The sequence below is a fragment of the Gallinula chloropus genome (assembly GCF_964237585.1).
Source record: "Gallinula chloropus genome assembly, contig: HAP1_SCAFFOLD_339, whole genome shotgun sequence".
In the NCBI taxonomy this organism is placed as follows: Eukaryota; Metazoa; Chordata; class Aves; order Gruiformes; family Rallidae; genus Gallinula; species Gallinula chloropus.
In genome coordinates this window covers 1-57,912 of record NW_028168796.1, presented here as the reverse complement: position 1 = coordinate 57,912, position 57,912 = coordinate 1, and the positions used below count along the sequence as shown (strand labels likewise).

General features: G+C 67.5%; 7 protein-coding genes across 9 annotated transcripts; 4 read left to right on the top strand and 3 right to left on the bottom strand.

Annotated features, from left to right (window-relative positions):
* Positions 1-2,777: 2,777 nt before the first annotated feature.
* FUS (FUS RNA binding protein) lies at positions 2,778-13,788 on the bottom strand. Its single transcript, XM_084280630.1, has 15 exons — positions 13,739-13,788; positions 11,772-11,796; positions 11,491-11,645; positions 11,261-11,402; positions 10,986-11,155; positions 10,723-10,903; positions 7,794-7,828; positions 5,958-5,990; positions 5,147-5,253; positions 4,623-4,752; positions 4,424-4,525; positions 4,182-4,299; positions 3,904-4,046; positions 3,655-3,817; positions 2,778-2,951 (listed from the first exon to the last, which is right to left on the bottom strand). Exons 1-15 carry the CDS (start codon positions 13,749-13,751, stop codon positions 2,912-2,914), a joined length of 1,557 nt encoding a protein of 518 aa, XP_084136756.1. The 5' UTR covers positions 13,752-13,788; the 3' UTR covers positions 2,778-2,911.
* A 710-nt stretch (positions 13,789-14,498) lies between these two features.
* On the top strand, positions 14,499-16,765 carry LOC311204166 (uncharacterized protein). The gene is made up of 3 exons (XM_084280628.1): positions 14,499-14,519; positions 14,655-16,067; positions 16,217-16,765. Exons 2-3 carry the CDS (start codon positions 15,815-15,817, stop codon positions 16,549-16,551), a joined length of 588 nt encoding a protein of 195 aa, XP_084136754.1. The 5' UTR covers positions 14,499-14,519; positions 14,655-15,814; the 3' UTR covers positions 16,552-16,765.
* A 9-nt stretch (positions 16,766-16,774) lies between these two features.
* BCKDK (branched chain keto acid dehydrogenase kinase) lies at positions 16,775-24,650 on the bottom strand. The gene is made up of 12 exons (XM_084280627.1): positions 24,545-24,650; positions 23,159-23,323; positions 22,957-23,025; positions 22,727-22,837; positions 21,799-21,846; positions 21,581-21,700; positions 21,402-21,500; positions 21,223-21,296; positions 20,479-20,607; positions 19,920-20,009; positions 19,178-19,339; positions 16,775-18,364 (listed from the first exon to the last, which is right to left on the bottom strand). The coding sequence occupies exons 2-12, from the start codon at positions 23,318-23,320 to the stop codon at positions 18,220-18,222; spliced, it is 1,209 nt and encodes a 402-aa protein (XP_084136753.1). The 5' UTR covers positions 23,321-23,323; positions 24,545-24,650; the 3' UTR covers positions 16,775-18,219.
* A 1,062-nt stretch (positions 24,651-25,712) lies between these two features.
* On the bottom strand, positions 25,713-28,171 carry VKORC1 (vitamin K epoxide reductase complex subunit 1). Its single transcript, XM_084280622.1, has 3 exons — positions 27,985-28,171; positions 27,063-27,172; positions 25,713-26,041 (listed from the first exon to the last, which is right to left on the bottom strand). Exons 1-3 carry the CDS (start codon positions 28,131-28,133, stop codon positions 25,836-25,838), a joined length of 465 nt encoding a protein of 154 aa, XP_084136748.1. The 5' UTR covers positions 28,134-28,171; the 3' UTR covers positions 25,713-25,835.
* A 246-nt stretch (positions 28,172-28,417) lies between these two features.
* LOC311204163 (serine protease 33-like) lies at positions 28,418-40,347 on the top strand. 3 transcript variants are annotated; one of them, XM_084280623.1, is made up of 12 exons: positions 28,418-28,446; positions 29,157-29,286; positions 29,674-29,706; positions 31,006-31,174; positions 32,194-32,471; positions 33,912-34,078; positions 34,938-35,157; positions 35,813-35,963; positions 37,234-37,471; positions 38,366-38,507; positions 39,309-39,327; positions 40,125-40,347. In XM_084280623.1, the coding sequence occupies exons 2-11, from the start codon at positions 29,199-29,201 to the stop codon at positions 39,311-39,313; spliced, it is 1,491 nt and encodes a 496-aa protein (XP_084136749.1). In that variant the 5' UTR covers positions 28,418-28,446; positions 29,157-29,198; the 3' UTR covers positions 39,314-39,327; positions 40,125-40,347. The 3 variants fall into 3 exon arrangements, with proteins under 3 accessions (XP_084136749.1, XP_084136750.1, XP_084136751.1); XM_084280624.1 differs by lacking the exon at positions 39,309-39,327 and adding an exon at positions 39,850-39,868 and having other exon boundaries at positions 40,125-40,147; XM_084280625.1 differs by lacking the exons at positions 39,309-39,327; positions 40,125-40,347 and adding an exon at positions 39,239-39,257.
* A 5,017-nt stretch (positions 40,348-45,364) lies between these two features.
* ZNF668 (zinc finger protein 668) lies at positions 45,365-48,303 on the top strand. Its single transcript, XM_084280629.1, has 2 exons — positions 45,365-45,435; positions 45,844-48,303. Exon 2 carries the CDS (start codon positions 45,849-45,851, stop codon positions 48,192-48,194), a length of 2,346 nt encoding a protein of 781 aa, XP_084136755.1. The 5' UTR covers positions 45,365-45,435; positions 45,844-45,848; the 3' UTR covers positions 48,195-48,303.
* Positions 48,304-51,255: 2,952 nt separating this feature from the next.
* Positions 51,256-57,906, top strand: MAPK7 (mitogen-activated protein kinase 7; the record flags this gene model as incomplete). The annotated part of the gene is made up of 5 exons (XM_084280631.1): positions 51,256-51,408; positions 52,425-52,590; positions 53,955-55,234; positions 56,245-56,693; positions 57,779-57,906. Coding segments are annotated over exons 3-5 (1,838 nt in total), but the record flags the coding sequence as incomplete, so codon positions are not given.
* Positions 57,907-57,912: the final 6 nt, after the last annotated feature.

Here is a 57,912-nt window from a genome sequence, read left to right as displayed (position 1 = left end):
AGACACCCCCAGACACCCCATACCCCCCAACAACCCCCCCAGACCCCCCCCAGACACCCCATAACCCCCCCTAGACTCCCCCCAAACACCCCCTAAACCCCCCTAGACCCCCCTCCAAAACCACAATAGACACCCCCCAACCCCATAACCCCCTCTAGACCCCCCCAGACCCCCCCTAAGCCCCCTCTAACCTCCCCACGGACACCCCCCTGCTCACCCCCAACCCCCCTCCAGACCCCCCCCCCCAAACTCCCCTTAAGCCCCCCTAAAGACCCCCCCAAACCCCCCTTAACACCTCATAGGACACCCCCCCCAAATCCCCCCCCTCCCCAAATCCCCCCCCCCCACCTGTCTCCTCCTCTGTCGCCGCCCAGAGACCTGCGGGGGGGGGGGTAAATAATTAGGGTGGGGGGTGCCGGGGGGGGATGGGGCACGGACACGGGTCTGGGGGGGGGCCCCTCGGGGCATCCGGGCCGGCCGCGGGTATCCGGAGCCGCCCCCCCCCCCGCCCCCCCCCGGGGCGCAGCCGGAGCCGGTCGGACCAGCCCCGAGGAATGTGGCCGGGGGGGGGGTGGGGGGAGGAAAGGGGGGGGTGTGACCCCCCCCCCGGGGTCCCAGCCGGGACAGGACCCCCCCCCAACCCCTCTGAACGCCCCCCCCCCCCCAGGAGCCCCCCAGATCCCACCATGCCCCCCCCCCCCGCCCCAGAGCCCCCCCCCCCCGCCCCAGAGCCCCCCCCCCAAACTCCCCCCAGACCCCCCCCTCAGCTCCCCCCCCAGACCCCCTCGGACTACACCGGCACCCCCGGATCCCCCCCCCCCCAAATCCATCACAACCCCCCCTCCCCGAGCCCCCCCATCACCCCCTTTCCTGAGCCCCCCCCCCAAATTCTCCCCCTGGGATCCAGCCTGTCCCCCCTCCCCATCGCCCCCCGGGACCCCCCATAACCCCCCCCCTTCCCACTCCATCCCCTCAGACACCCCTCCCCTGTCCCCCCACCCCCCCCCCCCCAATTCCCCCCCTCGGGACCCCCCTCCCACGCCCCCCCCCCCCCCCCCCGGACCCACCATCACAGGATCCCTGACCCCCCCCAACCCCCCATCCCGTCCCCCTCCGGCCCCCCCCCCTCCCCCTCAGAGCGACCCCCGGACCCCCCCCCAATTTCCCCCTCCTGTTACCAAGACCCCCCCCCAACCCTCACAGCCACCCCCCCACCGTCCCTCCAGACTCCCCCCCCCCAATTCCCTCCCCACATCCCCCTCAGAGCCACGACCCCCCCCCCAAATTCCTCCCCCTTCGGGACCCCCCCACCCCTCCCAGCCGCCCCCTCCCCATCCCCTCAGACCCCCCCCCAATTCCCCCCCCCACCCCTCCCAGCCACCCCCCCCCGTCCCTCCAGACCCCCCCCAATTCCCCCCTCATCCGTCCCAGCCACCCCCTCCCTGTTCCTCCAGACCCCCCCCAATTGCCCCCCCCAAACCCTCCCAGCCGCCCCCTCCCCATCCCCTCAGAGCCCCCAGCCCCAATTCCCCCCCTCAGGACCCCCCCACCCCTCCCAGCCGCCCCCTCCCCACCCCTCCAGACCCCCCCCCTACTCTCCCCCGGCGCTCACCGCGCGGCAGCAGCAGCAGCAGCAGCAGCAGCAGCAGCAGCCCCGGGCCCAGCCCCGGGCCGAGCCCCAGCCCCAGCCCCGGGCCCGGCCGCAGCCCCCGGCCCAGCCCCGGCCCCGTTCCCGCCGCCGCTGCCCCGCGGCCCATGGCGCTGCGGCCGCTCCCGCGCCGGCACCTGCCGCTCTCCGCGGCCCCGCCCCCTGCCCGCCGCGCCGCTGCCCATTGGCCGCGCCCCTGCCCGTCGGACACGCCCCCTGCCCGCCGCGCCGCTGCCCATTGGCCGCGCCCCTGCCCGCCGGACACGCCCCCTGCCCGCCGGACACGCCCCCTCCGCACACCTGGCGGCCCCGCCCCCGGGACGTGTCCCCCCCCCCAGCTCCATAGACACCCACACACCCCCCACCCCCGTAACCCCCTATAGCACCCATAACCCCCCACAGCACCCCCCCATAACCCCGTATAGCCCCCATAACGCCCCATAACCCCCTATAGCACCCGTAACACCCCATAACCACCTACAGCACCCCCCTATAACTCCCTATAGCCCCTGTAACAACCCCTAAACCCCCATCACCCCCTATAGCCCCCGTAACCCCCTATAGCACCCCCACATCACCCCCTAGCAACCCTATCACCCCTGTAACCCCCTATAGCACCCCCACATCACCCCCTACAGCTCCCATAACCCCCTGTAGACCCCCCATCACCCTCTATAACCCCCATAACACCCCCACATCAGCCCCTATAGCACCTCCATCACCCTTGTAACCCCCTATAGCACCCCCCATCACCCCCTATAGACCCCCATCACCTTCTATAACCCCCCTATAGACCCCCCATCACCCCCTATAGCCCCCATAACCCCCTGTAGACCCCCCATCACCCTCTATAACCCCCATAACACCCCATCACCCCCTACAGCCCCCATCACCCCCTATAGCACCCCCATCACCCCCTATAGCCCCCCCATCACCCCCTATAGCCCCGCCAGTGACTCAGAGGAAGGGCCGCGGCCCCTCCCCAGCTCATCACCCAGCTCATTAACGAGCCGCGCGGCCGGAAGCGCCTCATTAAGGGGCCGGTTCACTCTGGAGCCTAATGAGGGCACAGACAGACACACGGACAGGACACACCCCCCGTCCCCGCCCAGCCAATCAGGACGCAGCACCGTGTCACCCCGGCCTTTAATTGGGGGGGGGGGAGGGGGGTTAAAAGCGGGGACACCCCGCGGGGGGGGATGGGGGGGTGGGGAGGGGGCGGGGCCGGACGGGACCAATAAAAAACCGCGGGGGGGGGCGGGGTCAGTAGGGACGCTCGCGACGGTCCTGCCGGTGGTCGCCCCTGCGGAGAGAAGGAAGTGACGTCAGAGGGGGGGAGCACAGCCAATGGGGAGGGGGAATGGTGGTGGGAGGGGTCAGGGTTAATGAGGAGCCATCAGTAGGGCCCAGGGTTAACAGGGGCCATCAGTAGGGCCCAGGGTTAACAAGGGGTCATTAGTAGGGCCCAGGGTTAACAGGGGCCATCAGTAGGGCCCAGGGTTAACGAGGGACCCAGGGTTAACGAGGGCCATCAGTAGGGCCCAGGGTTAACACGGGGTCATTAGTAGGGTCCAGAGTTAACAGGGGCCATCAGTAGGGCCCAGAGTTAACAGGAGCCATCAGTAGGGCCCAGGGTTAACAGGGGCCATCAGTAGGGCCCAGGGTTAACAGGGGCCATCAGTAGGGCCCAGGGTTAACGAGGGCCATCAGTAGGGCCCAGGGTTAACGAGGGGCCATCAGTAGGGCCCAGGGTTAACAAGGGGTCATTAGTAGGGTCCAGAGTTAACAGGGGCCATCAGTAGGGCCCAGGGTTAACAGGGGCCATCAGTAGGGCCCAGAGTTAACAGGGGCCATCAGTAGGGCCCAGGGTTAACGAGGGCCATCAGTAGGGCCCAGGGTTAACGAGGGGCCATCAGTAGGGCCCAGGGTTAACGAGCACCATCAGTAGGGCCCAGGGTTAACGAGGGGTCATCAGTAGGGCCCAGGGTGAACACCCCAGCGCTCACCTGGAATCCATCTTGCCGGGGCCGAAGCCGCCGCGGTCGCCTCCTCTTCCCCCGCGGAAGCCGCCTCTGTCCCCTCCCCTCCCGCCCCGGTAGCCGCCGCGATCGAACCCTCCGCGGCCGCCGCGTCGTTCCTCGCCGAATCCTCCTCCTCCTCCTCCTCCGCCTGCGACGGACCAACACCATGACATCAGGCTGATGACATCACACTGGTGACGCCATCACCCCCCCACACACACACACCCCCCTTACCCATGTGGTTGCCGCCGCCGCCGCGGCCGCCGCCGCCTCCGCCGGGGTATTTGCTCATGTGGGGGGCGCCGGGCCCGTCGGGCTTGGGGGCTTTGCACTGGTTGCACTCGTTCCGCCAGGAGAAGTTCATGTTCTCGCAGGCGCTGCGCGGTGACGTCACCAACGGCGTCATGACGTCATCAAGACACACCCCCCCCCGCACCACCAAGGGGGGGGGTTCAACAAAAAGGGGGGGGGTGGAGGGGGGATTTGGGGTGGGGGGTGTGGGTTTAACTCACGGGTTGGGGCACTTCCAATCGCCGGCGCGCTGTTGGCCGCCGCCGCCGCTGGGGAACCCACCGCGGTTGCCGCCGCCGCCGCTGTTGCCGCCGCCGAAACCGCCGCGTCCCATCGGACCTGAGTAGGGAGGGGGGATTAGGAAAGCAGCACCTGGGGGGGTGATGTCATCACCCCCCAGGCAGTGACATCACCCCCCAGGCAGTGACGTCATCACCGGCGCCACCACGCCGGTTATCCATACCTCCCCGTCCGCGGCCGCCCCGGCCGCCGCCGCCGCCGCGGTTGAAGTCGGCACGGCGGGTGGCGAATGACACCTTGATGGGGTTGCCGGAGAATTCTTTGCCTGGAAACAGGGAGAAACCAGCCCAAAAATGAGGAGAGAGTGGAGAGTTGTTGGGGTGATGGGTGACGTCATGGGGGGGGAGGCGATGACGTCATACCGTCAAACCAATCGATGGCGGCTTTGGCCGAGGGGGGGTCGTCGAAGGAGACGGTGGCTTCGCCCTTCAGCTTCCCCGTCTCCCGGTCCGTGTAGAGGTTGATCATGGGCTGCCCCGTCTTCTTGTTGGTCTGGGGAGGGGATGGACACGCTAAGGACACGCTAAGAACACGCTAAGGACATGCTAATGGGTGTTGAGGGTGTGTTGGGTGAGAGCAAGGTGTGAAACGTTGGGTCAAAAGCAGAGCTGGCAATGCTACTGACAGACTAAGTGCATGCTAAAGACATGCACAAGGAAGAACATGCTACCAACATGCTAAGTACATGCTAAGGACATGCTAAGGACACGCTAAGAGGTGTCATGGGTGTGTTGGATGAGACCAAGGTGTGAAATGTGGGGTCCAAACCTGCCCACACGCGAAGCACACACTGGACACACAACCAAGGACACGCTAAGGACAAGCCAAGGACACGCTAAGGACACGCTAAGGACATGCTAAGGCCACGCCAAGGCCGTGGCTGCACCTTGATGATGCCGATCTGCTTGAAGTAGTCGGCCACCGACTCGATGGTGACGTTCTCGCCCAGCCCCTGCACGAAGATGGTGTTGTTGTCCGAGTTATCCTGCTCGCCTGCGGACACCGGCACCTCGTTAGCAGCCCCCTCGTTAGCCGGCCCTCATTAGCCACCCCCTCATTAGCCCCCTCCTCCCTCCTTAGCCCCCTCATTAGCCCAGCAACCTCATTAGGTCTGGCCAGCCCCCTCCTGTTCACTAACCTGCCCCCCGACCCAAACACCCCCATCCCCCCTCATTAGCCCCCTAATTATCACCCCCTATTAACCCACTAATTAAGCCCCCAGACCCCCCCTTCCTCATGGAAAACCCACATTGCCCCAGCCCCAAGTAATTAACCCCAATTAACCCCACCCCCTCCTTGTTACTCCCCAATTATCCCCCAATTAACCCCCAATCACCCTCAATATTCCCTAATTACCAATTATCACCCTTGTTACCCTCCGACTAATTACCCCAATCACCCCCAGACCCCCATTACCCCTCATCACTCCATTAATTACTGCAATTAACTTGGTACCTGTGACCCCTCATTGTTGCCCAATTAATTACCCCAATCACCCCCCACCCCCTCCTAATTACCCCAATTAACTCATTACCCCAACCCCCCATTGCCCCATTCATCACCCCCCCAGACACCCTCATTACCCCTCACTCCTCCCCATTAATTACTCATTAACCCATCACCCCAATCACCACACTCTCATTACCCTTTACACCCCCCCCACCCAATTAGCCCCCCTAATTAGCCCCCCTCATTACCAGGGTCGTGCCTGGGCCCTTGGTCCCGGGGTCCTTTCAGCGCCACATGCAAAAATTAAGAGAGCAGCTCGTTAATTAACGAGGTGGGGGCGGGGAGGGGGACATCACCCCCCCCAACCCCCCCATCTCCCCCCCCCTTTCCCCATTCCGGCCCCTGGTTTTGGGGTGAAACCCCCCTGATTTGGCTCTTTCCCCTCCCAAGGAGGGGGATATGTTGGATATGATGAGATAAATCACCAGTTCTGGGGGGTTTCACCCCAAAACTGCCCCAAACCCAAACCTGCCGCTCCCTCCCCCCCACCCCACCCCCCCCCCCCGAGAGACACTTTTTGGGTGAATTCCTCAGCATTCGCTCTTTTTCCTCTCTCCCAGTACCACCAGCAAGGCCCCAGCCCGAGCGCAAACCCCTGCAGAGCCCGGATTGGGGTAAAACCCGTCCATTTTGGTGGTTTTTGGCCCAGCGCAACCTCCGCAGCCCCTCGCCAGGCGCCTCTTTTTAGGGGTAAAAGCGGCGATTTCACCATTTGCCTCCGGTTTTTAGCACCTTGTGTGTTACATTCAGTTAAAACCTCAGGTCACCGGCACCACACCAGCCCCAAAATCCGCCTTTTTTGGGGTTTTTTTGATATCCAAAACCTCAAGTTTCAATTTTTGTTCTTTAAACCACATGCAACCGGGGTCCTTTTAACCAAAACCCGCCGTTTCCACCCCAAAAACCCTTTGGAAAAAGCCACCTCCAAGTAGAACGAGCAGAGAAACAACCAGTTTCATCCCTCAGAGTTGCCAGTTTCTGGTTATTTTTGCCTTTTTTTCCCTTATTTCGCCTTATTTTGTTGCCGGCTCCTCGTCGGTTCCGTCCGGTTTTGTCCTGGTTTGGGTTTTAAATTATCTTTTTCCTTTCAAGTTTGCCCCAAAAAATTAACCAACGCCTGTCAGCAGCCAGATCTCGGTCAGTTTTGGTGTCTTTTGGGTTTTTTCAGGGTGTTTTGCTGTATTTTCCTTGTTTTTTGGTGTATGTTCCTGGGTATTTGGTTTGGTTTTGGTGTATTTTTGTCTATTTTTGGTGTATTTTTGTCTATTTTTGGTGTTTTTTCATCTATTTCTGCTGTTTTTTCATCTATTTCTGGTGTATTTGGGTCTATTTCTGGTGTATTTTCATCTATTCTCATGGTTTTGAGTCTATTTTTGGTGTATTCTGGTGTTTTTTCACCTATTTTGGTGTATTTTTGTTCACTTTTCCTTCAACCAAGGCTTTTTTTGTGTATTTCCCCCTTACTTCGCCCCCAAAAAATAACCAACACCTGGAAAAAAGCCCCAATTCCCATGCTTTTTTGGTGTATTTTCACCTATTTCCAGAGCTTTTAGTTCCCTTTTCCTCTGCTGAGGGTTTTCACCTTCCAGTTTTGCCCCTCAAAAAATGAACCAGCACCTGGGAAACATCCCAATTGGGGGGTTTTTTTGGCTCAAGTTTCCCCTTCGCCGAGGGTTTGCGACGCGTCCCCAGCGCCCCCTCATCCCCCTCCTCCTCCTCCTCCTCCTTCCTCAGAGCCGTCGCAGTTTGAGGGGGGGGTGGGGGTGGGTGGCAGGGGGGGTGTTTCACCCCCTCCCCAAAAAACCCTTTAAATTCCCTGACCGAGCTGTTGTGGAGAAAAAAAAATCCTGAAATTAAAAAGGAAAAGAACAAAAAAAGGCACCTTCTGTTTTCTTTCCTTTTTCACCGTTTCCGTGTGGTTTGGGGATGGGTTCGTTTTGGTGGGGGGGGGGGGGAGAGGGGGGGTGTTTGTTGTGGTTTTTGGGTTTGTTTTTGGGTTCAAATGCCGAACTTTTGGGACTTACCACCGAATTTATTGAAGCCACCACGCTCACCACCGCTGAGGAGATAAATTAGAAGATAATGAGGTTTTTTTTTAGCCCCTGCCTAAGAACAATGAGGGGGGAAGGGGGGGGAAGGGGGGGGAGAAGGAAGGGGGAGGATGGGAGGAGTATGTGGATTTTGGGGCAAAACCCAGCGGTTTTTTGAGTAGTTTTTCCTCAAGCAGCTTGTCTCCCCCTCCCCTCATCATCATCCTCCTCCTCCCCATCCCTTCCCCGATCGGTGGGGGGGTGGGTGGGGGTGATTTTTGGGTGGGGGGGGTCTCAATCCGCTGGCGACGCTTCATCTTGGAGGCAGGAGGGGAGGAAAGGATTAAGGGGAGAGTGGGGAAGGGGGCACAAAAAATGGAGGAGGATTAAAAAATACCCCAAATTTGGGTGGTTTTTTGGATTAAAAAAGAAATAATGAAGGGGGGGAGTGTGGGGGGACACCCCACGCTGTGGGCTGAGCCCCCCTCCCTGTCTGGGGAGCACAGGACGGGGCAGGGGAAGCCCGGTGGGGTGGGGGGTTTCTACCCCAGTGTCTGAGTTTCTCCCTGTTCAGTATTTCCCTGGTCATTTTTCCTTGGTCTCTTTCATTTTTCCTGGGGTTTTTTTTGCCCCTCGGTCTCTTTAATTTCTCTCAGCCATTTATTTTTCCCTTGGGCTTTTAATTTTCCCTCTTCCTCCTGTTTTTTCCCCTCATTTCTCCTCGATTTCCCCCTATTTTTCTTCATTTTCCCCATTTCTCCTCACTTTCGCCTCAGTCCTCTTTAATTTCACCCTATTTTTCTTAATTTTCCCCTCATTTCCCCCATTTTCCCCTCATCTCCCCCATTTTGCCTCATCTCCCCCTCCATTTTGCCTCATCCACCCCATTTTGCCTCATTCCCCCCTCATTTTGCCTCATCCCCCCTCATTTTGCCTCATTCCCCCCTCACTTTGCCTCATTCCCCCCTCATTTTGCCTCATCCCCCTCATTTTGCCTCATTCCCCCCTCATTTTGCCTCATCCCCCCCATTTTGCCTCGTCCCCCCCATTTTGCCTCGTCCCCCCCTCATTTTGCCTCATCCCCCATTTCGCCTCATTCCCCCCACACTTTGCCTCATTCCCCCCTCATTTTGCCTCATCCCCCCTCATTTTGCCTCGTCCCCCCCTCGTTTTGCCTCATTCCCCCCTCATTTTGCCTCATTCCCCCCTCATTTTGCCTCATCTCCCCTCATTTTGCCTCATCCCCCCTCATTTTGCCTCATCCCCCCTCATTTCGCCTCATCCCCCCTCATTTTGCCTCATTCCCCCTCATTTTGCCTCATTCCCCCTCATTTTGCCTCATTCCCCCTCATTTTGCCTCACGTTCCCCCTTCCTCCTGTTTTCCCGCCTTTCTCATTTTCCCGCCTTTTTCTTCCTTCACCCCCTTTTCTCCTCATTTTTCCCCATTTCCCTCATTTTTCCCTTATTTCTTTTAACTTTCCCCCCTTTCCTCCTCAATTCCCCCCCCTTTTCTCCTCATTTCCCCTCATTTTCTCCCTATTTCTCTTTTAATTTCCCCCTTTTCTCTTCATCACCCCCTTTCTCCTCATTCCCCTCGGTTATTTTCCCCTCCCTGCCCCTGCTTTATCCCTTATTTTTGGGTGTTTGGGGGGATTTTGTTGCTTTTTTTTGGCGTGTGTGTTATTTCTGCCTTTTTTTTTTTAACCCAAAAAGCGGCGATTTGCGTAACTTTTCGCTGCCTTTCACACCTGCAGCACACAAAACGCAGAGTTCGTTAAAACAGGCACAACAGCAGCGGCAAAGACAAAAAAAAGACCAACCAACGACCCTCATTAAAAAAAATGGATAATTAAAAGAAATTAACTCAAAAAACCCCAAATGAAAACGCCCCACAAACCAATCTGTGCACCCCCCCTCCCCACACCCACCCCGCACCCCTCCTCTGTCCCACCCCCCCACCGCCCCCCAAAGCAAACACAACACCCCCAACACACATACTCACCTCTGCCCCCAAAAGCAGCTTTTTCAGCCCCAAAACCACACCGGAGGCGACGCGTCAACCCAAAACCTCCGTTATTTTAACACCAATCCATAAAATCTGATTTTTTTAAACACCAATCCACAAAATCTCTCTTTTTTTCGCTTTCAAACCACCTTTTTTTCCACTTTTCCCTCTTATTTTGGGGCTTTCGGTTGGTTTTTTTACCATTTTCGGTGTTTTTTGTGCTTATTCTCTGTACCACCTCCCTTCGTGCAACCGGGGCGCCGCAAAGACCCTCTCTCGTCACCGACGGACCCCAGCGGTCCCGTCACCTCCAACGTCCCCCAAACCACCAGCAGGGTTTTTTTTCCTGCAGCTTTTTCTTTTTTGAGGGGGTTTCCCAGGTTGTTTTTTTTTCTCCCCCACAAATAAAAACACCAACTTTTGTTGTTTTTTTTTTACCGCCGGGACCTTAAAACCGACCGTTTTTACCCAGGTTTTGCTGGTTTTTCAGCCTTTTAAACCCAAAGTGGGGAAAGGGGGGGTAGCACACACACACACACAACACCCCCTCGCCCCGTCACCGTGACCATTAGCCGGTACCGGAGGCTACGAGCAACCTTTGACAAAACCAGGTTGTACTTTGCCAAGTGGCTTTTTTCCCGGTTTTGGTTTGTTTTTTCCCAAAAATATGAATTATTAGAACCAAACCACCTTTCCTGTTTTCCCCACCCCTGTTTTGGGGGGGGAAGGGGGGGGTTCTTACCGCTTCAGGCACCTCCACACACCCCCGCCCGGCACCGCGGTGTTATTTTAAGGGCGTTTCGGTTAAAACCCCGCGCGGTGTCACCGTGTTGCCGCGTCTCCCTCTTTCTCCACCTTTGATAACGAATCCCGGGACGGGGGGTTGTGTTTTCCATCCCCCCCACGCAGACACCTACCCCATGTTGCCTCCGCGACCTCCTCGGCTTCCGCGACCCCCGCGGTCGTAACCGCCGCGGCCGTAACCGCCTCGCCCGCGGCTTCGCTCCTGTTGGCCGCCGCTGCCGTAACCGCTCTGATCCTGGTAACCGCCGCCGCCGCCACCGCTCATGGAGGATTGATCCTGCCCGTAGCTGTTGGCTACAGCCGCAGAAACAGCGACAGCGTTAGGGGAAACCCAGGGATTCGGGCGTCCGCGGCGCCGTTCCGGGTGGCAACTCACATCCGCCGCCGCCACCGCTGTTGTACTGGCTCTGCTGGCTGTAGCTCTGCGGGGGGTTGTAGGAGGATTGCTGGCTGTAGCTCTGCTGCTGCCCGCTGTAGCTCGACTGTTGGTTGTAACCGCCGCTGGGAGGTTGGCCGTAGCCGGAGCTTTGCGAGCTGCTGCCATAACTGGATGGAGAAGTGAGGATTTCGTTAATTCCACAAAGAACAACAACAAATTAACACCAAACCCCGGGGGTTTCACCCCAAAGTGGGGTGGGGGGAGGTGGTTACCTGCCGGTGGAGGAGCTAGCCGCCGGCGGCTGGGAGTAACTGGGGTAGGAGGAGGGTTGTCCGTAGGACGTCTGCGAGCTCTGCCCGCTGCCGTAACCACCGGTGCTGCCGTAAGCTTGGGGGGTCGACTGGGTGCTGTAGCCTGTGGGGTTCATCAAGTTAAAAAGGGGTTGGGGGGGGGGTCTGACCCCCAAATGGCGGCGGTTTGGGGCAGGGGAGCGCGGGCTCACTGCTCTGGGTCTGGCCGTAGCTGGAGCTGTAGCTGTTCTGGCCGTAGGCGGAGGTGTCGGTCGACTGGCTGTAGCCGCTGTAGCTCTGCTGGCCGTAGGGCTGGCTGCCCTGCTGCGAGTAGCCCTGCCCCGGCGGGGTGGGGTACGCCCCGTAACTGGGGGGGAATTAATCAACAGCCACACTAATTAGCGCCCGCGGGAGTAACACAGCAACACCCCTTTTCTTCCCTTCCCAGCCCAGGGGAAAGGGTGGGGGAACGGGGAGGAAGGGGCGTGCGTACCTCTGCGTCGCTGTCTGGCTGTAGTCTGCGGGATGAAAGGACCCCCCCAAAGATAAAACAGATCGTTAGTGGGGTTAATTAATCATAATCTTAATAATTATGAACTATTCATCTGGCCCAAGAGATGTCAGGGGTATGCACGACCCACAAAAGTCCCCAGCAAGGGGCCCTTCAACACCTCCCCAGCGCCCATGCAGCCCCGGGATGGGAAAGCCAAGGGGAAACACGCCACGTTTCCCTTGGAAAAGGGGAAAAACGAAGGGAAACGGTGAAAAACACAGCAGAAGCATCAAGTTCTCCTCAGGGAAGAGTAAAAACTCCTCAAGTTTTCCCCCGCAAAAGGGTAAAAACAAAGGGGAAACGTCACGTTTTGCTCAGATGGGTAAATATGAAGAGGAAACACCAAGGTTTTGCCCGAAAAGAGTTAAAACTGAAGGGAAAAACACGAGTTTTCCTGAGAAAAAGGTAGAAACGAAGGGGAAACGCCATGTTTTGCTTAGAGAAGAATGCAAACAAAGGGGAAACACCATTTTTCCCCTCAGGAAAGGGTAAAAATGAAGCGGAAACGCGGGGGGTTTGTCAGAAAAGGGTGAAAGCGAAGGGGAGACCTCAGGGTTTTCTCATGAGGAGGTAAAAACAGAAGCCAAACGCCAAACCTTCCTCAGGCTGGAGTGAAAACTCAAGGAAAACACCAGTTTTCCAAGAAAAGGGCAACAACGGGGAGGAAACCGCCAGGTTTTCCTCAGGGAAGGGTAAAAACCAAGGCGGAACAGCACGTTTTCCTCAGGAATAACGACAACAAAGGGGAAGGGGCCGGGTTTTCCTCAGGCGCCGCCGAACAAAAGCGTCCCCGCGCTCCCTGAGGAGTTTCCCGCCTCAAGATGGCGGCGCCTCCCCTTCTCTCGGGGGCTTTTCCCCCACAGCCCAGCTCTTTACACCCGAAGCGCTGGCGCAGGGGAGGGGCTTTTCCCACCCGTCTGCGAGGGGTTTTTATTCACCGCGGGGGAGGATTTGGGATGAGAGGGGCGGGGGGGGAGGGGGGATGTTGAAGCCCCGGATGGGCAGACTGCGGCACGGCCGCCGCGCATGCGCGGAGAAGCGGGAAGGGGCTTCCCGCCCTCCCCCTCAGCGGGGAAGCCGAGGCGCATGCGCGGCGCCCGCCCGCGCACACAAAATGGCGGCGGTGGCGCAGCTGGAAAAGCCGCGCCCCTCCCTCGGCGCGCACAAAATGGCGGCGGCGGGAAGGAAACCGGAGAAGGGGGTGGGGGGGATGGATAACGGAGCCCGTTACAGCGGTGAAGCGGCACCGGGAAGCCCCAAACCCACCTCCCGCGCTGCCAAACAGCTCGAATCGCCCCTCAATGAGCGATCTAACCCCGGGGCTTCATTCGGCAACGCGCGGTTTACGCCGCTCGCAGCATCCGGCCGAGGCGCTTTGTCTGCCCCCCCCACACTCCCACCCTCCATCCCACCGCAAAAGCAGCTGCATCGAGGGAATAAAAACCCCCTCAGTCCGGGGGAAAAGAGGCGGGATGGAGCTTAAGGGCGAGGAAGTGATGTAGGGGGGGGGGAAGGCGGAGGATGGCATGGGGGAGGGGGGCCGATTCATTCTAAGGGGACGCCGCGAGAGGCAATTAAACCCCAACGCTCCTTAATTAACCAGAGTTTGACATCCCGAACCCTTCGCTTCGCCGCATCCGTTGAGAAAACGAGACGGATTGGGGGGGGCTGGAAGGGGAAGGGGTGGGGGGGGGATCGAACGCGCAACCCACCGACCGACCTCCCCCTCCTCTCTGCCGCCGTCCGCGTCCCACACACCGCTCACGCCGCACCCCCCCTCCCCGGGTGATGCTGTGAGCGCGGCTCAATGAGCCTCCCCCGGCCGCCCCGAGGTCCTTTCCCCCCCCCCTTCCCTGCGTCTCCCCCTCTCCCTGGGTGAACAGGGGTGTGAAGAGCAGCCCCGGTACCGTTGGAGGCCATGGCGGCGCCGCCGAGCTCCGCCGCTTCCCCTCCACGTGGCGCCCGCACTGCGCCGCCGGCCGCCCCGCCCCGCCTTATATAGGCTCGGCCGGCGCGCGGGCCGGGGGTGGGCGGGGCCACGCTCCGCCTTTGCCCGCCCGCGTTCGCCTCGGGGATTGGGCGGGAGAGGCCAAGGGGCGGGGCTAAGAGGGGTGAGTGGCGGGTGGGTATGGGGGTGGAGCGAGGGGGCGTGGCTAAGGGAGGAGGGGGCGTGGCCAGAGGCGCGACCGGCGTTGCTATAGGCGCAGGGGGCGGGGCTATGGGGAGGGGGCGTGGCGAGGAGCAGAGGCGTGGCTGGGGATTGGCTGGCTCGGCTTGGGGGCGTGGCCACGCTGATGATTGGCAGGAGCAGGGTGGTTCAGGGAGAAGGGGCGTGGCTAAGGGAGCGGGGGGCGTGGCTACGCGGCACCTATAGGAACCCTATAGCATTCCAGCCGCTCCCCCCCCAAGATCCCCTATAGGTGCCCTATAGAAGCCCCACGTGGGCACCCAGCCCCGCCCCCCCATCCCCTATAGGCACCTATAGGGCACACACAGGGACACACCCCCCCCCATCCACACCCCTACAGCCTTTATATAGGGTCTATAGGGTCTATAGGGCCCCCCAGCCTGGTTTGGGAAGGGGGGGTGGCGCCTATGGAGCTCTGATGTCACGTGACCGCCCCAAAGGTCAGGGCTGAAAATAGCTGGGGGCCCCTATAAGGGCCGTATAGGAGCCGTGAGGAGCAGGTAAGGGGGCGGCAGGGGGAGCCTATGGGCTGGCCTAGTCACCTATAGGGTGTGGGGGGGCAGTCCAGGCACGAGGGGATCCTATAGGGCCAGGGATTCACCTATAGATCCAGGTTTCTCTGCTCTCTCCTCTAGGGCGGGCTCTCTGCTGCCTCCTATAGAGCTGGCCACGCTCCACGTTCACCTATAGGATCGGACACATACATCTGGGGACGCCCCTGCTGCCCCCTATAGAGCTGTCCCCTATAGATCCATGTGCCCCCCTCACCGCTACACCCTATAGATTCGTGTCCCCCGCTGTCCCCTTACAGCTCTGTGCCCCCTATAGATCTGTCCCCTATAGCCCTGCAGGACCTATAGCTCTGCCCCCACCTCATAGCTGTGTCCCCTATAGGTCCATCCCATCCCCTATAGCGCCACATCTCCTACGGACCCACCTCATCCCCTATAGATCCACCTCCCGTATAGCCCCACCCCTCCCCTATAGCCCCTCCCTGTCTCCTCTAGCCCCGCCCCATCCCCTATAGCCCCGCCCCTATAGCCTCACTCAATCCTATAGCTCCTCATCCCCTATAGCTCTGCCCCATCCCCTATAGCCCCGCCCCTAAAGCTCCTCATCCCCTATATCTCCGCCTACCCTATAGGCCCCCATCCCCTATAGCCCTGCCCATATAGCTCCTCCTCCCCTATAGCTCCACCTACCCTATAGCCCCCCATCCTCTATAGCCCCACCCTTATAGCCCCACTCAATCCCCTATAGCTCCTCATCCCCTATAGCCTCCCATCCCCTATAGCCCCGCCCATATAGCTCCTCATCCCCTATAGCTCCACCTACCCGATAGCCCCCCATCCCCTATAGCCCCACCCCTAAAGCTCCTCCTCCCCTATAGCCCCGCCCCATCCCCTATAACCCCCCCAAAGCTCCTCCTCCCCTATAGCCCCGCCCCATCCCCTATAACCCCCCAAAGCTCCTCCTCCCCTATAGCCCCACCCCATCCCCTATAGCCTTGCCCATATAGCTCCTCATCCCCTATAGCTCCACCCCATCCCCTATAGCCCCGCCCATATAGCTCATCCCCTATAGCCCCGCCCATATAGCTCATCCCCTATAGCCCCGCCCCATCCCCTATAGCCCCGCCCCATCCCCTATAGCCCCGCCCCTAAAGCTCCTCATCCCCTATAGCCCCGCCCCATCCCCTATAACCCCGCCCATATAGCTCATCCCCTATAGCCCCGCCCCATCCCCTATAGCCCCGCCCATATAGCTCCGCCTACCCTATAGCCCCGCCCCCGGCATGGCGTCGGCGCAGCTGCGCGCGCAGGGCCGTGCGCTGGAGCGGCGGCTGCGGCAGGCGGGGCGGGAGGCGGTGCTGGCGGCGCTGGGGGCGGAGCTGGGCGAGAGAGAGGCCGCGGCGCTGGGCGCGGCGCTGGGCGGGGCCGGGCGTGGCTGGGCGCGGCGGCTGCGGGCGCTGGCGCTGGAGCGCGGAGACTCCGCCTGCGCCGCGCTGCTGAGGGCGCTGGAGCGGCTGCGGGAGCCGGGGCCCTTCGGTGAGTCGGGGACACGCCCCCTCCCTCAGGCCACGCCCCCAAGGCCACACCCTATTGGTCACCGCCCACAACCCACACCCACCGGCCACACCCCATTGGCCACACCCTCTTTGGCCACGCCCCCATTGGCCACGCCCCCTCCCCCCCAGATTTCTACAACCCCGCGCGCGACGCTGAGCCCGCCCACCGCTCTGACTGCCCCTGCTGCCAGCCAATGGCGGGGCAGGACGGGGGAGACGCCCGCGAGGAGGAGGATGGAGACCCCGAGGAAGAGGATGGGGACCCTGAGGAAGAGGATGGGGACCCCCAAGAGGAGGAGGAGGAGGAGGAGGAAGAGGATGGAGACCCCGAGGAAGAGGAGGATGGGGACCCCCAAGAGGAGGAGGATGGTGAGGAGCCCGAAGAGGAGGAGGCTGATGAAGACGAAGGCCCTGAGGAGGAGGAGGGTGATGAAGGCCCCGAGGAGGAGGGTGACGTGGAGTAGGAAGGAGAGAAGATGGAGACCCCCAGAGAAGGAGGAAGAGGAGGAGGGGGATGAAGACAGGATGGAGACACCACAGACCCGGAGAGGGAAGATGAGGAGGATGATGATGATGATGATGATGGATTTGGGGCCACCACCCAGCCTTCCTCCCCCCCCACCCCATCCTCCTCCTCCTCCTGCCCCGTCCCCCCCATGCCGACCCCCAATAAACCCTCTCCCCGTGGCACCGGCTGCAGCTTTAATGAGGGCGGCGCCCGCTCCGCTAACGAGGACGGGGCCCTAACGAAGCCAAACGGGGGGTGTGGGGCAGGGGGGGGGATCAGGAACCCCAACGTCCCGGGTGGGCGGGGCAGCGGGGGGGCCCCAGTGTCCAATGGGGGACCCCAAGTGTCCGGGAGCACCCTGACCTCCATGGGCACGGACGTCCAACGCCGGGGGGGCTCCGGGGCCACCCGGACCCCCATGGTGACCAGGGTCCGGTGTGGGGGGGGTCTCCAAGTGCACCTTGACCTCCAGGATGGTCAATGTCCACTGTGGGGGGGGGTCTCCAGGTCCACCTTGACCTCCATGATGGCCAATGTCCAATGGGGAGGGGTCTCCAGGAGGACCCTGACCTCCATGACCGCCAACATCCAATGTGGGGGGGGGTCTCCAAGTGCACCTTGACCTCCATGATGGCCAATGTCCAATGGGGAGGGGTCTCCAGGAGGACCCTGACCTTCATGACCGCCAACATCCAATGTGGGGGGAGGGGTCTCCAGGTCCACCTTGACCCCCAGGATGGTCAATGTCCAATTGGGGGGGGTCTGCAGGTCCATCTTGACCCCCAGAATAGTCAATGTCCAATGGGGGGGGTCTCCAGGTCCATCTTGACCCCCATGATGATCAACGTCCAATTGGGGGGGGTCTCCAGGTTCACCCTGACCCCCATGATGCTAAACGTCCAATGGGGGGGGGTCTTCAGGAGGACCAAGACCCCCATGATGAACATCCAATGTGAGGAGGGGGCTCTCCAGAGGGTCTTGACCCCCATGATGATCAATGTCCAATTGGGGGGGGTCTCCAGGTTCACCCTGACCCCCACGATGCTCAATGTCCAATGGGGAGGGGTCTCCAGGAGGACCAAGACCCCTGTGATGCTCAACGTCCAATGTGGGGAGGGGTCTCCAGAGTGCCGTGACCCCCATGATAGTCAATGTCCAATGTGGGGAGGGGTCTCCAGGTCCACCTTGACCCCCATGATAGTCAATGTCCAATGGGGAGGGGTCTCCAGGTCCACCTTGACCCCCATGATGCTCAATGTCCAATGGTGGGGGGTCTCCAGAGGGTCTTGACCCCCATGATAGTCAATGTCCAATGGGGAGGGGTCTCCAGGAGGACCAAGACCCCCATGATGCTCAATGTCCAATGGTGGGGGGTCTCCAGAGGGTCTTGACCCCCACGATGCTCAATGTCCAATGTGGGGAGGGGTCTCCAGAGTGCCTTGACCCCCACGATGCTCAATGTCCAATGGTGGGGGGGGGTCTCCAGAGTGCCGTGACCCCCATGACGAAGCGCATCCCACGGCGGCGGGGGGTTGGAGGGTGGGGGTGGTCTCCAGGCACCCACGGCAGCACCAGAGGGGGGGTGACCCAGCGTGGGGCCCCCCGCCGTGTCCCCCTGGCCCCCTCAGATCCGGAAGCTCTCGCCCTTGCCGTCGATGTGGCGCAGGCGCAGGTAGACGTCGGTGCCCACGCCCTGCAGCGACTGCAGGCACAGCGACCCCCCCAGGTACTCGGCGTAGGCGCGGGAGGTGGGCAGGCCGAACCCGAACCTGGGGGGGAGAGCGCGGGGGTCAGCGGGGAGGGGGAGGTCTGGTGGTGGGGAAGCCCCCCCACCCCCTCACCGCGGTGGCGGTGACACACCCATGTGCCGTGTCCCCCCCCCACCCCCCACCCCCCTCGCCGTGGTGGCGGTGATGCACCCACGTGGCATGTCCCCCCACCACCACCCCCCCTCACCGCGGTGTTGGTGACGCACCCGTGTGCCGTGTCCCCCCACCACCACCCTCCAGCCGCGGTGTCGGTGACGCACCCGTGCGGCGTGTCCCCCCACCACCCCCCACCCCCCTTGCCACGGTGTCGGTGACGCACCCGTGTGTCGCGTCCCCCCACCACCCCCCACCCCCCCGCCACGGTGTCGGTGACGCACCCGTGTGTCGCGTCCCCCCACCACCCCCCACCCCCCCGCCGCGGTGTCGGTGACGCACCCGTGTGCCGTGTCCCCCCACCATCCCCACCCCCCAGCCGCGGTGTCAGTGACACACCCGTGTGGCGCGTCCCCCCCCCACCCCCCACCCCCCCACCACGGTGTTGGTGACGCACCCGCGTGGCACGTCCCCCCACCACCACCCCCTTGCCGTGGTGTCGGTGACGCACCCGTGCGGTGTGTGTCCCCCCACCCTGCCGCGGTGTCAGTGACGCACCCGTGTGGCGCATCCCCCCCCCACCCCCCACCCCCTCGCCGCGGTGTCGGTGACGCACCCGTGTGGTGTGTCCCCCCCCACCCTGCCGCGGTGTCAGTGACGCACCCGTGTGTCGCGTCCCCCCCCCACCACCACCCCCTCGCCGCGGTGTCGGTGACGCACCCGTGCATGGGGCAGGCCTGGCCGCTGTTGCTGAGGTCCAGGAGGTTCCGGAAGGGGCCCCCCAGGCGGGGGTCCTGGGCGCTGGCCTCGGCCGTGCTGAAGTGGTACTCGGTCACCTTGTCCAGGAGGTCGTGGGGGATGCCACCCCCCCGGTCCGAGATCCTGGGGGTGGTTGGGGGGGGGGGAAGGGGGCACTCAGCGGAGAGAAGACCCCCCCCCACCCAAAGATTGAGGAGGTGGAGGACCCCCCAGTAGAGAGAAACACCTTGGGGATAGAGAGGTGGGGGGAGAACCACCCATGGGGAGAGAGGGACACCCTGGGGAGGGGGCTTGGGGGGGAGTTGGGGGGGTGCACCCATCTGTGGGGCCACCATGAAGACCCCCAAGGGGACAGGGACACCCTGGAGAACCCCCTCGTGAGGACACAGGGCACGTCACCACCTCAGGGACACCCCCAAATAGGGACACCATGGAGAAGCACCCGTGGGGAACCCCCCCTTGGAGGGGTGGGGGGCACAGAGACCACCCTGGGGGGCTCTTGAGTAGCTGGGACCACCCTGGAGAGAACACCCCTGAAGGACATGGGGACACCCCAGGGAGGCTGAAGCCACCTTGGGGACACCCACGTGTTCCCCAGACCCCAGGGACCCCCCGCCAGACCCCAGGGACCCCCAGCCAGACCCCTGGGACCCCCAGCCAGACCCCTGGGACCCCCAGCCAGACCCCCCAGCCCCCCCCATACCGGATGACCAGGTCGATGTCGTTGTTGGCGATGGTCACCACGATGTCGGGGACGTTGTAGGGGGTGTCGAGGTGGGACTCCATCGTCGCCCTGCGCCGCCCCGACAGCCCCCGGTGACCCCCACGGCCCCCCCAGCCCCACGGATCCCCCCCCCAGCCCCACACATCCCCCCCCCAGCCCCACGCATCCCCCCCCGCCCAGCCCCACGCATCCCCCCCCCCAGCCCCACGCATCCTCCCCCCAAGTCTCTATAGGGCCCTGGAGACCCCTCTCCCCACAGACCCCCCCACCATGAGCTCCCTCCACACCCTCTACAGACCCCACATACCCCTTACAGACCCCATACCCCCCCCACAGGGTCCAGTGACCCCCCCTTAACCACCTCACAGACCCCTAAGACCCCCCCCATTGCCCCCTCAGAGCCCCACATCCTCCCCACAGCCCCTCACACCTCCCACAACCCCCCTCACGCCCCCCCCCATAAGACCCTACACGCACCAGGCCACCTATAGCCCCCCACCCACCCCCAGCCCCCCCCCGAAGCCCCCCAGCCCCCCACCTCATGGCGTTCTTGAGCAGCTCGGGCAGGACGTAGTCGAGGGGCAGGGGGATGAAGGGGAACCGCGCCGCCACGTGCCCGTTGATGCGCACCCGCGGCGCGTTCCCGTACTGGTGCTCGCACAGCCGCCTGCAGGCCCCGCCCCGTCACCCCCCGCCCCGCCCCCCACCACACCACGCCCCCCGGCCCCACCCCACCACCCCCCACCCCACCCCAACACCCCCCACCCCTCCACCCCGCGGGGACCCTCCGGGACCGACCCCCATAGTCACCCACAGACCCCACAGGGGCGTGTGCCGAGCCCCTCCAGCCCCCTATAACCCCAGGACCCCCCCACAACCCCCAGGAACCCCCCCAAGACACCCCCCTATAGATCCCCATAGCCCCCCAGGAACACTCCCCCCCAACCCCTATAACCCCAGGACCCCCCCCCCAACCCCCAGGAACCCCCCCAGACACCCCCCCTATAGATCCCCATAGCCCCCCAGGAACACCCCCCCCCAGCCCCCTATAACCCCAGGACCCCCCCCAGACACCCCCCTATAGATCCCCATAGTCCCCCAGGAACACTCCCCCCCAGCCCCCTGTAACCTCAGGAACCGCCCCCAATAGTCCCCTGGAACTCCCCTATGGAGCCCCCCTATAGCCCTTAGGACCCCCCCACGACCCTCAGGAACCTCCCCAGCCCCCTATACCCCCAGGGCCCCCCCCTTGTAGCCCCCTATAGCCCCATAGGCACCTCACCGGGCGAAGTCGACCCACTTCTCGATGAGCTTCTTTGGGGAGAGGCGGGTGCAGATGATGCCCACGAAATCAGGCTACAGAGATTTGGGGGGAGGGATAAGGGGCAGGGCAGGGGCACCCACGGGTGCTATAGGCACCTATAGGTACCCTGCTACCCCCTGTTACAGCCCCCTGCCCACCTTGTCCTCGTGCAGGGCCAAGTGATGAGCCGCCAGCATCCTCATCCCCAGGCGCGACGTCAGCGTCTTGTCCAGGAAGGGCCGGAGCAGCCGCTCGTCCTGGGGGGGGGCCGGGGTGTTGGGGAGGGGGTTCCCCGACACCCCCTGTGTATTTTGGGGGTGGGGGACACACACAAGACCTGGATGTGGCGGCGACACTCGCGCAGCCCCTCGGCCAGCAGCGTCACCACGTCCTTGTGGTCCTCCAGCAGCTGGCGCAGCAGGGAGCAGTACCGGGCCTCGTCCCCCCGCGCCTGGATCTGGGGGTGGGGGGGGGACACAGGGTGATGGGGGGGACATGGGGGGGACATGGGGGGGTGGCTGGAGGGCAGGGGGGCGTGGGGGGGGCGGCACTCACAGGGGGGAAGTCGCTGAGCTTCTGGAAGGCGCGGATGTACAGCTCGTGCTGGGGGGGGACACATGACACGGGGGGGGTCAACCACGGGTGTCCCCCGCCCCAAAGACATGCCCCAAGCACGTCAGGGTCCCCCCTCAAGGGTGGTGGGGTCTCCCCACAACAGGACATGGGGTATAAGAACATGGGGGTGTCCTCCAAGGATGTCAGGGTCCCCCCCCTCAAGGGCATCAGGGTCCCCCCTGAAGGACATCGGGGTCCATCCCCCCACCATGGATGTAGGGGATCCCCCCCCAAGGACATGGGGCTGTCCCCTAAGGGTTTCAGGGTCCCCCCCCAAGGACATGGAGTCCCCCCAAGACATTGGGGTCCCCCCAAGGATGTCGGGGTCTCCCCCCAAGGACATGGGGTCCCCCCACCCCCCAAGGATGCCAGGGGTCCCCCAAGCCTGTCAGGGTTCCCCTCCCAAAGATGTGGGGGTGTCCCTCAAGGGTTTCAGGGTCCCCCCCCAGGACACGGGGTCCCCCCAAGACATTGGGGTCCCCCCAAGGATGTCGGGGTCTCCCCCCAAGGACATGGGGTCCCCCAATCCCCCCAAGGATGCCAGGGGTCCCCCAAGCCTGTCAGGGTTCCCCTCCCAAAGACATGGGGGTGTCCCTCAAGGGTTTCAGGGTCCCCCCCAAGGACACGGGGTCCCCCCTAAGGACATGGGGTCCCCCAATGATGTCGGGGTCCCCCCCCAAGGACATGGGGTCCCCCCATCCCCCCAAGGATGCCAGGAGTCCCCCAAGCCTGTCAGGGTTCCCCTCCCAAAGACGTGAGGGTGTCCCTCAAGGGTTTCAGGGTCCCCCCCCAAGGACATGGGGTCCCCCCAAGACATTGGGGTCCCCCCAAGGATGTTGGGGTCCCCCCCCTGCCCCCCAGGACGCACCACGTGGAGGATGGTGGGGTTGCAGCCGATGATGAAGGGCAGGCTGCGGAAGCCCTTGATGCGGTGGGCGATGCGCACCGGCAGCTCTTGCTGGAGGTACCGGGCGCTCTTCTGCAGGGAGGGGGAGGGGGACAGATGGGGGGGTGACCCACCTGAATATCGGGGTCCCCCCCACCCCCCCAGCTCCTGGGGACACCCCCAAGCCCCCCTCACCCCACCCAGCATCTCACCAGGATGTGGCTGCCGTCCTGCGAGCGCCCCGAGTACAGCATGGTGGTGGGGGTCAGGCGCACCGAGGGCTGTGGGGAGGGGGACACGAGGGGTCACATCGCTTTGGGGGGTGGGGGGGGGCTCAAGCTGGGTGTTGACAACAGCGGGGACCCCCTCAACCCCCCCAAAAAGCACCCCCCACCCCCCCCGTGGGGTTCCCACCTTCTCGGCGGCGATGTCGATGGCGGGCTGGTGGTAGAAGGAGGTGACGGCCTTGGAACGCTCACGGGCCAGGTCAGGAGGGGTCTGGTCGGCGGCTGCTCGGGCGGGGGGACGGAGGGGCAGAGCCCCCCCTCTCCTGCCCCCCAAAACCCGATGCAGCATTTCCTGGGGGGGGGGGATGGGGAACACAAGGGGGTGACATGACCCGGGTGTGGGGGAGGTGGGGACGGGGACCCTCACACTCCCTCCCAAGGGACTCCCCCCTCCCTCAGGGACCCATTAGCACACAGGGACCCCCACCCAAAAAGGGACTCGGGATGTCAGGACCCCCCCCTCCCTTCCCCAAAAGGGACCCAAGTGTCAGGGACACACAGAGCCCCCACTGTTCACCCCCCCCCAAACCTCCCCCCAGAACTAACCTCTTGCCCACCCCCCAAACTAACTCTGAGCCCCCCTTTTCCCCCTCAGTGACCCCCCAAAACCAGAGCCCGGGACCCCTCAAACCCCTCAACCCCCCACAACCCCCTTTTCCCCTCAGTGTCCCCCCCAAAACCAGAGCCTGAAACCCTTGGCCACCCCTCAACCCCCCCCCAAATCCCACAACCCCCTTTTCCCCTCAGTGTCCCCCCCAAAACCAGAGCCTGAAACCCTTGGCCACCCCTCAACCCCCCCCCAAATCCCACAACCCCCTTTTCCCCTCAGTGTCCCCCCCAAAACCAGAACCTGGGACCCCTGCCCACCCCTCAAACCCACCCCAAACCCCACAACCCCCTTTTCCCCTCAGTGTCCCCCCCAAAACCAGAGCCTGGGACCCCTGCCCACCCCTCAAACCCACCCCAAACCCCACAACCCCCTTTTCCCCTCAGTGTCCCCCCCAAAACCAGAACCTGGGACCCCTGCCCACCCCTCAAACCCACCCCAAACCCCACAACCCCCTTTTCCCCTCAGTGTCCCCCCCAAAACCAGAGCCTGGGACCCCTGCCCACCCCTCAACCCCCCCCCAAATCCCACAACCCCCTTTTCCCCTCAGTGTCCCCCCCAAAACCAGAACCTGGGACCCCTGCCCACCCCTCAAACCCACCCCAAACCCCACAACCCCCTTTTCCCCTCAGTGTCCCCCCCAAAACCAGAGCCTGGGACCCCTGCCCACCCCTCAAACCCACCCCAAGCCCCACAACTCCCTTTTCCCCTGAGACTCCTGCCAAAACCAGAGCCAGGACCCTTCTGCCTCCCCCCAGACCGACCCCAAGCCCCGCAGACCCCCTTTTCCCCTCAGAACCCCCCCCTCAGCCGCTTCCCCCCTCACCCGCCGTCCAACAGCCGCCCGAACTCCGCTGCCTCCGCCCCCCCCCCCCTTCCCCGGCCAAAACAACACCCCAAACTCACCAACCCCGGTCCCCAGGCGCCCGAAACGCCGCCGCCGCCACCCCTACAGCCGGGTTCGGCTCAGCTCAGCCCCCCTCCCGCCCCCAGCCCCGGCGCTGGGGCCGCCCCTTCCCCTCACGGAGCCGCGACCCGCCCTGAGGCGAGCGGGGGGAGGGGACTGCGCATGCGCGGCGCGCAGGGCGGGAAACTCCCCCCCATTTGCCCGCCTGGCGCCCGCGCATGCGCAGAGCCCGGAGGCGACAACTGAGGCGGCGCCGGCGCCATTTTGAGAGGCGAGGTGAGGCGGGAAAGCGAGTCCCGGCCCTTGGGCTCTTGATCCGGAGGCACGGCCGAAGCGGGGGGGAAATAACCATCCCCAGATCGCTTTGTGAAGGGAAGGGAGGTGTTTCCAGGCGCCTGGGGCTCTTGGGGGGTTCTTTGGTGTCTCATGAAGGGGGGTCCCAGAGGGCTTAATGCCTCATGAGGGGGTCTCAGGGGACAAGGGGGGGTCTGAGCTCCCTGGGGCCTTTAGTTGAGGGTAACGGGGGGGGTCTGAACTCCCTGGGGCCTCTAGTTGGGGGTAACAGGGGGGTCTGAGCTCCCTGGAGCCTCTAGTTGGGGGTAACAGGGGGGTCTGAGCTCCCTGTGGCCTTTAGTTGGGGGTAACAGGGGGGGTCTGAGCTCCCTGGGGCCTTTAGTTGAGGGTAATGGAGGGGGGTCTGAGCTCCCTGGAGCCTCTAGTTGGGGGTAACAGGGGGGTTTGAGCTCTCTGGGGCCTTTAGTTGGGGGTTACAGGGGGGTCTGAGCTCCCTGGGGCCTTTGGTTGGGGGTCATGAGGGGGTCCCAAATCCCTGGGTCCCCTTGGGCTGGGTGCCAGGGTGGTCCCTAAAATCCTGGGGTCTTTAGGGGTGGGTCCCAGATCCCTGGGTCCCCTTGGGCTGGGTGCCAGGGTGGTCCCTAAAAGCCTGGGGTCTTTAGGGGTGGGTCCCAGATCCCTGGGTCCCCTTGGGTTTGGGTGCCAGGGTGGTCCCTAAAAGCCTGAGGTCTTTAGGGGTGGGTCCCAGATCCCTGGGTCCCCTTGGGGGGTGCATGACAGGCAGAGGGTCCCCCCCCCAAGAAACCCAGCTCCCTCCTGTGCACCCCCCCCCCAGATTTAGACACCCCCCCCACACACACACGATGCTGGGGGTCAAGGTAGGAGCAGCGCCGTGTTTTGGGTGGTACAGGGTGGGGGGACACCCGGCGCGGTGAGGAGCACCCCGATCCACGGTGGTGTCTCTGTGTCGTGTCCCCCCCCATTTTTGGGGGGGTTTCAGGCAGTTTTGGGGCGCCGGAGCCCCCGCCAGCGCCTCCAGTTGAGAAGGAGCAGCAGGGCGTTGAGGATGTAGGTGCTGATGCAGATGAGGCACAGGTCCTGGAGGCCGAAGGCCAGCACGGCCGCCAGCCACAGCGACGCCAGCGCCGACGCCACCGACGTCACCAGCAGCACCGCGGCGGCGCCACGGCCCGGTATGGCCCCTGGGGAGGGGAAAGGGGGGGGGGGGGGTGAGGCCTCGGGGTGGCACCGCCGGGGTCCCCAGTGTCCCCATCACACACACGCAGGGGGTCCCAGTGTCTCCACTGTGTCCCCAGTATACCCCCAGTGTCCCTGTCACACACCCAGGGTGTCCCAGTATCCCCCCAGCATGTTCCCTGTGTCCCCCCAGTACCCCCCCAGTGTCCCCACCATGCCCCAGTGTCCCCCCCACGCTACCCCAGCATGTTCCCAGTGTCCCCACCGTGTCCCCATGTGGCCCAAATGCATTCCCAGTGTCCCCAGCGTGTCCCCAGTGTGTCCCTCAGCATCCCCAGTGTCCCCAGTGCATTCCCAGTGTCCCCAGTGTGTCCCTCAGTGTCCCCAGTGTCCTCACAGTTCATTCCCAGCGTCCCCAGTGCATTCCCAGTGTCCCCAGTGTGTCCGTCAGCATCCCCAGTACATTCCCAGTGTGTTCCTCAGTGTCCCCAGTGTCCTCACAGTTCATCCCTGGTGTCCCCAGTGCATTCCCAGTGTCCCCAGCATGTCCCTCAGCATCCCCAGTGTGTCCCCAGTGTGCCCCCACCGTGCCCCAGTGTCCCCAGTGCCCCCTGCAGTGTCCCCACCGTGCCCCAGTGACCCCCCAGCGCCTCCCCAGTGCCCTCCCAGTGCCTCCCCAGTGTCCCCGCTGTGCCCCAGCGCCACCCCAGTGTCCCCAGTGCCCTCCCAGCGCCTCCCCAGCGCCTCCCCAGTGTCCCCCCCATACCCTGGTGCCCCCCCAGCGCCTCCCCAGTGTCCCCGCCGTGCCCCAGTGCCCCCCCAGCGCCTCCCCAGTGCCCCCAGTGCCCCCCCAGCGCCTCCCCAGTGCCCCCAGTGCCCCCCCCAGCGCCTCCCCAGTGCCCCCAGTGTCCCCCCAGCACCTCCCCAGTGTCCCCCCAGCGCCTCCCCAGTGTCCCCAGTGCCCTCCCAGCGCCTCCCCAGTGCCCCCAGTGCCCTCCCAGCGCCTCCCCCGTGCCCCGCCGTTACCCAGCAGCCCCTGCAGCAGGTAGAACGCCACCCCAATGGCTCCGTTGGGCACGTTGGCCGCGCTGTCCCGGCCCAGCGCCACCTCCACCAGCCCCAGCCCGCGGCCCCACCTGCCAGGGGCGGGGCACACGTTGGGACACGCCCACCACCGCCATATATGGCCAGAGGGGGCGCAGCCTCCACCAGGGACACGCCCCCTCCCTGCTTCCCCACTAGGCAGACATGCCCACCATGCCCATATATGGCCAAAGGGGGCGGGGACTCCACCAGGGACACGCCCCCTCCCTGCTTCCCACACAAGGCAGACACGCCCACCATGCCCATATATGGCGCTGCCGTGCGTGCCTAAGCCACGCCCCCTCCCCCGCGCTCAAGCCCCGCCCGGCGGCCCCGCCCCACACCATTGGCTGCCGCTGGCCCCGCCCCCGCCGCGTGGCCGTGTTTACCCGCCCCCGCTGCCCCGGCACCCTCCCGGGGCCCTGGGACCCCTCCCGGTGCCCTGGGACCTCCTCCCGGTGCCCTGGGACCCTCCCGGTGCTCTGGGAGCCCCCTCCGGTGCCCTGGGACCCCCCCCGGTGCCCTGGGACACTCCTCCCGATGCTCTAGGACCCCCCTCCGGTGCCCTAGTCCCCCCTCCAGTGCCCTGGTCCCCCCTCCGGTGCCCTGGGTCCCCCCTCCGTTGCCATGGGACCTCCTCCCGGTGCTCTGGGACCTCCTCCCGGTGCTCTGGGACCCTCCCGCTGCCCTGGGACACTCCCCCCCGATGCTCTAGGACCCCCCTCCTGTGCCCTGGGTCCCCCCCCCGGTGCCCTGGGTTCCCCCTCCGGTGCCAAGGGACCTCCTACTGGTGCCCTGGGTCCCCCCTCCGGTGCCCTGGGACCTCCTCCCGGTGCCATGCAAACCCCCCCCCCCCGCCGCTGACCGTGAGGCGAAGACCCGCGTGCAGGACACGGCGGGCCCCAGGTCACAGGCCGCCCGGTACGAGGGGTCGCGGGCCCGCGCCCGCTCCACGTGCAGCGCGTACAGCGACAGCGCCGCGCCCGCCACGCACAGCGCCGCGCGCGCCGCCATCGCGCCCCCGCCACGCCCCCCGCCGCCTCCCCCGCCTCCCATTGGCCGGCGGCGGGGGGGCAAAGTCCCGCCTCCCCTCCTGATTGGACCAGCCCCCCGCCGCGGGGGGTGCTGGGGGATGTAGTTCCTCCCCTTGCCGGGTGGTTGGGGGGGGGGCCGGTCCTCCCCATCCATCCCCCCCCCCCCGCCCCCCCAAAACAAGGGGGGTGCCCGGGCGGGGTTAAAGGCGGCAGCCCGGGCGGGGCGGGGCAGCGGCGGCGGCGGCGGCCACGGGAGGACACGCACCCCCCAACCTCCCCCCACGGGCACACAGGTACCCCGGGACCCCCCCCCAGCCCCGGCACCCACATGGGCACCCACTGATCCCCCCCCCCCAGACCCATAGGGACCCTCACGGAACCCCCAAGACCTATAGAGACTCCCCCAGAACCCCCCCCCCCAGACCCATAGGGACACCCCCAGACCCTCTCAGACCCACGGGACCCCCCCCCAAGGACCCACAGGGACTCCTCCGGGCCCCCCCCAGATCCAAAGGGGCCCCCCAGACCCATAGGGACCCCGGACAGACCCACAGGAACCCCCCCAAACACCCATAGGTACCCCCCAGACCCCTCCAGACCCACAGGCACCCATCCAAATCCCCCAGACCCACAGGGACCCCACCTCAAAGACTCACAGGTACCCCAGGAACCCCTCCCAGACCCATGGGGACCCCTCCAAGAACCAGCAGGGACCCCTCAGACCCACAGGGACCCCTCCGGGACCCCCTCAGACCCATAGGGACCCCTCCAAGAACCAGCAGGGACCCCTCAGACCCACAGGGACCCCCCCGGGACCCCCTCAGACCCATAGGGACCCCTCCAAGAACCAGCAGGGACCCCTCAGACCCACGGGGACCCCCCCGGGACCCCCTCAGACCCATAGGGACCCCTCCAAGAACCCACGGGGACTCTCCAGACCCACAGGGACCCCCCCCCCCAAACCTCACAGGGACCCAAACAACCCCCCTCCCCTCTTTTCCAGGGACACCCCCCACCCCCTCAGGGTGGTCCCCCGGCGTCCCCCATGCCGCGCCACGCCGCGCCACGCCTGGCCACGCCTCGCCACGCCATCGCCATCCTCCTCCTCCTCCTCCTCCTCCTCCTCCAGGCCTGTGAGTCCAGCGCAGGGGGGGTGGTGGGACACACACACACAGGGGAAACCCCCCCCTACACCCCAAAAACAACCCCCCACACACACACATCCGCCCCATTTCCCCCTGGGGGGAGGGAAGGGGAGGGGGACGGACGGACACACGGACACCCAGGCGTCGGGGCGCGGCCCCGCCCGACCGGTCCTACCGGAAAGGTCACAACCCCCAAAAATGAGGCTGGGCTCCCCCCCCCCCCCACCTTCCTTCCTTCCTTCCTTCCTCCCCCCACCCCCCCTTCCCTCAGGCAAAGGGTGGGGGCACCCCAAAACCCGGGTCCTTCATGTGGGGGGGGGTCCAACGCCCTGACACCCCCCTCTCCCCTATTTAACCCCCCCCCCCCCCCCAAAGATGCTGAAGCCTCAAGTGAGGAGACTCCTGAGGGTGAGTGTATGCAAATGAGGCGCTGAATATTCATGAGCAAGCCCTCCACACTGATTGGCTGCTCCCCTTTTCCTGCTGGGGGGGTGGGACACGACCCCCAGCCCCCCCAAAATCCCTGGGTTCCCCCCCACGCTCCATCCCCATCACCCAGGGGAAGAATTGGGGGGGGGGGATCTGGGTATTGGGGGGGGAATTGGGGTTAGGGGGGGTTTGGGGGGTTGGACATGGGGGGGGGGTCTCAGGTATTGGGGGGGAACACCTGGGTATGGGGAGGGGTCTGGGCTTGGGGGGGGTTGGGGGAGTTGGACATGGGGGGGGGTCTCAGGTATTGGGGGCGGAACTGGGTATGGGGAGGGGTCTGGGCTTGGGGGGGGGGTTGGGGGGGTTGGACATGGGGGGGGTCTCAGGTATTGGGGGGGGGATCTGGGTATTGGGGGGGGAATTGGGCTTGGGGTGGGTTGAACATGGGGGGGTCTCGGGGGGGGGGGGATCTGGGTTTGGGGGGGGGGTTCCAGGCTTTTTAGGGTGCCCCCACCCCATCAGCAGCACCTTGGGAGGGTGGGGGGGGTGGTACCCAAGGTTTGGGGGTGGGAGATGGGCTTTGGGGGGGGTACCCGGACGTTGGGGGGGGGAGGGCGGGTACCTGGGCATCCGGGGTGGGGCCACATCCGGCCCCCACTTCCCCCCCACCCCGGGGGCTGTCGCAACCCCCTCGCCACACGCTGTCACAACCCCCCGTGTCGCAACCCCCCAACCCCCACCCTGCTTCCCCTCCCCTTCCCCCCACCCCCACCCCCATTTCAGGGGGGCTGGTGCTGCGTTGGGGACCCCCCCCCCAGTTTCCCTCCAATTTCAGGGGGGCTGGTGCTGTTTTGGGGACCCCCCAACCCCCCCTTGGGGACCCCCCAACCCCCATCCTGCTCCCCCTCCCCTTCCTCCCACCCCCATTTCAGGGGGGCTGGTGCTGTTTTGGGGACCCCCCAGCCCCCTCTTGGGGACCCTCCAACCCCCATCCTGCTTCCCCTCCCCTTCCCCACACCCCCACCCCCATTTCAGGGGGGCTGGTGCTGTTTTGGGGACCCCCCAGCCCCCCCACACACCCCCACCCCAATTTCAGGGGGGCTGGTGCTGTTTTGGGGACCCCCCCCACCCCCCCCCACCCCCACCCCCATTTCGGGGGGCTGGTGCTGTGTTGGGGACCCCCCCCAGCTCCCCCCCAATTTCAGGGGGGCTGGTGCTGTGTTGGGGACCCCCCCCCCAGCTCCCCCTCCCCATCCCTGACTGGTGCCCCCCCGGCAGCCCCCGAGTGCGGGCGGCAGCGGGAGCTGGGCCGCGTGGTGGGGGGCGCGGCCGCGCGCCCCGGGGAGTGGCCCTGGCAGGTCAGCCTGCAGCTGCGGGGGGAGCACTTCTGCGGGGGCACCCTGGTCACCCCTCAGTGGGTCCTCTCGGCCGCCCACTGCTTCGTGGGGTGAGTCCTCGCGCCGGGGGGCACGGGGGGCACACCGGGCTCGTTTGGGTGGTCTGGAACCTCCTTGGGACACACAGATCCCCTTCAGGATCCCATTGGGCCACCTAGAACCCTGGTTGGGCCACCTAGAACCACGGTTGGGCCACCTAGAACTTTGTTGCCCCCCCTAGAACCCTGGTTGGCCCCCCTAGAACCCTGGTTGGGCCACCTAGATCTTTGTTGGGCTCCCTAGAACCCAGGTTGGCCCCCCTAGAACCCCTATTGGCCCCCCTAGAACCCCTATTGGGCCACCTAGAACCATGGTTGGGCCACCTAGAACTTTGTCGGGCCCCCTAGAACCCTGGTTGGACCACCTAGAACTTTGTTGGGCCACCTAGAACCACAGCTGGGCCTTCTAGAACCACAGTTGGGCCACCCAGAACCCGTGTTGGGCCACCTAGAATTCCAGTTGTGGCACCTAGAGCCTGGTTTGGGCCACCTAGATCTTTGTGGGGGCTTCTAAGACCACGGTTGGGCCCCCCTGGAACCCAGGTTGGGCCACCTAGAACCCCAGTTGGGCCACCTAGAACCCTAGTCTGGCCACCTAGAACTTTGTTGGGCTCCCTAGAACCCTGGTTGGGCCACCTAGAACCACAGTTGACCCCCCCTGGAACCCTGGTTGGGCCACCTAGAACCACAGTTGTGCCACCTAGAACCCAAGTTGGGCCACCTAGAACCCCAGTTGAACCCCCCTGGAACCCTGGTTGGGCCACCTAGAACCACAGTTGACCCCCCTGGAACCCCAGTTGGGCCACCTAGAACCACAGTTGTGCCACCTAGAACCCAAGTTGGGCCACCTAGAACCCCAGTTGAACCCCCTGGAACCCTGGTTGGGCCACCTAGAACCCAAGTTGGGCCCCCCTAGATCCCAGGTTGTGCCACCTCAGCCTGTCCGGGCGCGGGGCACCCCGGGGGGGGCGGGTGGTGGTCCGGGGTGACGATGGCCCCCTTCACCCACCCCCTCCTCCCCTCCCCCCCAGCCCCAACGGGAGCCGTGCGGAGCCGCGGGCCTGGCGGGCGGTGGTCGGGCGCCTGCGCCTGCAGGAGACGGGGGGCCAGGAGCGGCCCGTGGTGGAGGTGGTGGTCCACGAGCGCTACCGGCGGGTGGAGGGCGGCCACGACCTGGCGCTGGCGCGGCTGGAGACCCCCGTGGCGCTGGGCCCGCGGGTGGGCACCATCTGCCTGCCCAAGGCCCAGCACCCCTTCGCCTTCGGCACCCCGTGCTGGGTCACCGGCTGGGGGCACGTGGCTGAGAACGGTGAGGGGGGGGGACAGGGGGAGGGGGGACCCCCTGGGGGTGGGAAGGGGGTGGGGGGTATTGGTGGGAGGGGGGTCCTTGTGGTTGGTGGGTCTCCATGGGGAGGGGTCTCCATGGGGTGGGTCCTGTGGGCCCCCATGGGGAGGGGTCTCCATGGGGAGGGGTCTCCATGGGGATGGGGGGGGTCTTAATGGGGGTGGGGGGTCTCCATGGGGTGGGTCCCCATGGGGAGGGGTCTCCATGGGGAGGGGTCTCCATAGGGATGGGGGGTCTTCATAGGGGTGGGAGGTTTCCATGGGGAGGGGTCTCCATGGGGTGGGTCCTGTGGGCCCCCATGGGGAGGGGTCTCCATGGGGATGGGGGGTCTCCATGGGGAGGGGTCTTGATGGGGTGGGTCCTCTGGGCCTCCATGGGGAGGGGTCTCCATGGGGAGGGGTCTTCATGGGGGTGGGGGGTCTTCATGGGGGTGGGGGGTCTCCATGGGGTGGGGTCTCCATGGGGTGGGTCCTCTGGGTCCCCATTGAGGTGTTCTCCTCTCTTTTGGGGGGCTCAGTGTCCCCCCCTAACCCCCTCTCTCTGTTTTGGGGGTTCAGTGTCCCCCCCTAACCCCCCTCTCTCTGTTTTGGGGGCTCAGTGTCCCCCCCTAACCCCCCTCTCTCTGTTTTGGGGTTCAGTGTCCCCCCCTAACCCCCCTCTCTCTGTTTTGGGGGTTCAGTGTCCCCCCTAAACCCCCTCTCTCTGTTTTGGGGGTTCAGTGTCCCCCTAACCCCCCTCTCTCTGTTTTGGGGTTCAGTGTCCCCCCCTAACCCCCCTCTCTCTGTTTTGGGGTTCAGTGTCCCCCCCTAACCCCCCTCTCTCTGTTTTGGGGGTTCAGTGTCCCCCCTAAACCCCCTCTCTCTGTTTTGGGGTTCAGTGTCCCCCCCTAACCCCCCTCTCTCTGTTTTGGGGTTCAGTGTCCCCCCCTAACCCCCCTCTCTCTGTTTTGGGGGTTCAGTGTCCCCCCCCAACCCCCTCTCTCTGTTTTGGGGGTTCAGTGTCCCCCCCTAACCCCCCTCTCTCTGTTTTGGGGTTCAGTGTCCCCCCCTAACCCCCCTCTCTCTGTTTTGGGGGGCTCAGTGTCCCCCCCTAACCCCCCTCTCTCTGTTTTGGGGGTTCAGTGTCCCCCCCTAACCCCCCTCTCTCTGTTTTGGGGGCTCAGTGTCCCCCCCTAACCCCCCTCTCTCTGTTTTGGGGGCTCAGTGTCTCCCCCTAACCCCCCTCTCTCTGTTTTGGGGGCTCAGTGTCCCCCCCTAACCCCCCTCTCTCTGTTTTGGGGGTTCAGTGTCCCCCTAACCCCCTCTCTCTGTTTTGGGGGCTCAGTGTCCCCCCCTAACCCCCTCTCTCTGTTTTGGGGGCTCAGTGTCCCCCCCTAACCCCCCTCTCTCTGTTTTGGGGGTTCAGTGTCGCTGCCCGCGGGGTCCCCCCTGCAGAAGGTGCCCCTGGACCTGCTGAGCCCCGAGACCTGCAACTGCCTCTACTCCAACCTGCGGCGCCGCGACCTGGCGCGGCCGGCACGGCGCGGGATGGTGTGTGCGGGGGGCAGCCAGGGCGGCCGCGGCGCCTGCCAGGTAGGGGGGCTATAGGGGGGCTATAGGGGGGATATAGGGGGCTATAGGGGCTATAGGGGGCTATAGGGGGGCTATAGGGGCTATAGGGGCTATAGGGGGGCTATAGGGGGCTATAGGGGGCTATAGGGGCTATAGGGGGGCTATAGGGGCCGGCACAGCGCGGGATGGTGTGTGCGGGGGGCAGCCAGGGCGGCCGCGGCGCCTGCCAGGTAGGGGGGCTATAGGGGCTATATGGGGGGCTATAGGGGCTATAGGGGGGCTATAGGGGCTATAGGGGGCTATAGGGGCCAGGCACGGCGCGGGATTGTGTGTGCGGGGGGCAGCCAGGGCGGCCGCGGCGCCTGCCAGGTAGGGGGGCTATAGGGGGCTATAGGGGGGCTATAAGGGCTATAGGGGCCAGGCACAGCCCGGGATGGTGTGTCTATAACCCCCCCTCTCCCCCTCAGGCGGACTTGGTGGGCTGTGGGGGGGTCTATAGGGGTCTCTAGGGTCTCTATAGCCCCCCCTGTGCCCCCAGGCGGACTCGGGGGGCTGTGGGGGGGGTCTATAGGGGTCTGGGGGGGTCTATTGGGGCCTATAGGGGTCTATAGGGATCTCTAGGGTCTCCATAACCCCCCTGTGCCCCCAGGCGGACTCGGGGGGCTGTGGGGGGGTCTATAGGGGCCTATAGGGGTCTGGGGGGGTCTATAGGGGCCTATAGGGGTCTCTGGGGTCTCCATAACCCCCCTGTGCCCCCAGGCGGACTCGGGGGGCTGTGGGGGGCTCTATAGGGGTCTATAGGGGTCTATAGGGGTCTGGGGGGCTCTATAGGGGTCTCTAGGGGTCTCTGGGGTCTCCACAACCCCCCCTCTCCCCCCAGGCGGACTCGGGGGGCCCGGTGGCGTGCGGGGCGCCGGGGGGCCGCTGGGTGCAGGCCGGGGTGCTGAGCTTCGCCGTGGGCTGCGCGCGCCCCAACGGGCCGGCGGTGGCCACGGCGCTGGCGGCGCACGCGGGGTGGCTGCGCGCGCGGCTGCCCAACGCCGCCTTCGCCCCCCCGGGCAGCCCCCCGCCCCCCGGCCTGGAGGACGGCAAGTGCCAGGGTGAGCGGGGACGCCTGGGGTTGGGGGAGGACTGGGAGCCCACTGGGGGGGACTGGGAGCCCAATGGGGGGGACTGGGAGCCCAATGGGGGCACTGGGAGCCCAATGGGGGGGACTGGGAGCCCAATGGGGGCACTGGGAGCCCAATGGGGGGGACTGGGAGCCCAATGGGGGGACTGGGAGGGGGTACAGGGGGACTGGGAGCCAAATGGGGGGGACTGGGAGGGGGTACAGAGGGACTGGGGGCCCAGTGGGGGGGACTGGAAGCCCAAGGGGGGCACTGGGAGCCCAATGGGAGGGACTGGGAGGGGGTACAGGGGGACTGGGAGCCCAATGGGGGGGACTGGGAGCCCAATGGGGGGATTGGGAGGGGGTACAGGGGGACTGGGAGCGGGTACAGAGGGACTGGGAGCCCAATGGGGGGGACTGGGAGGGGGTACAGGGGGACTGGGAGGGGGTACAGGGGGACTGGAAGCCCAAGGGGGGGGACTGGGAGGGGATACAGGGGGACTGGGAGGGGGTACAGAGGGACTGGGAGCCAAATGGGGGGCACTGGGAGCCCAATGGGGGGACTGGGAGCCCAAAGGGGGGGGTGGGCACCCCACAGGGTCTGGGGGTCCCCGTCCCCCTGACCCCCTGACCCCCTCCCCCCCCAGGGTGCGGGATGCAGGGGGGGCCCGAGCTGGACCCCCCCCCCGGCCCCTCGTGGCCCTGGAGCGTCTCCCTGCGGCTGGGGGGGCGGCACCGCTGCGGGGGGGCGCTGGTGGCCGAGCTCTGGGTGCTGACGGCCGCCCACTGCTTCATCGGGTGAGTGGGGGGCTGCCCCCCAGACCCCCACCCCCTGGGAGCCCTGAGACGCCCCCTGCACCCCTGGGAACCCCAACATCCCCCCCCGGCATCCCTGGGAACCCTGAGACCCCCCCCCGGCACCCCTGGGAACCCCAACATCCCCCCCCGGCACCCCTGGGAACCCCGAGACCTCCCCCCTGCACCCCTGGGAACCCTGAGACACCCCCCTGCAGCCATGGGAACCCTGAGACCCCCCCCCTGCACCCATGGGAACCCTGAGACTCCCCCCTGCACCCCTGGGAACCCCGAGAACCCCCCCCTGCCACCCATGGGAGCCCTGAGACCCCCCCCCGGCACCCCTGGGAACCCTGAGACCCCCCCCGGCACCCCTGGGAACCCTGAGACACCCCCCGGCACCCATGGGAACCCTGAGACACGCCTCCCGCACCCCTGGGAACCCTGAGACCACCCCCCGGCACCCATGGGAGCCCTGAGACCCCCCCCCTGCACCCATGGGAACACCTACACACCCCCCCGGCACCCCTGGGACCCCAACATCCCCCCCCCCGCACCCCTGGGAACCCTGAGACCCCCCCCCGGCACCCCTGGGAACCCTGAGACCCCCCCCTGCACCCCTGGGAACCCTGAGACCCCCCCCCTGCACCCATGGGAACCCTGAGACCCCCCCCCAGCACCCCTGGGAACCCTGAGACACCACCCTTCAGCACCCATGGGAACCCCAACATCCCCCCCCCCCCGGCACCCCTGGGAACCCCGAGACCCCCCCCCGGCACCCCTGGGAACCCTGAGACCCCCCCTGCACCCATGGGAACACCTACATAACCCCCCTGCACCCCTGGGAACCCCGAGACCCCCCCCCAGCACCCATGGGAACCCCGAGACCCCCCCCGGCACCCATGGGAACCCTGAGACCCCCCCACCCCCTGCACCCCTGGGAACCCCGAGACCCCCCCCCTGCACCCCTGGGAACCCTGAGACACCCCCCCAGCACCCAGGGAGGGGGATCCCCATCCTTCCCGGGGGGGTGTGTGGGGGGGTCCCTCTCCCCGGGGGGGGTCCCCAAGGGATTGCACCCCGAAATTACCCCCCCCTGCCCCATAGCGACCCCCCCAGCACCCAATTACCCCCCCCCAGCACCCAGGGAGGGGGATCCCCATCCTTCCCAGGGGGGTGTGTGGGGGGGTCCCTCTCCCCGGGGGGTGGGGGGTTCCCCGGTGTGTTTGGGGGTCCCGCACCCCCCCGTGACCCCCCGTGCCCCCCCCCGCAGGCAGCAGGCCCCGGAGCAGTGGGAAGCCGTGTTGGCGGGGGGGGGGGGTCGCGCCGGGGGTCCCGTCTGCACCTTCACGGCGCCTTCGTGGAGCCGGGGGGGGGGCGGGACCTGGCGCTGCTGCGGCTCGAGCCCCCCCCGCTGCAGCCCGGCCCGGCCCTGCGGCCCCTCTGCCTCCCCTACGCCCCCCACCGCGCCCCCCCCGGCACGCGCTGCTGGGCCACCATGGCCCCCCCAGGTGAGGGACCCCCGACCCCCACCCCCTGTGTCCCCACCGCCCCCTGTGACCCCCCCATCGCCCCCTCTGTGACCCCCCCATCTCCCCCTGTGACCCCCCCCATCGCCCCCTGTGACCCCCCCATCGCCCCCTCTGTGACCCCCCCCATCACCCCCTGTGACCCCCCCATCGCCCCCCCTGTGACCCCCCCATCGCCCCCTGTGACCCCCCCCCCAGGTCCCCCCATCGCCCCCCGTGACCCCCAAATCGCCCCCCGTGTCCCCCCCCCCCAGCACGCGCTGCTGGGCCACCATGGCCCCCCCAGGTGAGGGACCCCCGACCCCCCGCCCCCTGGGTCCCCATCGCCCCCTGTGACCCCCCCATCGCCCCCCGTGACCCCCCCATCACCCCTTGTGACCCCCCCATCGCCCCCCATGTCCCCCCCCGGGGGTGTCACCCCCCCATGTCCCCCACCCCAATGCCCCCCCCCCCCAGTGCCACCCCCCTCCGAGCCGCCCCCCCATCCCCCTGTCCCCCCACAAAGTGTCCCCCCCCAAACCCCTCTGACCCCCCCCAACCCCTCTGACCCCCCCCCAAACCCCTGTGCTCCCCCCACCCCTCTGACCCCCCCAAACCCCTCTGACCCCACCCCACCCCTCTGACTCCCCCAAACCCCTGTGCCCCCCCAAACCCCTCTGCCCCCCCAAACCCCTCTGCCCCCAAAACCCCTGTGACCCCCCCACCCCTCTGACCCCCCCCAAACCCCTCTGCTCCCCCCCAAACCCCTCTGACCCCCCCAAACCCCTCTGACCCCCAAAACCCCTGTGACCCCCCCACCCCTGTGACCCCCCCCCCAAACCCCTCTGACCCCCCCAAACCCCTCTGACCCCCCCAAACCCCTGTGCCCCCCCCCAGGGTCGTCGCTGCCGGGGGGCTGCTCAGCGTGGAGGTGACGATCTCGGAGTCCTGCGGGACGGGGGGTCCCGGGGGGGGCGACTCGGGGACCCCCCCAGACACCTTCTGCGTCTCCGTCCCCCGCGGCGCCCCCGCCTGCCAGGTGAGGGGGGGGCCCTGGGTCCCCCCGGGCATCTCGGGGGGGGCTCTTGGGGTCCCCAGGTCCCTTTTGGGGTCCCTCGGGGGTCCCCATCTCCCCCCTGGGTGATTTTGGGGGGGTCCCTTTGGGGTGGGGGGTGCCCATCTCCCCCCCTGGGTGATTTTGGGGGTCCCTGGGGGGGTCCCTGGGTCCCTTTTGGGGTCCCCATCTCCCCCCGGGTGATTTTGGGGGGTCCCTTTGGGGTGGGGGGTCCCCATCTCCCTCCAGCTTCATTTTGGGTGGGGGAGGGTGGGGGGGTCCCTTTTTTGGGTGTCTCGCGGCCAGTTACTCCCCTCTGTCCCCCCCAATACCCCCCCAGTCTAACCAGTCCCTCCCAGTCCCCCCAGTCTAACCAGTACCCCCTAGTCCCTCCCAGTCCCCCCCAGTGCCCCCAGTCTAACCAGTACCCCCTAGTCCCTCCCAGTCCCTCCCAGTCCCCCCAGTCTAACCAGTACCCCCTAGTCCCTCCCAGTCCCTCCCAGTCCCCCCAGTCTAACCAGTGCTCCCATTCCTCTCCCAGTCCCCACAGTCCCTCCCAGTGCCCCCAGTCTAACCAGTGCCCCCGTTCCCCCCATTCCTCCCAGTCCCTCCCAGTCTAACCAGTGCCCCCGTTCCCCCCCCAGCCTGATGCGGGGTCCCCCCAGTCCTCCCCCCTAGTCCCTCCCAGTCTAACCAGTGCCCCCATTCCCCCCCAGCCTGACGCGGGGTCCCCCCCAGTCCCTCCCAGTCCCTCCCAGTCTAACCAGTGCCCCCATTCCCCCCCAGCCTGACGCGGGGTCCCCCCCAGTCCCTCCCAGTCCCTCCAGTCTAACCAGTGCCCCCATTCCCCCCCAACCTGACGCAGGGTCCCCCCCAGTCCCCCCAGTCCCTCCCAGTCTAACCAGTGCCCCCGTTCCCCCCCAGCCTGACGCGGGGTCCCCCCCAGTCCCTCCCAGTCCCTCCCAGTCTAACCAGTGCCCCCATTCCCCCCCAGCCTGATGCAGGGTCCCCCCCAGTCCCCCCAGTCCCTCCCAGTCTAACCAGTGCCCCCGTTTCCCCCCCAGCCTGACGCGGGGTCCCCCCCATTCCCTCCCCAGTCCCCCCAGTCCCTCCCAGTCCCTCCCAGTCTAACCAGTGCCCCCGTTCCCCCGCAGCCTGACGCGGGGTCCCCCCCATTCCCTCCCCAGTCCCTCCCATTCCCTCCCCATTCCCCCCCAGTCCCTCCCAGTCTAACCAGTGCCCCCGTTCCCCCGCAGCCTGACGCGGGGTCCCCCCCAGTCCCTCCCAGTCCCTCCCAGTCTAACCAGTGCCCCCGTTCCCCCCGCAGCCTGACGCGGGGTCCCCCCCAGTCCCTCCCAGTCCCTCCCAGTCTAACCAGTGCCCCCATTCCCCCCCAACCTGACGCAGGGTCCCCCCCAGTCCCCCCAGTCCCTCCCAGTCTAACCAGTGCCCCCATTCCCCCCCCAGCCTGACGCGGGGTCCCCCCCAGTCCCTCCCAGTCCCTCCCAGTCTAACCAGTGCCCCCGTTCCCCCCAGTCCCTCCCAGTCCCTCCCAGTCTAACCAGTGCCCCCGTTCCCCCGCAGCCTGACGCGGGTCCCCCCTGGCGTGCCGGGAGCGGGGGGTCTGGTTCCTGCTGGGCACGGCCAGCCTGGGGGGCTGCGCCGGGGGGACCCCCCCCTTTTCACCGCCGCCCCCCACTACGAGCGCTGGATCGCCGGCGTCACCCGCGAGGCCTATTTCGCAGACCCCCCCCCGGACCCCCGCCACGAGGAGGAGGAGGAGGAGGAGGAGACCCCCCCCAACCCTGAGAACCCCCCCAAACCCCCCGAGACCCCCACAAACCCCCCCGAGACCCCCACAAACCCAGAGAACCCCCCCAAACCCCCCGAGACCCCCACAAACCCGGAGAAACCCCCCAACCCCCCCGAGACCCCCCCAAACCCAGAGAACCCCCCCAACCCCCCTGAGACCCCCCCCAAACCCTCCGAGACCCCCACAAACCCGGAGAACCCCCCCAACCCCCCTGAGACCCCCACAAACCCAGAGAACCCCCCCAAACCCACTGAGACCCCCCCAAACCCACTGAGACCCCTCGGAACCCTGAGACCCCCCCAAACCCCCCTGATAACCCCCCCAACCCTGAGACCCCCCCCAAACCCACTCAGACCCCCCCTAAACCTGAGACCCCCCCCAACCCCCCCGAGACCCCCCCCAAACCCACTGAGACCCCCCCAAACCCTGAGACCCCCCCAAACCCCCCTGATAACCCCCCCAACCCTGAGATGCCCCCCAAACCCACTCAGACCCCCCCGAAACCTGAGACCCCCCCCAACCCCCCCGAGACCCCCCCCAAACCCACTGAGACCCCCCCCCAACCCTGAGACCCCCCCCAACGCCCCCCAGATCCCCCAAGCCCCCGACACCGGGGGTCCCCCCTTCTTTTGGGGACAAACCTGGGTCCCCCAGGACCCCCCCCCCAAATTCTCGGGGGACCCCGGTGATGAGGCGTCCGGTGAGGCCTGACCCCCCCCCTGTTTTTTTTGGGGGGGGGGGCAGAGCAATAAAGGGGTGGTGGGCTGCAGTGACCCCCCACTTGTTTTGGGGGGGGCTGGGGGGGAGGAGTTGGGGGTCCTGACTGCACTGGGGGGGTAGTTGGGGGGGCGGGGCGCTGGGTTTGGGGGTCCCCTGCTCCCCCCAGAAGACACTTGGGGGTCTCCAGCCCAATTTGGGGGTCCCCAGCCCCAATTTGGGGGTCCTTCACCCCCCCCATCCCCACTGCAGGGGTCCCCAGCCCCAATTTGGGGGTCCCTACACCCCCCTGGAGGACACTTTGGGGGTCCCCAGCCCCATTGGGGGGTCCCCAAGGCCCCCCCCCCCCGAGATAATTTGGGGGTCCCAGCCCCAATTAGGGGGTCCTCAGCCCCCCCCACCCCATTCCAGGGGTCACCAGCCCCAATTTGGGGGTCCCTACACCTCCCTGGAGGACACTTTGGGGGTCCCCAGCCCCATTTGGGGGTCCTCAGCCCCCCCCACCCCACTCCAGGGGTCCCCAGCCCCAATTTGGGGGTCCTCAGCCCCCCCCCCAGCCCCATTTGGGGGTCCCACCCCCCCGGAACACACGGGGGGTCCCTCTCCAAAAACACCCACGTTTAATCAGGGGGCTGAAATCGGGGGGTCCCAACCCCCCCCCATCCCCTCCCCCACCCCCCAGGACCCCCCAACCCCCTCAACTGTCCCCCTCGGCGCCGCCGGGCGAGCGCCGCCGCGGCGCCCCCGGCCTCCTCCCGGGGGGTTCCCCCCCGCCCCGCGCCCCCCGCCGCTGCCCCCCCCCACCCGCCACGGCCGGGGGGGTCTTTGCGTCGTGGGGCGGCGCCCGCGCGGCCGCCATCACCGCCGCCATCATGGCGGCCGCCGCCGCCGTCACCAGCGCCGCGGCCGCCGCCGGTTGGGCGTCGCCATCCCCCGGATCCGGCGGGTTGGGGCGACCCGGTGCTGCCGCCATCGGTCCCGGTGCCCCGGCGGCGCCTCCCCCAGCCACCGCCGCCGCTGACGTCATCGCCGCTGACGTCATCGCGCCGCCGTCGCGGTGACGCCGCTGCTGCCGCTGGCGGAACTCCTGGGGGCAGCCATGGTGGCGGCGGCGGCGATCGGCGGCCAGCGGAGTCCCGGCGGGGTGGGAGCTGCGGGCGCAGAGCTGGCGCCGCGACGGGCGCGGTGACGCCGCCTCTGACAACACCCCGACCGACGCCGCGTCCGACGGCACAACCGGCGCCAACACCGGATCCGGTGACAACACCGGGTCCAACACCCCGACCGACGCCGCGTCTGACGGCACAACTGGTTCTGACACCGTATCCGGTGCCAACACCCCAACTGATGCTGTGTCTGACGTCACAACCGGTTCCGACACCCCAACTGACGCCGTATGTGACGTCACAACCGGATCCAACACCCCAACTGACTCTCTGTCTGACGTCACAACCGGTTCTGACACCGTATCAGGTGCCAACACCGTGTCCAACACCCCAACTGATGTCATATCTGACGTCACAACCGGTTCTGACACTGTATCCGACACCGTATCCGGTGCCAACACCCCAACTGATGCCGTATGTGACGTCACAACTGGATCCAACACCCCGACTGACTCTCTGTCTGACGTCACAACCGGTTCTGACCCCGTATCCGACACTGTACCTGGTCCCAACACCCCAAGTGACGCTGTCTCTGACGTCACAACTGGTTCTGACACCCTATCTGGTGCCAACACCGCGTCCAACACCCCGACTGACGCTGTCTCTGACGTCACAACCGGTTTTGACCCCGTATCCGGTGCCAACACCCCAACTGACGCTGTATCTGACGTCACAACCGGTGCCAACACCCCGACTGACTCTCTGTCTGACGTCACAACCGGCTCTGACCCCGTATCCTGTCCCAACACCCCGACTGACGCTGTCTCTGACGTCACAACCGGTTCCGACCCCGTACCCGGCGCCAACACCGCGTCCACCACCCCACCCGCCGCCGTATCCGCCGCCACAACCATCGCCGCCGCCCCCATCCCTCCCCCCTCCTCCCCCTCCCCCTCCCCCTGCCCCGGCGCGGCGGCGGCGGCGGCGGCGGCCGTTCCCCTCCAGGCCGCCATCACGGCCAGCGCGGCGGCCGCCGCCTTGGCCGCCTTGCAGCGCGGGTGGTTGCGCAGGTGGTTGCGGAAGGCGGCGCGGTTGGGGTAGCGCCGGGCGCAGGTGGCGCAGGGGAAGACGCCGGTCTGGTGGGTCTGCCGGTGGTTCACCAGGCTGCCCCCGTGCCGGTACGTCTTCCCGCACACGTCGCAGGCGTAACGGCGCCCGGCGGTGCCGCCGCCGCCGCCGCCACCGCCGCCGCGCTCCCCGCCCGCCACGTCGGCCAAGGCGGCGGCTTCCTCGGCACGGTGAGCGCGGCTGTGGCGCCGCAGGCTGCCCAGGTCGCCGAAGGAGCGGCCGCAGTAGCCGCAGATGTGCCAGGCCTCCTCGCCACACCCATCCTGCGGCAGCGCCGGCGGCAGCGGCGGCGATGATGACATCACCGCCGGCGTCACCGCCGCCGCGTGCTCCCGCCGGTGATGCTGCGCCAGGTCGGCCTCGCCGGGGAAGATGCCGCCGCACAGGCTGCAGAGGAAGGGCCGCTCTTCGGCCTCCCCGTCCTCCTCTTCCTCCTCCTCCGCCGCGGTGCCGCCGCGGTGCCGCTTGTGGCGCCGGAAATGCGCCCGCAGCGCCGGGAGGTTCCCGAACTCCTTGGGGCAGAGGGAGCACTGGTAGATACTGGGAGGAGACGGCGGCGGTAGCGGCGGCGGTGATGACGTCACCGCCGCCACCTCTCCGTTGCGCTGGCGGCGGCGGCGCTGGCGGTGGCCGCGCAGGTGCCCCTTGAGCGCCGCCATGTTGGCGAAGCGCTTGGCGCAGACGCCGCAGCCGAAGTCGCCGGTCTGGTGGGTCCGCTTGTGGTTGATGAGGCTGCCGGAGTGGCGGTAGCTCTTCCCGCACACCTCGCAGCGGTACAGCCGCTCGGGGGGTGCCGCCGCCGCCGCCGCCGCGGTGACGTCGTCGCTCAGCCGGAATGACGTCATGACGGCGGCGGTAGCGGCGGCGGCGCGGTGGCCGCGGGCGTGCGCCTGCAGCGCCATCAGGTTGCCGAAGCGCTTGGGGCAGAGGGAACAGGCGAAGTCGCCGGTGCGGTGGGTGTGCCGGTGGTTGGCCAGGCTGCCGCGGTGCCGGTACCAGCGCCCGCACTCGCCGCAGCCGTACAGCTTGGTGGGCGCTGCTGGCGGCGGCGGCAGCGGTGACGTCACCGGCGGCGGTGATGATGACGTCACCGGTGATGATGATGATGACGTCACGGGTGGTGATGATGGTGATGACGTCGCGGGCGGCGATGAGGCGGCGGCGCGGTGGGGGTGTCGGCGGCGGTGGGCGCGGCGGTGGCTGTTGAGCGCCGCCATGTTGTAGAGCTCCTTGCCGCAGGCGCCGCAGCCGTAGACGCCGGTCTGGTGGCTGCGCCGGTGGTTGACCAGGCTGCCCGCGTGCCGGTAGCTGCGCCCGCACTCGCCGCAGCGGTAGCGCCGCTCGCCGGGGCTGGGCGTGGGGGGGGGGGGCCATGACGTCAGAGGTGGTGGTGATGACGTCAACGGTGGCGCCTGTGACGTCACGGGGACGCCCCGCAGATGCTCCCCCGACGCCGCCGCCATGGTGGTGACGCGGTGCTGGGGAAGGGGGGGGAGGGGGAGGGGTCACCCCCCTGCCCAGCTCCCTGGTTTTAAGGGGGGGGGGGTCCCGGCTCCGAGCTGGGGGAGGGGGGGGTGGGGGGAGGGGAGAGAAAGGGGTTAATGGCGGATGGGAACCCCCCCCCTCCCCTCCCCGCCGGAAACCCCCCCCCCCCTCCTCCCCCCTCCCCCAACCGAGGGGGGTCCCGCCCCCCTCCCCCCATCCCATCCCACCCACGGGGGGGGTGCAGGGGGTCCCCGCGACCCCCCCATCCTCCCCTCCCCCCCCCGCCCCCCCTCCCCCTGCCCACGCACCGGCACCTCCTATTGTTGCGGGGACGGAGCGGAAGCGGCGCCCCGGGCCACGCCCCCTCCGCCCCAAGCCACGCCCCCTCCGGCTCCAAACCACGCCCCCTCCCTCCAGGCCACGCCCCCTCCGCGCCACACACCGCCCTAAGCCACGCCCCCTCCCCCGCGCCGCCTCCTCGCCGTAGCCCCGCCCCCTTCACCCCGCCCCCTCCCCCCTCCAGCGCAGGCCCCGCCCCCTCCCCCGGAAGCCCCGCCCCCTCCGCTTCCGCCGCCGCCGCCCCGCCCCCGCCGCGGTCCTAGCGCCCGCCGCCGCCGCGCCCCGAGCGGAACCACCCCCCCCCCCAACCAATCCCCCCCCCCAGGTAAGGAGCCCCCCCCGCTTCCCCTCCCCTCCCCCCACACCCCCCCCTCCCCCACCGCGGGACACCCCCCGCCCTGCCCCCCCCGCCGTCCCGGGATGCACCGCGCCTCCCCTCCCCCCCACCCCCGAACCCCGTTATACCGCCCCCCCCCCAACCCCCCCCCCCCAGCGCTGCCCCCACCCCGGGGGGGCTTCTCCCCCTCCGCACCCCCCACCCCCCTTTCCCGAGGTGCTTTGCGCCCCCCCGCGCCGCCATATTGGGGGGGGAGGGGGGGGTGATGCGCCCATCCCCCACCCCCCCCTCTTCCCCCATCCCCCCCCCCCCCAGGGGTGGAAAGTGGGGGGAGGGGAGGGGGGGGAGGGGAGGTTGTGGTGACCCCACCCCCCACCCCCCACCCTGTGTCCGCAGGGGCCATGGAGGAGCAGGAGGAGGGGCCGCGCGGTGACGTCACCCGCGGCGGTGGGCGGGATGATGACGTCATCTGCGTCAGCGGTGACGTCACCCGCGGCAGCAAGGATGATGACGTCATCTGCATCAGCGACGGCGGCAGCCGCGGCGGCCGCGGTGACGTCACCCATGGCCAGGACGACGATGTCATCCTCGTCGGCGACCTCACCCGTGGCCCGGGCGATGACGTCACCCGCGGCGATGACGTCGCCGGCGGCAACGACATCACCCGTGGTGTCGGTGTCACCCATGGCGCTGACGTCACCCAAGGCAATGACATCACCGGCAGCGATGACGTCACCCATGGTGATGACATCACCCACGGCACTGACGTCACCGGCAGCGATGACGTCACCCGCGGCGATGACATCACCCTCAATGATGATGTCACCCACGGTGATGACGTCACCCACGGCGATGACGTCACCCGCGGCGATGACGTCACCCGCGGCGATGACATCACCGGCAGTGATGACGTCACCCACGGCGATGACGTCACCCTCAACGATGATGTCACCCACGGTGATGACGTCACCCGCGGCGACGACGACGCCAGCCGCCACGTCGCCCCCGCTCCCCCCGCCCCTCCCCCTCCCCGCGCCCCCCGCCGCCCCCGCGCCCCCACCACCCCCACCGGCGCCACCACCCGCTCCCGCAGCGCCGCCAAGGCTGCCCCCTCCCCCACCCCCTCCCCCCAACCCCCATCCGACCCCCCCCCAACCCCAACCCCAACCCCCACCCCAACCGCCACCACCGCGCCGCCGCCGCCGCCGCCGCCGCCGCGCCCGGCGCCGCCCTTCCCCTGCGCCGCCTGCCCCAAGGCCTACGGCACCCTGTCCAAACTGGCCATCCACCAGCGCGCCCACACCGGCGAGCGGCCCTTCCTCTGCCCCGACTGCCACAAGTCCTTCGCCGACCCCTCGGTCTACCGCAAGCACCGGCGGGGCCACGCGGGGCTTCGGCCCCACCGCTGCGCCTCCTGCCCCAAGGCCTACGCCGAGCGCAAGGACCTGCGCAACCACCAGCGCAGCCACACGGGCGAGCGGCCCTTCCTCTGCGCCGAGTGCGGCAAGAGCTTCGGCCGCTCCTCCTCCCTGGCCTGCCACCAGCGCATCCACGCGCCGCGCAAGCCCTACGCCTGCGGCACCTGCGGCAAGGCCTTCACCCAGCTCTCCTCCTACCAGAGCCACCAGCGCACCCACACCGGCGAGCGGCCCTTCCTCTGCCCGCAGTGCGGCCGCATGTTCGCCGACCCCTCCAGCTTCCGCCGCCACCAGCGGGCCCACCAGGGCCTCAAGCCCCACGCCTGCGGCGAGTGCGGCAAGGCCTTCCGCCAGCCCGCCGACCTGGCCGTGCACCGCCGCACCCACACCGGCGAGCGGCCCTGGCGCTGCGGCGACTGCGGCAAGAGCTTCGTGGCCTCCTGGGACCTCAAGAGGCACCGGCTCACCCACAGCGGAGAGCGGCCCTGGACCTGCGGCGAGTGCGGCAAGGGCTTCGGCGAGAGGGCGGCGCTGGGCAAGCACCGGCGCACCCACTCCGGGGAGAGGCCCTACGCCTGCGGCCGCTGCGGGAAGGGCTTCGGCGGCGCCTCGGGGCTCAGGAAGCACGAGAGGACGCACGGCAGGCGGGACGGCGGCGGCGGCGGCGGCGCGGCGGAGTTAGGCCTCGGCGTGGGCGCCGCGGGCAATATGGCCGCCGGGGCGGGGGTGGGGGTGGGGGGTGTGGAGGTTGGGGGCGGATGTGGGGTGGGGAGTGAGGCGGCGGGTGGAGCTGGGGGGGTTGGGATGGGGTACGACGACGTCACCGCGGCGGCGGCGGCGGCAGCGGGCGGCGGGCGGGGGGTGGTTGGTCGCGGCGGCCACGCAGCGGCCACCGGGGTGGCTGATGATGGGGTCGGACGGGATGTGATTGGCCAGCCCGGCCAGGCAGCGGGCGCGGCGATTGGCCACGGGGCGGCCGCCGGCGCGCCACGCGGCTGCAATATGGCCGCCGGCCTCCACCACCACGGCTGCGACCCCGCGGTGGGCGGGCCCAGCGTGGCTTTGGGGGGCGGCGGGGACGTGGCCGTGGCCGCGGCGGCGGCGGCGGCGGCCGATGGGGGAAGCGGCGGTGGCGGCGCCGAGCTGAGCGCGGCGGCCGCAATCATGGCCGCCGGCAGCAAGATGGCCGCCAGCCCCGAGCCCCGCCCCTTCGCCTGCCCCCTCTGCCCCAAGCGCTTCGGCGCCCGCGCGGGGCTGCGCAAGCACCAGCGGCGCCACGGCCCCGCCGCGCCCACCGCGCCCACCGCGCCCGCCCCCGGGGCGCTGTAGCCACGCCCCTTCCTCTTCCTCCTCCTCCTCGTCCAATCACAGGCCGCGGTGCTGCCCGGCCCCGCCTCCCCCCTCCTGATTGGCTGTTGAACGGGGAAATAAACCGCCAGGGCGGCGCCCGCGTCTCCGTGTGTCTCTGTGACGTCAGCGCCGCCGGCGGCTCCCATTGGTCGGCGGTGGCCCCGCCCCCCACAGCCACACCCGAGCGGCGACCAATCACAGCTGGCGGGAGGGGGGGGGTGGGTTCGTCGCCGTTATTTCCCGCTGGGCTCGCGGCCAATGGCGGGGGAGCGCTCCCCGCCGCCCGGCCAATCGCCTGGTGGGGTCCTGCCCCACCCCCCAAGCCCTCAGCCAATGGCGTCGCGGGGTGTTGGGGGGTGGGGGTGGTTGGGGGGGGTCCTGGAGACTGGGGTCCCATCTAGGGCCAGTTTGGGGGGGTCTGGGGGGATCTGGGGGGGGTCTGTGGGGTCTTGGGGGGGTCTCTGGGGGGCCGGTGGGGGGCGTTTGGGGGGGTTGGGGGGGGTCCTGGGGGGTCTGTGGGATCTGTGGGGTCTGGGGGGGTCTCTGGGGGGGTCTGTGGGGTCTGCGGGGGAGGTTGGAGGGGGTCTGGGTGGTCTTGGGGGGTCCGTGGGGGGCGTTGAGGGGTCTGTGGGGTGGGGGGGGTCTCTGGGGGGCCTGTGGGGGGACTGGGGGGGGTCAGGGTGGTGGGGGGGGTCTGAGGGGGGGTCTGTGGGGTCTGTGGGGGAGGTTGGGGGGGGTCTGGGTGGTCTTGGGGGGTCCGTGGGGGGGGTTGGGGGGTCTGTAGGGTCTGGGGGGGGGTCTCTGGGGGGCCTGTGGGGGGGGTCTGGGGGGGTTGGGGGGGGGTCCTGGGGGATCTGTGGGATCTGGGGGGTCTCTGGGGGGTCTCTGGAGGGTCTCTGGGGGGGGTTGGGGGGGCTGTGGGGTCTGGGGGGGTCCGTGGGAGGGGTTGGGGGGTCTGTGGGGCTTTAGGGGGGTTGGGGGGCTGTGGGGTCTGGGGGGGTCGAGGTGGTCGGGGGGGGTCTGTGAGGGCGTCTGTGGGGTCTGTGGGGTCTCTGGGGGGTCTGGGGGGGGTCAGGGTGGTGGTGGGGGGGTCTGAGGGGGGGTCTGGGGGGTCTGGGGATCTGTGGGGGAGGTTGGTGGGGGTCTGGGTGGTCTTGGGGGGTCTCTGGGGGGTCTGGGGAGGGGTCTGGGGGGGTCTGGGGGGGGTCCTGGGGGGCTTTGGGGGGGCTGTGGGGGGGGTCTGGGGGGTCTCTGGGGGTCCTGGGGGATCTGGGGGGTCTCTGGGGTCTCGGGGGGGTCCTGGGGGGTCTCTGGGGGTCTCTGGGGGTCTCTGGGGGCCCTGGGGGTGTCCTGGGGCTCTGTGGGCCCCGTGGGCCGCGATATGTCGCGACAGGGGCTGGGGGGGGGGGTGGGGGGGGGTCTCCGGCCGCCCCTCGAGGCTCCGGCCCGCGCCGGCGGGTGGCCCCGCCCCGCCCGCGACGTCACTTCCGCCCAGCCCCTTAGCAACGGCCCCTTAGCAACGGGGAGGGGGGGGCGTGTCCAGCAGGGGGCGCGTCCCGGAAGCGCCGCTCTGATTGGTGGGCGGGGCCGGCGCGGAGGGGGCGGGGCCGGGCGGCGCCATATCCGGGCCCCGCTGAGGGGGGGGAGGGGGAGCGGCGCGAGCGGGAGGTGAGTGAGGGGCGGGGGGAGGGGGGGGGGTCCCAGCGTCACCATGGCAACTGCCCCATCGCCCTCCCGACCGGGGGGGGGTGGGGAACAGGGGGCGCTGGGGGGGCTGGGGGGCTGGGGGAGGGGCTGGGGGGACGTGGGGGGGTTGAGGGGGTCTGGGGGGGGGTTTGTGGGGGGCTGGGGGGCTGGGGAGGGGCTGGGGGGGACATTGGGGGGGACGTGGGGGTCTGGGGGGGTCTGGAGGGGACCTGGGGGGCTGGGGGGAGGGGCTGGGGGGGCCCTGGGGGCCTGTGGGGGGGGTTTGGGGGAGGTCTGAGGGATAGTTGGGGGTCTGGGGGGGTTGGGGGGCCTGGGGGGGATCTGGGGGGGTTGGAGGGGTCTGGGGGGGACATTGAGGGGGACGTGGGGGTCTCGGGGGGGTTTGGGAGGGCCTGGGGGGGACGTGGGGGTCTGGGGGGGGTCTGGGGGTCTGGGGAGGGCCTGGGGGGGACGTGGGGGTCCTTGGGGGGGCTCTGAGGGACAGTTGGGGGGTCTGGGGGGGACATGGGGGCCTGGAGGGGGTCTGGGGGGGACATTGGGGGGGATGTGGGGGTCTAGGGGGGGTCTGGGAGGGCCTGGGGGGGACGTGGGGGTCTGGGGAGGGCCTGGGGGGGACGTGGGGGCCCTTGGGGGGGCTCTGAGGGACAGTTGGGGGTCTGGGGGGGACGTGGGGGTCTTTGGGGGGCTCGGGGGGGGGGTCTGGGGGGATGTTGAGGATCTGGGGGGTCCCTTAGGGGTCTGGGGGGGATCTGGGGGGTCTGGGGGTTCCCTTAGGGGTCTGGCAGAGGGATGTGGGGGGGATGTGGGGGTCTGGGGGGGGGTCTGAGGAGCCCTTAGGGGTCTGGGGGGGCCCTTAGGTGTCTGGGGGGGATATGGGGGGGGTGTGGGGGGTCTGGGGGGTCCATGGGGGTCTGGGGGGGATGTGGGGGTCTGGGGGGTCCCTTAGGGGTCTGGGGGGGATGTGGGGGTCTGGGGGGTCTGGGGGGGGAGGTCTGGGGGTCCCTTAGGGGTCTGGGGGGGTCCATGGGGGTCTGGGGGGGCTGTTGAGGGTCTGGGGGGGATGTGGGGGTCTGGGGGGTCCCTTAGGGGTCTGGGGGGGATGTGGGGGTCTGGGGGGTCTGGGGGGGGGGGTCTGGGGGTCCCTTAGGGGTCTGGGGGGGATGTGGGGGTCTGGGGGGGCTGTTGAGGGTCTGGGGGGGTCAATGGTGGTCTGGGGGTGTCTGGGGGGGTGTCTGGGTGTCCCCCCTGTTCCCTGACGCTTCCCGCAGCGCCATGGCGGAGCCGGAGCCGGAGCCGGAGCCGGAGGCCGGGGGTCGCCGGGCCCCTCCCCCGCCGCGGGGGGCGGGGGCGGGGGGGGGTCCCCTGGCGCTGCTGGGGGCGCGGGCGCTCGACGTCACCTTCGAGGTGGGGGAGGAGTACGAGGTGATCGAGACCATCGGCACCGGCGCCTACGGCGTCGTCAGCTCCGCGCGGCGCCGCGACACCGGTGAGGGGTCCTGGGGGGGGGTGTTGGGGGGGGACAGACCCCCAGGGGTTCCTGGGTGGGGGTATTGGGGGGACAGACCCCTGGGGGTCTTGGGTGGGGGTATTGCGGGGGGACAGACCCCCAGGGCTCCTGGGTGGGGGGGACAGACCCCCTGGAGCCTCCTGGGTGGGGGTATTGGGGGGACAGACCCCTGGGGGTCTTGGGTGGGGGACACAGACCCCCTGGAGCCTCCTGGGTGGGGGTATTGGGGGGACAGACCCCCAGGGGCTCCTGGGTAGGGGGACACAGACCCCCAGGGGCTCCTGGGTGGGGGGGTATTGGGGGGGGACAGACCCCTGGGGGGTCCTGGGTGGGGGGGACACAGACCCCCAGGGACTCCTGGGTGGGGGACACAGACCCCCAGGGGCTCCTGGGTGGGGGTATTGGGGGGGACAGACCCCCTGGGGGTCCTGGGTGGGGGGGACAGACCCCCTGGAGCCTCCTGGGTGGGGGGGACAGACCCCCGGGGGCTCCTGGGTGGGGGGTGTTGGGGGGGGACAGACCCCCGGGGGTCCTGGGGGGGGGGACAGACCCCCTGGAGCCACCTGGGTGGGGGTATTGGGGGGGGGACAGACCCCCGGGGGTCCTGGGTGGGGGGACACAGACCCCCTGGAGCCCCCTGGGTGGGGGTATTGGGGGGTTCCATCCCTGGCTGGGAGATTTTGGGGGGCTGCTGGGACAGGTAAAGAGCCCCCCCACCCCCTCAAGCCCCCCCAAACCCCCCTCCCTGGGTGGTGGGATGGATAAGAACCCCCAGCCCCCCCCTAACCCCCCTGACCCCCCCCTGTGGTGCCCCCCAGGGCAGCAAGTGACCATCAAGAAGATCCCCAACGCCTTCCCTTGGGGTGGTGGGATGGGTAACAAGCCCCCCACCCCCTCAAACCCCCCCAGACCCCCCATTCCCTCCCCTCCCTGGGTTGGAGGGATGGGGAAGGAGCCCCTAACCCCCCTGAACCCCCCCCTGTGGTGCCCCCCAGGGCAGCAAGTGGCCATCAAGAAGATCCCCAACGCCTTCGACGTGGTGACCAACGCCAAGCGGACGCTGCGGGAGCTGAAGATCCTCAAGCACTTCAAGCACGACAACATCATCGGCATCAAGGACATCCTGAGGCCCAGCGTCCCCTACGGCGAGTTCCGCTCCGTGTGAGTGGCTGGGGGGCACCTGGGGACCCTGCCCGGCCTCCCCTGCACCCCACAGACCTGGGGGGGACACACTGGGACCCTGCCCGGCCACCCCTGCACCCCACAGACCTGGGGGGGACACCCTGGGACCCTGTTCGGGCACCCAGGGCACTCCTGTGCCCCACAGACCTGGGGGGGACACACTGGGACCCTGCCCGGGCACCTCTGCACCCCACAGACCCAGGGGGGACACACTGGGACCCTGCCCGGGCACCCCTGCGCCCCACAGACCCGGGAGGGGGGATGTGGGGACCCTGCCTGGCCACCCCTGCGCCCCACAGACCTGGGGGGGACACACTGGGACCCTGCTCAGGCACCTCTGTGCCCCACAGACCTGGGGGGGAATGTGGGGACCCTGCCCGGGCACCCCTGTGCCCCACAGACCCGGGGGGACATGGGGACCCTGCTTGGGCACCTCTGTGCCCCACATATTGGGGGGGCCCAGACCTTGTGGGGTGGTGGCCCCAAATGCCAGGGGTTGGTGGCCCCAGTTACTAGGGGTTGGTGACCCCAGACCTTGGGGGTTGGTGGCCCCAGATACCGGGGGTTGGTGGCCCTGGATGTCAGGGGTTGGTGGCCCAAGACCTTGGGGGTTGGTAGCCCCAGACATGAGGGGGTGGTGGCCCCAGACCTTGGGGGTTGGTGGCCCCAGATACCGGGGGTTGGTGGCCCTGGGTGTCAGGGGTTGGAGGCCCCAGGCATGAGGGGCTGGTGGCCCCAGATACCAGGGGCTGGTGGCCCTGGATGTCAGGGGTTGGTGGCCCAAGACCTTGGGGGCTGGTGGCCCCAGATGTCAGGGGTTGGTGGCCCCAGACATGGGGGGCTGGTGGCCCCAGACCTTGCGAGTTGGTGGCCCCAGATACCGGGTTCTGGTGGCCCCAGATACCAGGGTCTGGTGGCCCTGGGTGTCAGGTGCTGGTGGCCCCAGACCTTGGGGGCTGGTGGCCCCAGATGTCAGGGGTTGGTGGCCCCAGACATGAGGGGCTGGTGGCCCCAGACCTTGCGAGTTGGTGGCCCCAGATACCGGGTTCTGGTGGCTCCAGATACCAGGGTCTGGTGGCCCTGGATGTCAGGTGCTGGTGGCCCCAGACCTTGGGGGCTGGTGACCCAAGACTTTAGGGCAGCGACCACCCCACGGGGACACCCCCATCCCCTCCAGCACCCCCAGATCCCCTCCGACATGGGGTGGGGTGTGCGCGCGAGCACCGGTCTCCACGGGACAGAGCCCACCGGGGGTGTTCCCCATGGGCAGGGGCCGCTTGATGGGTGGGTGGGTGGGTGGGTGGGGGGTGTTTCCTACCCACCCACCCACCCACCCTTGGCAGCTACGTGGTGCTGGACCTGATGGAGAGCGACCTGCACCAGATCATCCACTCGCCGCAGCCCCTGACCCTGGAGCACGTGCGCTACTTCCTCTACCAGCTGCTGCGCGGCCTCAAGTACATCCACTCCGCCAACGTCCTGCACCGCGACCTGAAGCCCAGCAACCTGCTGGTCAACGAGAACTGCGAGCTGAAGATCGGCGACTTCGGCATGGCCCGGGGCCTGGGCGCCGACCCCCGCCACGCCAAAGCCTTCCTCACCGAGTACGTGGCCACCCGCTGGTACCGGGCGCCGGAGCTGCTCCTCTCCCTGCACCGCTACACCCGCGCCATCGACATGTGGTCGGTGGGCTGCATCTTCGCCGAGATGCTGGGCCGGCGGCAGCTCTTCCCCGGGAGGAACTACGTCCACCAGCTCCAGCTGATCATGGCGGTGCTGGGGACGCCGCCCGCCGCCGTCATGGCGGCCATCGGGGCCGAGCGGGTCAGGGCCTACGTGCAGAGCTTGCCCCCGCGCCCGCCGGTGCCTTGGGAGAGCCTGTTCGGCGACGCCGAGCCGGCCGCCTTGGCGCTGCTGGGCAGGATGTTGCGCTTCGACCCCCGGGAGAGGGTGGGGGTGGCGGAGGCGCTGCGGCACCCCTTCCTGGCCAAGTACCACGACCCCGAGGACGAGCCCGAGTGCGTCCCGGCCTTCGACTTCGCCTTCGACCGCCGGGCCCTCACCAAGGAGGAGATCAAAGCCGCCATCGTGGCCGAGATCGCCGACTTCCACGCCCGGCGCGACGGGATACGGCGACAAATCGCCATCGCCCCGGCCGGCGGGGCGGGGAGCGGCGCGGGGGGCGGCGGCAACGGCGGGGGCGACAACACCGCGCCCGCCGTTAGCGGCCCCGTGGGTGACGTGGGCGCGGTTGAGGTGACGGGCGGCGACGTGGGTGGCGCCAACGTGGCGGCCGGCGGCGGCAGGGCGGCCAACGGCGGCGGCGTGGGCAACGCCAGCGCGGCCGGCGTCAACGTGGCCGCCGTCAGCGCCAACGCCGTGGCCAACGTCACCGCCGGCGCCCCCGCCGCTGTGGTGCCGGGCGTGGGCCCAGCCTGGCCCTGCGCCGACGTGGACATGCCGAGCCCCGGCCCCGCCCCCGACTGCCCGATGGACTCGCCCCGGGTGAAGGCGGAGCCGGGCGCCCCCGCGGCGCCCAAGAGGGACGGCGCCATCTCCGACGACACCAAGGCCGCCCTCAAAGCGGCTCTGCTCAAGTCGGCCATGAGGAACAAGAGCAAAGGTGGGGGGGGGCCTGGGGTGGGGGTGGGGGTGGGTGGGGGGAGGGGTGAGTTGGGTTGGGTTGAGTGGGGTTGGGTTGGGTTGGGTGGGGTTGGGTTGGAAGAGTTGGGTTGGGTTGGGTGGGGTTGAGTTGGGTGGGGTTGAGTTGGGTTGGGATGAGTTGGGTTGAGTTGGGTGGAGTTGGCTTGGGATGAGTTGGGTTGGGTCAAGTTGGGTTGGGTTGAGTTGGGTTGGGTTGGGTTGAGTTGGGTGGAGTTGAGTTGGGTTGAGTTGGGTTGAGTTGAGTTGGGTTGGAAGAGTTGGGTTGGGTTGGGTTGAGTTGGGTTGGAAGAGTTGAGTTGGGTTGGGTGGGGTTGGGTTGAGTTGGGTTGAGTTGGGTTGGGTTGATTTGGGTTGAGTGAGTTGGGTTGAGTTGGGTTGAGTTGGGTTGGGTTGAGTTGGGTTGAGTTGGGTTGGGTTGATTTGGGTTGAGTGAGTTGGGTTGAGTTGGGTTGGGTTGAGTTGGGTGGGGTTGAGTTGGGCTGGGTTGAGTTGGGATGAGTTGGGTTGGGTTGAGTTGGTTGAGTTGGGTTGGGTGGGGTTGGGTGGGGTTGAGTTGGGTTGGGTTGAGTTGAGTTGGGTTGAGTTGAGTTGGGTTGAGTTGGGTGGGGTTGAGTTGGGTGGGGTTGAGTTGGGTTGGGTTGAGTTGAGTTGGGTTGAGTTGGGTTGAGTTGGGGGGTTGATTGGGGGTTGTTTGGGGGGTTGTTGGGGGTTGTTGGGGGTTGGGTTGGGGGTTGTTTGGGAGTTGTTGGGGGTTGGTTGGGAGTTCGTTGGGAGTTGGGTTGGGGTGTGTTGGGGGGTTGGTTTGGGGGGTTGTTGGTTGGGTTGTGGGTTGTTGGTTGCTGGTTGTTGGGGGTTGGGTTGGGGGGTTGTGTTGTGTTGGGGGGTTGGGTTGTGGGTTGGTTGGGGGTTGTGTGTGTGTTTGGTGCCTCCACCTCCCCCCCTCACCCCCCCATCCCCCCCCTCCCCCAGAGGCGCCGTGCGCAGCCCCCGAGCCCGCCGAGGGCCGCAAGCCGGTGACGGCGGCCGAGCGGCAGCGGGAGCGGGAGGAGAAGCGGCGCCGGCGCCAGGAGCGCGCCCGGGAGCGCGAGAAGCGGCAGCGGCAGCGCCAGCGCCGCGACGGCCCCCGCGGCCCCCGCGGCCTCGTCCTCACCGACGACGACCGGCACCTCCTGGAGCGCTGGACCAAGATGAGGGACGGGGCCCCCCCCAAGCCCCGCCCCCCGGCCCCTCCCCCGCAGCCCACAGACCCCCCTCCCCCTCCCCCTCCTCCTCCTCCTCCTCCCCCTCCCCCCGCAGACCCCTGGCCCGGCGGCCCCGAGGTTTGGCCGCCGCCCCCCCCCGCCGCCGCTGCCCCCCACCCCCCCCTCCTGCCCGACCCCGACGTGGCCACCGTCACCCAGCAGCTCTCCAAGTCGCAGGTGGGTGGGAACCCCCCCTCCCCCTCCCCAAATCCCCCTCCCCAAATCCCCCCCCCCATCATCACCATCATCACCATCATCATCATCATCATCATCGTCATCATCATCATTGTCCCTCACCCAGACCCCCCCAATCCCCCCCAAGGGGATCCCCCCCCCCATCATCATCATCATCATCCCCCCATCAACCCCCCCAGACCCCCCTACCATCATCATCATCATCCCCCTCCCCAAATCCCCCCCAACCCCCTGAGGGGACCGTTATCATCATCATCATCCCCCTCCCCAAATCCCCCGCCCCCCCCCATCATCATCATCATCATCGTCCCTCACCCAGACCCCCCCAATCCCCCCCAAACCCCCCAAGGGGATTCCCCCCCCCATCATCATCATCATCATCCCCCTCCCCAAATCCCCCCCGACCCCCTTGATGGAACCCCACCCATCATCATCATCATCATCATCATCATCATCCCCCTCCTCATATCCCCCCTAAGCCCTGAGGGGACCATCATCATCATCATCATCCCCCTCCTCAAATCCCCCCCCCATCATCATCATCATCACCATCATCATCATCATCATCACCATCACCATCATCACCATCATCATTGTCCCTCACCCAGACCCCCCCCAATCCCCCCCAAACCCCCCAAGGGGATCCCCCCCCTCACCATCATCATCATCATCCCCCCATCAACCCCCCCAGACCCTCCTACCATCATCATCATCATCCCCCTCCCCAAATCCCCCCCAACCCCCTGAGGGACCCCCACCCATCACCATCATCATCATCATCATCATCATCCCCCTCCCCAAATCCCCCCCCCACCCCCCTCATGGAACCCCCGCCCATCATCACCATCATCATCATCATCATCCCCCTCCCCAAATCCCCCCAAAGCCCCTGGTGGAACCCCCACCCATCACCATCATCATCATCATCATCATCATCCCCCTCCCCAAATCCCCCCCCACCCCCCTGAGAGACTCCCACCCATCACCATCACCATCATCCCCCTCCCCACACACCCCCCACCCCCCCGAGGGACCCCCACCCACCCCTCTCCCCCCCCCCCCCGCAGGTGGAGGACCCGCTGCCCCCCGTCTTCTCGGGGACCCCCAAGGGCAGCGGGGCCGGGTACGGGGTGGGCTTCGACCTGGAGGAGTTCCTCAGCCAGTCGCTGGACATGGTGGGGGACCCCAAGGACAGGTGAGG

Bases quoted from the DNA above. Each gene is read 5' to 3' on its own strand.
- BCKDK (XM_084280627.1), bottom strand. From the start codon at position 23,320: ATGCTGCATCGGGTTTTGGGGGGCAGGAGAGGGGGGGCTCTGCCCCTC. The intron at 21,297-21,401 runs GTGGGCAGGGGG...AAATCTCTGTAG, and splicing joins TGGCCCTGCACGAGGACAAG to CCTGATTTCGTGGGCATCAT. The intron at 20,608-21,222 runs GTGAGGTGCCTA...CGGGGCCTGCAG, and splicing joins AAGTGGGTCGACTTCGCCCG to GCGGCTGTGCGAGCACCAGT.
- ZNF668 (XM_084280629.1), top strand. From the start codon at position 45,849: ATGGAGGAGCAGGAGGAGGGGCCGCGCGGTGACGTCACCCGCGGCGGT.
- VKORC1 (XM_084280622.1), bottom strand. From the start codon at position 28,133: ATGGCGGCGCGCGCGGCGCTGTGCGTGGCGGGCGCGGCGCTGTCGCTG. The intron at 27,173-27,984 runs GTCAGCGGCGGG...CGCCCCTGGCAG, and splicing joins ACGCGGGTCTTCGCCTCACG to GTGGGGCCGCGGGCTGGGGC. The intron at 26,042-27,062 runs GTAACGGCGGGG...TCCCCTCCCCAG, and splicing joins CCTGCTGCAGGGGCTGCTGG to GGGCCATACCGGGCCGTGGC.
- LOC311204163 (XM_084280623.1), top strand. From the start codon at position 29,199: ATGCCGCGCCACGCCGCGCCACGCCTGGCCACGCCTCGCCACGCCATC. The intron at 29,707-31,005 runs GTGAGTGTATGC...CCCCCCCGGCAG, and splicing joins AAGTGAGGAGACTCCTGAGG to CCCCCGAGTGCGGGCGGCAG. The intron at 35,964-37,233 runs GTGAGTGGGGGG...CCCCCCCCGCAG, and splicing joins GCCGCCCACTGCTTCATCGG to GCAGCAGGCCCCGGAGCAGT.
- FUS (XM_084280630.1), bottom strand. The intron at 11,156-11,260 runs GTAACCACCTCC...TTCTCCATCCAG, and splicing joins GCTAGCTCCTCCACCGGCAG to TTATGGCAGCAGCTCGCAAA. The intron at 4,526-4,622 runs GTATGACGTCAT...CCCTGTTTCCAG, and splicing joins CGCCATCGATTGGTTTGACG to GCAAAGAATTCTCCGGCAAC.
- LOC311204166 (XM_084280628.1), top strand. From the start codon at position 15,815: ATGGCGTCGGCGCAGCTGCGCGCGCAGGGCCGTGCGCTGGAGCGGCGG. The intron at 16,068-16,216 runs GTGAGTCGGGGA...CCTCCCCCCCAG, and splicing joins GCGGGAGCCGGGGCCCTTCG to ATTTCTACAACCCCGCGCGC.